General features: G+C 47.6%; 1 protein-coding gene across 2 annotated transcripts; it reads right to left on the bottom strand.

Moving 5' to 3' along the window:
• Positions 1-30614: 30614 nt before the first annotated feature.
• PMP22 (peripheral myelin protein 22) lies at positions 30615-63771 on the bottom strand. 2 transcript variants are annotated; one of them, XM_050919471.1, is made up of 5 exons: positions 63231-63771; positions 60535-60635; positions 59417-59516; positions 38557-38697; positions 30615-32197 (listed from the first exon to the last, which is right to left on the bottom strand). In XM_050919471.1, the coding sequence occupies exons 2-5, from the start codon at positions 60610-60612 to the stop codon at positions 32031-32033; spliced, it is 486 nt and encodes a 161-aa protein (XP_050775428.1). In that variant the 5' UTR covers positions 60613-60635; positions 63231-63771; the 3' UTR covers positions 30615-32030. The 2 variants fall into 2 exon arrangements, with proteins under 2 accessions (XP_050775428.1, XP_050775427.1); XM_050919470.1 differs by lacking the exon at positions 63231-63771 and adding an exon at positions 62189-62415.
• Between the last annotated feature and the right edge of the window lie 8106 nt (positions 63772-71877).

The following is a 71877-nucleotide window of genomic DNA, read 5'->3' as shown; positions in this document are numbered from 1 at the left end:
ATGTGATTCTGGGATGCATTAACAGGTGTGTTGTAAACAAGACACGAGAAGTCATTCTTCCGCTTTACTCTGCGCTGGTTAGGCCTCAACTGGAGTATTGTGTCCAGTTTGGGCACCGCATTTCAAGAAAGATGTGGAGAAACTGGAGAGGGTCCAGAGAAGAGCAACGAGAATGATTAAAGGTCTTGAGAACATGACCTATGAAGGAAGGCTGAAGGAATTGGGTTTATTTAGTTTGGAAAAGAGAAGACTGAGAGGGGACATGATAGCAGTTTTCAGGCATCTAAAAGGGTGTCATCAGGAGGAGGGAGAAAACTTGTTCACCTTAGCCTCCAATGATAGAACAAGAAGCAATGGGCTTAAACTGCAGCAAGGGAGATTTAGGTTGGACATTAGGAAAAAGTTCCTAACTGTTAGGGTAGTTAAACACTGGAATAGATTGCCTAGGGAAGTTGTGGAATCTCCATCTCTGGAGATATTTAAGAGTAGGTTAGATAAATGTCTATTAGGGATGGTCTAGACAGTATTTGGTCCTGCCATGAGGGCAGGGGACTGGACTCGATGACCTCTCGAGGTCCCTTCCAGTCCTAGAGTCTATGAGTCTCTCTCACTCACACAGTGTATGAGCCAGGACTACCAGGAGTCCAGTTCTCAGGAGACTTCTCTGTGCTCTGCTGCACAGGAACAGACTCTCCGTGTGCCAGGTCACAACATCATTTGGCCTGGTCGCCGCTTCGTCCAGCCAGAGGGTCGGTGGAAGGAAGCAGGAGTTTTCTAAGGCTGACAGCAGGGTAGCAGCTAGAGGGATTTGCCAGCTGACCTCCCCATGCCAGGGCCAGAGGCAGAAGAGCTAGGGAACAGTGAGAAGGTTAAGGGGAATGAGGGCCGCTTCCCTGGTAAGGATAATCTCCCACCAGAGAGGCTGTAGCAGGTCCTGCTGGGGAGAGCAGGTTGAAGGGCGGGGGTGGCTGTCCCAGTAAAGGATGGACAAGGAGCCAAGGTGTGACGCAAGGTGCCAGCGTGTGGGACACAGGGCGTCCTCTCCTGGGATTTTAAGGGATCTGTGCACCGAGGTGATAAATGGACTATTTTGGGGTCTTTTGTCAGGGACTTATTTGCATTATAGTTTTGATAATAAGCTGGCCTCAGAGAAGGGTACTGCTGAAGTCAGAGCATCCTCGGGTTACCTGAGAGGGGGAACCATGGCAAGTGCACTTGTCATGGCATGGCCTGCCACAGGAGGGTGCTTCTGGCAGGGCAGCCCCATGGCTGTGTGTGCGCAACAGATTCATTGTACAGCACCTAGCACAACTGGGTCCCTGCCCCTGACAGCAGCTCCTAAGTGCTGCAGAAATCCAGATAATATCATCCTCTGCAGACCAGGTAGGGGAGGACAGTAACACACCCGCCCCCCCCCCCCCCCCCCCCCCGCAGCAGGTTATACTAGCATGTTGTGTCCTTTTATAAAACAAATGCTGCAGAAAGAAAACCCTTTGGAATAACAAATTCAGATGAAGTCAAGATCAGCCAGTGAACAGTCAAAAGTGAGGCTCGACTTGTATCAGGCCAGCTGAATAGCATCACCTTCCGTCACATACAATTAGCACTACTTTCCATCACTTATTCCACTGCTAAAAGAGACTTCCTTAAATTTCCCCCTGAATCAGCCTGCAGGGAAGAGTTCTAGCTCCATTTGTAATGTTACGAGGGCGGTGAGAAACGGTGAGTCATCGAAAGCTGCTCAGACAGACAGTCTTTTCTTTAGCCCTAGAGGGATGAGATAACCTAGTCTGACCTTACAGCACTAAACTGTCTGCCCCAGCCCCACCAGCACTGTAGCTAATAGATCCCCCCCTCTGCACAGCTTTGTTTAAACACCAAGTCGGTTAGGTTAATAGAGATTTACTGGTTCCTCCTTTTTTTGCTCTGAATCAGCCTCCCTTTTCCTCTGTCTTTGTGACCATTTGGCTTTTCATGGACCAACCACAGAGCAATGTGGGGCTGCAAGATGCTGGGATTCTACCTGTGCAAATTGCATTGTAGAATTCAGCAGAGATGTGTCTCGACCACGTTTAAGGACCTCAGTAATCAAGGCTTTGGCCACTCTTGAGATTTCAGTCATCTAGAATGCCAGGTTAGGTTGACATGGTGAAATTTACCAGCGGGAAATCTGACTCCTAAAAAGAAACTTTATTCTCAGTCCGAAAGCTGTACTAAAGGCCTGCCAGCAACACAGAGTGTTACTCTCAATCAGTCCACAGGTAACAAAGTGAGTTTGCAGTCTCTAGCCAAAGAAGCTTTTAAAAGCAAACAGTTCTTCACGTGTATCAGTTTGGGGGGCTAATGGAGTCCAAGCTGCAGTTTGGCTCCTTTTGCCATTGTGCAGAGGGCCAGTATCATGGCTGTGCTGGTCATGTTTAGGTGTAGCAACGGTAGCACCTAGTGGGCAGTCAGGTTCTGCCATGTCTCTGCGCTGTTGGTTGTGTCTGAGCCTGTGTAGAGAGGAACAGGCAGCACCCGGCAGAATGCTGCCTAGTATTCCCGTGTGAGGTCAGTGGGAATTCTGTGTAGGAAAGAGGTGCAGAGACAATCCCTGGATCTGGAAAGAGAAGGGCAGCATGGGCCAGAGGGGAAACCTGTGCCCTTCATTTGCACTGGGTGATGGGTGCATCTGTCTCTCCAGAGGCACAGGCTAAGCCAACTATTACTTCATATTCATGGCACATCTTCTCCCCCTGCATCCCAAAGCACTCCACAGACATGAATTAACTGTGCCTCAGGCCAAGCACCTCCAGCCAGGTAACTAAGTGTCATCAATTTACAGCTGGAGAAACTCAGGCACAGAGCAGTTAAGAGATTGTCTATGCACAGAACTGTGGCAGTGTAAGTTACAGTGTGATTTGAAACAGATGTAGATAGACTGGCACAAAAGGCTGTGTAGACACTCCTTTTTCCTTTAGGTTGACTTCTGTTTGGCTTGAGTCACTTAGAAACAGGTTTAAGCTAAAATAAAAAAAAAAAAAACACAAAAAAAATAAAAACACACTACTCAAACAAAAAAATCAAAATGTCCATTCCAGGGTTTTAATTAAACCTATATAACTAAATGAATTTAATGAAGCCAGTGTAAATGGGTGTGTTGATCAAAGCCCAAATGAGTTGCCGTATGTCACAGAATGTATCACTTGAAGAGCGGGGAATAAACGCAAGAAGACAATCCCAGTCACCTGCTCTAACTACTACATAACCCTGCCTCCCTGAAGTACTTCTTCACACAACACAGTCAACCTGTGAAATTCATTCCCAGGTGATATTGTGAAGGCCAAAACTATAACTGGATTCCAAAAATAACTAGATAAATTCATGGAGGATCAGTCCATCAATGGCTATTAGCCAAGATGGTCGGGGTGCAACCTATGCTCTGGGTGTCCCTGAACCTCTGATTGCTAGAAGCTGGGACTGGATAACAGGGGATGGATCACTTGATAATTGCCCTGTTCTGTTCATTCCCTCTGAAGCACCTGGCACCAGCTACTATTGGAAGACAGGATACTGGACTAGATGGATCAATGGTCTGACCCAGTATGGCCATTCTTATGTTCTCCCTCTGCCAAACACATCCAGTGATCATGGAGGTTTTTGCCTCGATTTAATTTGGCATTATTTATTTTAGCTGTATGTATAAAACAGGCCTGCACAACATACGGCCCGCGACTGGGAATCAAAGGGCTCTGGGCTGCCCGCGGCCCGCGACTGGGAATCAAAGGGCTCTGGGCTGCCTGCGGCAGCGGGGAGCCCAGAGCCTTTTAAATCCCAGCCTCGGCCAGGATTCAAAAGGCTCTGAGCTGCCCGCGGCAGCGGGGAGCCCAGAGCCCTTTAAATCCCAGCCGCGGCCAGGATTCAAAAGGCTCTGAGCTGCCCGCAGCCGCGGGGAGCCCTGAGCCCTTTAAATCTCAGCCATGGTGGGGAATGAAAGGGCTCTGGGCTGCCCGCAGAGATTCCCGGCCGCGGCTGAGATTTAAAGGGCTCAGGACTCCCCGGCGGCTGTAGGCAGCCCAGAGCCCTTTGAATCCTGGCCGTGGCTCCAGCGGATGGGCTGGGACTGGGATTTAAAGGGCTCGGGGCTCCCCTCAGCGGCAGGAGCTCTGGGCCCTTTAAATCCCTGCCCCAGCCCTGCAAAGCTCCGGTTTCCCCCAGCCGCCAGAGCCCCAGGCCCTTTAATTTGCCCCTGACAGCTCCCAGCCACCTCTTCAGCTGGGAGCCCCTGATTGATTTTAAATCAAGTATCACCTCCCCACCCCCAACCTTCCTTTTTGTCCCACAGTTGTTTTGGTGGGGCAGCGCTGGGGAAGGGGGGTTTGTTTCTGCAGGGCTGGGCGATGCTGGGACGGGGTGTTTCCATGGGCTGGGAGGTCTTGGGGGGGGAGGAGAGTGTTTCCGCGGGGCTGGGGGGTTTCGGCCCTCAGCTGTTTTCTTTTGAGTAATATGGCCCTCGCTGCTTTACGAGTTGTGCAGGCCTGGTATAAAACATGCTTCTATTGCACAAGGCTCTGTCCACATGAATGCTTTTAAGATTACAATAATCACAATATATATTGCCTGAAAAATAGAGCATCATGGGTAGTGCTCCTACCCCACAATAGGCCTGCAGAGGAGCAGAAGGATAGAGGGTTAAACATACCATGGAGACTCAGTCCTAGAGCTGCTCAGGGCTGTGTTATGGTGGCAGGAAGGCGATAGGGAGGAAGCACATGTTGCCACAGCCTAGGTCACCCCTGTTCTGCGGGGAGAGAACTCCGAGACTCTGAAAACAGCACCTTTCGGGAGCACTGAATTTGCCTCCAAAGAAACAAGAAGCCACATATGCATAGCTGGCATGTGCACAAGGCTTATGCTTTTGCATGCATAGGGGGTCCAGGCAATTGTCTGCTCAATACCGTGCATGTTTATTTTTCCATGCAATTGCTTGCTTGCATCCACAAAGGCATACTTTGCACGTGCAATTACCTCCTTGCACCAGTGTGTGAATAACTAGCTATGCAATTACCTTTTTGCACCTGCATGTGTATAATTTGCATATACAATTACCTCCTTGTACCTACAGATATAACTTGTGTGTGGAACTACCTGCCTGGAAACCCTATGTACCTAGTGTGTGCGCAACTACCTGCCTGCAAACCCTGTGTACCTATTTTCCATGCACAGTGTAGGTGCCTATCCAATCCCTGCCCAAGCATTTTTCTTAAACTGGCTAAAATCCAAAGTTCCCTAGTTTCATTTTGTGGCCAAAGCTGCAGCATACCTCCCACCCCCAAGCCTCCCACAGCCAAGCTCTGCTCCTGAGCAACTGGGTCTCACACAACAGGACTGGCTTGTGCACTGGGAAAAGGTAACACATGGAGCTTTAACAATGAACTGCTGAGCCTGTCACTTTTGAAATATTCCAGCCATCATACCTGCTCCTCTGTGGCAAAGGGGTCAGGTGCAGCTCCACCTACGGCAGTGGAGTTGGAGACCCCAGCACTCTGTGCTGGGATCATGACTTAGACTCAGGGGGTCTCTCATTAAGGGGAAGGAAGGGGAGAAAAGAAAAAAGATTAGACACTAAATAGTAAGGGAAAAGTAATTCGTTATCCGAGCTTTCTCCCAGGCCTATTAAATAGTCCCATCTTCTTGGCTGGGGAATAGGTGCTGGGAGTTGCGGCCATGTGCTAGGGCAGATGGGAACACTTCCAAATCACTCCCAGGTGCTTCATGGTGAATTAGAGGCAATGGCAAAGCAAGGGAGGGGGGTTAAAGGTTATGAAAAGGGCTGGGCCAGGGACCCAGCAGGGGGCTTCTCAGTCTGCATCACAGACACTAATTTAGTTTAATTTACTTCAAAGACTTTCCTGTACACTGGGGCATATGCCGAGCTCAGATCTATTTTGCTTGGGGAAAGCGGTAGGGAGAACACTTCTTTTTTCCTGAAAGCATCAGAGAGGTTTTACAAGAGACAGATAAGAGAAGAGCTGGGAAGCAGTAGGAAAAAAAGGAAGGAAATTAAAGCACCACAGCAGTTTAAAATAAAAGTCTGTCTCAACACAGAACCAGCACCCCAGCAATAAAACCACCATGCAAAGGACTAAACAAAGACTCCCTCAGCCTTCAAAAAGTGCATCCCTGAGCAAAAGTTTAAGGAAGAAGATGTTTAATTACCCCAAGAGGCAAATAAACCAGAGAGGAGAGCAGAAACTCAGTGCTTTTAACTTTTAACCACTCTAGCTAGGGAAATCGCTTGTGAACTCTAAACTGGAGTGTGAATGTTTCCCCAGAGTAAACAATGAAGATAAGTCCACCTGCCTCTGGATCTATGAGGCATTGAGAATAATGAATCCTTAGCACTGTCTAGAGCGCTCTTCTCTTCCCAAACTCTCTGCAAATAATGACCAAGTTCCTCAAGAATTCATTTGTCTATACACATTAGACCTGTCAATCCAGTACAAGCGAGTCTCATCTTACACGGGGGTTCCATTCTGCAGTTAGCACGTAAAGCGAAAACCACGTATAGTCAAAATTACATTGAGTTGAATGGCAGGCAGAATCATCCTCACTACAGGTACAGTATTAAAATTGTTATTTTTCTCTTTTTCAGGTTTTTGCTGACTGCGTAAAGCTGAAATCACATATGTTAAACATGCATAAGATGCGACAGACCTGTATTGCCAACCACAAGTGCTCAAAAATCATGAGTCAGGTTCCGCAAAATTCCTGAGATTGGCTTAAAAATCATGAGATTGTTTAAAACAACATTTGAGGTTGTTTCTATTTAGCTTCAGGTTTGGGAGCCTTTGGGGTTCTGCTCAAGTCAAGTTTTCAAACTTTTCTCCATAGTCATGAGAGTGCAAACTCCACCCCATGGAAGCTACGATACTCATGTATTCACATAACTCCAGCAATCAGAGCTTTAAGAAAAACACCAGACAGGACAAGGCTTGCCAGTGTTCACAATTTCATTGCAACACAGTTAATGGTGGGGAGAGGGGAGGTTTGCTGAGGATGGTGTGATTTGTTTTTGGCTCTGAAAGCCCAAACCCAGTATGGTTTGTATCCTGGGTCACATTTTATACAGAACATTGAATTTAAGAAGGATCAGGTGAAAGAGTCCGGTGTGCACTAATCGATGGCAAAACACTAGGGTCAGATCCTATGAATTGTCCTAGATGCACTGAAATCAGTGACATGACACCAGTTTACACCCTAGATCAGTGGCCAAAAGGGATGTATAATGAACTATAGCTACACTGTACACTAGAATAATGGTCCAAAACACTACTATTTACAGAACTGTAGTACAGCATTTGGAGACATTACTGTCAAACACTTCTAATATTTAGAGCTAGGTCCAGGGCTTTGCTGGTCTGTCTCCCAGTTTCTCCCTGCTCTGTGTGGGAAGTAATTGACACCAGTAGTTTGTTCCCTACAGGCTGTTCTCCAGGACTCTGTGTTAGGAGCTATACATGAGAAGCCAATTGTAGAGTGTAACAACAACAACAACTTTACCAAATCCACTAATTTCCAGACAATGCCACTCACCATCATTGCATCCCTTGGCAGGGGCCCTCATCTTGGCACCCCCTGATGACCACTTCTTTGGCCCCATGATGGCCTCTGTTTACACCTTCCATGAAGCAGCCTTCCAATCAGCTCAGATTTCAGTTCAGTCCCCTTCTGGGGTAACCAGAGTCCAACCAAGTGGCAAACCAACAATGAAACAAACTACACTTCTGCCCATTATGGGCCTTCCTGGGCTCAGCTCTCACCCCTTCTGGGCTCCCTGAAAGTCCTTCCAGCTCTGTTACAGACAGTTGACTCTCAGGCTGCCTTGACTGGAGTCTCTCTCACAGCCTACAATTTACTGAAATTCCCTGCACTTGGCCCCTGCTCTAACACAGCTTTTTCCTCCTTTTAATGGAGCACTGCCTCTCCAGAGACTCTTTTCCTCCAGGCAGGTTCCCAGAGCCACTCCATGCCAGGGACTCCAGCAGCTTCTCCCAGGGACCTCCTTGTTTCTTTAGACCCTGCCTCAGGACTTCCCCCAGGCACCTAGGTTACTCCTAAGAGTGTGTGCTCTAAAGCCTTTTTATTAGGACACCCAGGTGTTCGCCATATTCATACCTGAGCCCATTAGTCCCACCCCCTCAGGCCACAATCCAGTTAATCACAGCACAGGTGGGGCTGGCCCCATCTCCCCTTAAAGGGGCCTACCCTGTGCAACATCTCCCTAAACTTATGGGCCAGCCGATGATGGTATTTCTAACAACTAACTGGCTACATCCACACAGCCACATCTCTTTTATAGCACACACCTGCAACACCTCAAACCAAAAACTCCCAACCTTGCAACAAGGCTTGAGTTGGCTCAAAGCTGCCGAGGAGGAGGAGGCCATGTAAGGAGATCTGTTGAAATGGGCTCCTTAAAATAGTTGCCAGACTCACAGCGATTGCAGGGTGACCTATCTCATGGTGGGCTGGAAATCCAATGAAACAGGCTGTCTCCCAGAGATTTCTTTTTTTTTAATCCATTTTTCTAGAGATGAAAAGTGCCCTTTGATGGATGGAGGCTTGTGATAATGAGAGTGAATTTCAAACCAAGGTGCCAGGGGAGGGGTGGCTGGGAGGCGCTGGAATCAGGTCCTGTTTGGATTCCATGCCTTGCCCCTGTTGGAATCTTATTTTTCATATGTTTCCATTTTGCCTTTCCCACCTCTTATCCCTGCAATGAAAAGGTGTTTGTGTGTGTCTTTTTTTAGATAACAAATAGTAAAAAGGGCAAAAATAACCCTAGATAAAAAGTGACATTGACAAATGCAGAATCTAAAGGTGAGGGATTGGGGTGGCCCTCCAAATCGCAGAAGCAGCCGCAGCATCTCAGCAGTCTCTGCAGAACATACTCAGCCATTTAAGTAATGAAGAGAGCTTGAGAGGCAGTGTGGTCGAGTGGGCAGAGCACCAAGCTAGCAGGCAGGAGACCTGACTACAGTTCCTAGCTCTGCTACTGACTTGCTCTGTGACTCTGGGCAAGGTGTGTCCTCTGAGTGCATGCCACTTTCCCCATCTGCCTGGCAATGTCTCCAGGGCAAAGACTGTTTCTTAGTCTGTGTGTGTGCATAGTGCCCAGCACGATGGGCCTCTGCTAGGTGCAGGACAGACGCTGAAGACGTTCAGGGGAGCAGGATCTGCCCAGGGACACAGCCAGGGCCGGCTTTAGGCCAATTCCACCAATTCCCCCAAATCGGGCCCCGCGCCTAACAGGGCCCCGCGCCCAGTGAGAATTTCTTCCCTGTCTAGAGGTGCCTTTTTAATTTTTACTCACCTGGTGGCACTTCGGGTCTTCGGCAGCACTTTGGCGGTGGGTTCTTCACTTGTTCTGGATCTTTGGCGGAACTTCGGCGGCGGGTTCTTCAGTGCCGCTGAAGATCTGGAGCGAGTGAAGGACCCGCCACCAAAGTGCCGCCAAAGACTCGGAGAACCGCCCGGTGAGTACAAGCCCCACATGTTTTTTTACGTGGTGTTTTTTTTTTTGTGTTCCTTTCCGGGGCCCCATCGAAACTGTTCGAATTGGGCCCCGCGCTTCCTAAAGCCGGCCCTGAGCAGAAAAGGTTGGGTTTGTGTCCTGGGCAAAGGAGCAGCCATCAGACCCTGCAATTATCCCATTCCAAATTCCACTAAGTGTTTCTGCTATGGAGACAGCCCACAGAGCTTCTGTGAATCTCTGTGTGTCAGGGGTTTACACTGCTGCCCATCGCCATAATATCGGAGCATCTGCCCAGATCGGTATATCACCCACCTAATTCAAGGCCCTACCACATTCCAGAGCCTCCTTCACACAAAGAGAACCGAAAACACTCGGCAGCAGCCAGACTTGATGCAAGCAAACAAGCTCCATAAATTACAGGCATAAAGAGTCAGTGCTCAGGGAAGCGGTAATAATCATATTAAATAATTACAGGGGACGGAAAGTTGACCAAGTGAAAATAGAAGGACTCTGGGGATCAAAATCAGGGGCCAGAGACAAGAGGGAGAGGTTTGAATATTGGGGAGTATTGGAGAGTTCAAGGGACTGGAAACTGGCTACAGAGCCTTTCACCTACCCTCACCAGTTCAAAACCTACCTAGATCATTGGGGAGAAGCATGAGGCTCCAGCCACCCACTCCAATGCCAGACACCGTTGGTCTGGAAATTCTATGGCATTTCCGGTGCATCTGGCTTCTGCTTGGGGTAGAAAGAAAATGTCAAACAAAATAATTGTTGTTAAAGGTGTTTGAATGTCACATTAGATTTTTATTTGATTCCAGGTTTGGGTAAAATCCAGGGCCAATTGCCTAATGCAAACCCTTCTGAGTGCTTGGGAGGGTCACAATACAAATCCCCATTTGGACTCAAACCTGGGACATGTCCCTCATCTTTACAATGGGGCAAACCAACCCATCCTCCTGAACTTGGGCAAGTCAAAATCTATTTCTCATTTTTACACCTTGAGCCCATTTCTAATTTGATCGGCACCAGCTGTCCCCATGAATATAACAGCTGTTACAACCAGGCAGTGTTTTGTGGCCTTGTGGCAAAATTGCTACTGCAGCATGTCCCCGAGGAAGGGAGGGGGAGCTGTATGAGTTGTTGTGACCACTGTGCCTCAGTTTCCCCTGTGCCTTATTTGGTCTGTTTCAGCCCTGGGCTTGACCTGGTCCTTTGCAAGGCCTCAACAAATTTCACCAGAAGACAGCACACCAACTCTTCAGCCTAGCTGGGCTCAGCTGGCAGCCTTCTCCTTTGCAGACCAGCCCCAGCTTCAAACTGTCCCAACGCCAACCTGAGTTCCTGAGTTTCACTCCCACCTCCTAAGGGTGGTCACGGTCTCCCCCTAGTCAGGGATTGAAGCAGGCTGCAATCCCTGATTGACCCCTGTCTCCAGTCAGAGTTCCATCCCCAGGCTCAGCCTCCCAGGCTTCTCTCACTCAGTCCTCAGCCCATGAGATAAAGCCAGCAGCTCTCTCTCAGCTGGCTGGATCTCCTCCCTGGCCCTCCTGCAGCAGCCCTTTGCTCCATCCTCTATGAACTCACAGCCCCTCACTAGCTGGGACTGATCACCGGTTATGCCTGACACCCCTCCAGGCACAGCCCAGTGGGTTAATGGGCTTTGCAGGCTACTTTAATGCTTTCATCACCTTCATGGGGCCTATTTGAAACAAACGGGCGGTCTGGGTCAAGTGGTGCAGTGTCTCTTTAACAATTAACAAATATAATCAGACATAGCGTGAATTAGCGAGCCCCAGGAGTGAAAGGTGCTGAGCACTCTTTCCTTCCCTGAATTCAGTGGGAGCTGAGGGGCTGAGCAGCGGGCCGGGCAGAGCATTAGATTGGGTATGGTGAGGAACAGTGTGAGTGACAGACTTTGTGGCTAACCAGAGCTCCAGTTTCAGGTCAGCCCCTTAAAACGTCAGGGTTATTTGCAAAATCCTGATCCCCTGGGAATTCAGGAGAGGAGGGGCTTGCTTCTGGCCTAGCTAGGGGGTGCTGGTGAGAACTACACATACTTTAATAACATCTGGTTGCAAATTAGGTGCAAAAACATCCAAGACCTGGGTGATTTCTGCAGAACCTGATTCTCCTCTTCTCCCCATCCCCCACTGCACGCACCACTGTCCAAACGCAGATCAAAGGCAGGGGTAGTTTTCAGTGGGGAGGCTCCATCCAAGGTCAGCTCCTCCATAACATTTTATGTCACATAAAACGACAAAAATACCAAAAAAACAAATGTGCTCCTCCCCGCCCCGTCCTTGCTAAAAGAGAGTAATAAAAAATGACTGTGGATGTGCTGCTTTTTATTTAGCTCATAAAAACAGAGTAAGCGGCTACTTTAACCAAAGCAGGAAAGAAAACAAAAAGGATGATCTGTACCAGGGCCGCTTGATTTGTGCCTAGTGCAAAAATCAAATCAAAGGGTCACTCACTTGTATGTTTTCTCCGTGCAGCTTGGTCAGGGTAATTAATTATGCATCGCTAACAAACTCTGCCGCTTTGCTAATTGACTTCAATAGATTGCTCCCAAATGACTGCAAGGTGTTTGTAAATGGGTTACGTCCGAGGTATCCCGGGCCTGGGTTGCTTGATATATTTATATGGTCCATGATAGATTCAGGCCAAGATGCTAACTAGTGATTTTTGGGTGCTCAGTTGGGGATGCCTTAAAGAGGCTTAATTTTTTTTTTGGAAATTTGCTGTGCTCTGAAAATTAAACCAGGGATTCTCAAACCAGGGGTTGGGACCCCTCAGGGGGTCGCAAGGTCATTACATGGGGGGTTGCAAGCTGCCAACCTCCACCCCAAACCCTGTTTGCCTCTAGCATTTATAATGGTGTTAAATATATTAAACAGTGGGTTTAATTTATATGGCGGGGGCCACACTTAGAGGCTCGCGATGGGGTAGCCAGTAAAAAAGTTTGAGACCCACTGAATTAGACCTATTGAAGGAGTCTTGAACTGACATCCCAAAACTAAGGGATCCCAAATCACTAGTCACCTTGGAAAATCTTGGCCCCAGAATCTGCAGCCTAAAAACTTCTCATTTCTTTATAAAAAGGGTATTTCTACTAGCTCTTATGGCCATGAAAGAAACCTTCCCCAATACGAATTGATGTAATGTTGTATATGACACACACGTAACAGGTGAAAGGAGCAAAGTTAACACAATAATGAGGTAACGCTGGAACTTACTGGCAACACTTTAAGGGCTAGGTAAGCTAGAAGCTTAAGCAAGCAGTTGTACATGCAAATGCACACACAGCTGCATGCCTAATTTATATGCATAAATACTACTAACACAGAATCAGAGTGGCAAATCAGTCAATGGGGCAGAAATAGTGGCAACTGCAAGAGTGCCCTGTGTCAGTTTTCCACTGTGCAGTGCTGAATGCAAGAATAACTTTAGTAACCAAATTTTACTAATGCCCCAATCCCTCCCTCCACCTGGGAAAAATGCACATTCAGACTGGACTCCAGACTCTGCAAGGCAGGATTGACTCTAACGCAAACACTGATCCTCTGAGTCCAGTGACTGAGGAGTTTCCATCAGGGGCGTTCTTAGGTTTCAGCATTTATATTTGGATTTCCACTGGATTTGTAAAGCCTCTGGAAACCATCTAAAGACCCAAATAAAAGCAGACCTTATCTCCTTGTGATGTCTGACTTCCTGGGTGGTAGAAATACCCTGAAGAGGCCAGATCTGACTTTATTTCAGCCATGCCACCTCCCAAAAGAGTCTAATAAACATATAAACAAAACTGAAACACTGAGGTCTTTGAGGCCACTATTCAGTTTGCTCCTTCAGGGGTACCAAAATCTGACTGGACTGGCTGGCTGAGTATCGTTCCCAGCAGTCCTCTAATTCAAAGCCATGCCATTTCCCCAGTGACTGGTAGGGGAACTAGGGCCCACTCACTCCTCTGGGTTCCAGCTCAGGGATCAAATCGGGCTAGGGTCTGCACTGTTCCAAACCTTGCTGATGTTTCCCTGAGCCTTTTCTGGTTCCACCTCTATCAGTCTTCCACTCCACCACCCTTAGGGGTAAATCCTTTCTTCAGGACCTTCTACTCTCCCCCTGGGTTTCCTCCTTTCCCCCTCTAAGTCCAGAGAGTGACTGCAGCCTTCCACACTGCAACTCTTTTCTGCCCTCTCTTCCTGACCTTATACCAGCCTCATCTGCTCTTGGGCTCCATCCTCCATCAGAGATTGTTTGTCAAGCCTAATTCTCCTTCAGGTGCTGCCTTGCAGGTTAACTGGCCCCTTCTGAGCCCCATTAACCCTTTCCCGGCTAGTGGGGGGTAAACACCCCATCACAGGGCATGTGAACAATAATCAGCTTTGATCAGAAAAACTTTGACATTTGACATTTTGCATCAGCAAATGCAGTTCCATCCATCATTGAAACACTTCAAGAAATCACGTCAATGGTGCTGAAATTTTGTTGCAGAGTAAAAAGTTCTGACAGGGTTGAAATGTCCCATTTTGTCATTTTCACAATCAAATGCTTTGATTTGTTCTTTCAAACCTATTGTGCACTTTGAAATTCTTTACCTTTTGTTTCATTTTCTATATTAGAATAGAATATATTCTAAATCAAATGCCTCTATCAACCTGAAACTATTTTTTTCCAGAATTTTCTTTTGCAGAGAATTTTCAGGTTTCATTCCTATTGGAATGAAAACAAAGTACAAAATCTGCCATGAAATGGAATGTCCATTCTTCCAACTAGCACTAATGTACGGAAGTGCTGGGTCAGACAAAGAAAGGGTGTTATGAAATCACAAACGATGACTTCATATAGAATCCTGCAACGGAACCAAGCTAGTGAAATGGCCACCAATTACCCTCCAGAATGAGGAACATAGGACTCGCCATACCAGATCAGACCAATGATCCAGCTAAGCTAATATCCCTTCTCCCTGCCACACTAGGCAAACCTATGACCTACCTAATTTAGCATCCCTCTAGGTCAGAACACTGCCTCATCTAGATGAGTATCCTGGCTCCAGCAACCAGGGGCGGCTCTAGACATTTCGCCACCCCAAGCACGGCGTCATGCTGCGGGGGGCACTCTGCCGGTCGCCGATCCCGCGGCTTTGGTGGAGCCGCAGGACCAGCGGACCCTCTGCAGGCACTCCTGCGGGAGGTCCACCGGAGCCGTGGGACCACAGGATCCTCCGCAGGCATACTGCCAAAGGCGGCCTGCTGCTGCCCTCCCAGCAACCGGCAGAGCGCCCCCCGAGGCATGCCACCTCAAGCACGCGCTTGGCGTGCTGGGGCCTGGAGCCGCCCCTGCCAGCAACGACCTGTAGCAGTGGCTGTAGAGGAAAAGGTAAGCCTACATAATGGACAATGACACCTATTGGGGGAATTTCATCCCAGCCCCTGTGGCTGGCTTATGCCCTGGAACATGCTGATTGAAATCCCTTATGTTTTTCACCACAGCTAATGGAACAGGGGTGGTTCTCATTATTCACATAACTGTCCAAGCTAATGTTGCACGTCCTCTTGTTGTTGTGTTATGAGAGCTGGGAAATAAGGGCAGCCACAGGACCTTTTCCATTCCATTTGTTATTTTGTATTCCACCCTATTATGCCCCCCCCCCCCCATTTGTCTCCTCTCTAACCTGCAGAATCCCAGCCTTTCCTCCTATGGAAGCCTTGAATCACTTCCTTCGTTCTTTTCTGAACGCTCCCCTTTCTGTGTTGTGGTCAACCAGACTTACAGACAAGAGCATCCCATTAATATATACGATGGCATTAGAATACACGCAGTATTGTTTTCCAGCCCATTCCATTCCTTATGCAGTCCGTGTTTTTAAAGCATCCCAACTCATGGAGCAGAGATTTCCGTTGAGCTGTCCAGAGGGCTTTTCCCCAAGAGGTCGTAGCGACCTACTGGGCCAAAAGAAACCTGATGAGGTTCAACAAGGACAAGTGCAGTGTCCTGCACTTAGGATGGAAGAATCTCATTCACTGTTACAGACTAGGGACCGAATGGCTAGGAAGCAGTTCTGCAGAAAAGGACCTACGGGTTACAGTGGATGAGAAGCTGGATATGAGTTAACAGTGTGCCCTTGTTGCCAAGAAGGCTAATGGCATTTTGGGCTGTATAAGTAGGGGCAGTGCCAGCAGATAGAGGGACGTGATCATTCCCCTCTATTCGACATTGGTGAGGCCTCATCTGGAGTACTGTGTCCAGTTTTGGGCCCCACACTACAAGAAGGATGCGGACAACTTGGAAAGAGTCCAGCGGAGGGCAACAAAAATGATTAGGGGGCTGGAGCACATGACTTATGAGGAGAGGCTGAGGGAACTGGGATTGTATAGTCTGCAGAAGAGAAGAATGAGGGGGGATTTGATAGCTGATTTCAACTACCTGAAAGGGGGTTCCAAAGAGGATGGATCTAAACTGTTCTCAGTGGTGGCAGATGACAGAAAAAGGAGTAATGGTCTCAAGTTGCAGTGGGGGAGGTTTAGGTTGGATATTAGGAAAAACTTTTTCACTCAGAGAGTGGTGAAGCACTAGAATGGGTTACCTAGGGAGTGGTGGAATCTCCTTCCTTAGAGGTTTTTAAGCCAGGCTTGACAAAGCCCTGGCTGGGATGATTTAGTTGGGAATTGGTCCTGCTTTGAGCACGGGGTTGGACTAGATGACCTCCTGAGGTCCCTTCCAGCCCTGATATTCTATAATTCTATGATTCTATGACCTTAGATCTAGTCTGTCAACACACTTGTCTCCCTGGAATTCCATTTAAAAAATGTGTTTTTAAAAAACACTCTGAGCCAGATCTTGACCTGGTTTCAGTGGAGTGACTTCGATTTACAGCAGCTGAGGATCTGTCCCTGAGTCAATATAGTGCTTCTGAATGTGATGGGCTAAGAGCCCTCGGTTTGACTGCAATCTAGTACATGCAAGTACTGTGCAAGAAATACACACACATTGCTCAGCGCATCATGGTCCTCAGCCCTGTCGTCCCAGCCCGGGAGTTCCAGGCATCGAGGCTGCCATTCCTGCTGAACTAGATTATGGATTTGTGATGGGAACAATAAGTTGAGCTAAAGATTTAGACCCCAGTCTCCAATGCATTTAATGTGCATTCATCACCTCTTGCACAGCTGCCTTTGAAATATATTAACCCTTTCTGTCAGCCCCCAAGCTCTCGCCTGTGTTTTATTGCTGCGTAATGCAAGCAGAACTACACGCTCAACCCAACAATGAAGTTTAGAGCCTCTGACCTACGCTGAATCTGAAATGAATGTAAATGCCTGAAACGAACATCCTCGAGGCGCTTTAAATGTCTCATCTCTTGCTGCCTCACGGGGGAACTTTATATGACCCCAGCTGCTCTGCAAACCCCATTCTCCTCTCCCTCCAGTGGTAAAAATGTCCTTTGTCTCCCTGGTCCCGGGTGTGCTACTGGCTGGAGTTCTTTAAGGGCCTGATCCTGCAAAGTGCTGAGCATCTGCCACTATCATTGGCCTCTACAGGAGCAACTGGCACTCAGCATCTTGCAGCAGGTGCCCTGCCTCTCACAAGAGCAAGCCCTAAATGGCCAATGCACCTCAGTGAGCTCTTTCACAGGAGAAACAGCCTACTCTGGGTAAACACAGCTCAAAAGCACCACCATGTGTCCATGGAAGGGATTACCAGCTGGCTGGGCTCAAAGTTGATCAAACTCAAAAAGCTAAATAGTGTTTTCTAAACATTACTTTTTTTTTATATTCCCACTATAATTTTGGAATTTATGAGGTAATTATTGAAAGAGGAAGATACGGTTTTCTCAGCACATATGGCAAGACTATTTACTGCTGAGTGCAGTAGAAAGTCATTAAAATAATTACTTTTATGATATGACACCCATTAAAGAAACTTTCCAAATAGCCTTTTTTCCCCATCCCTCTTTGCAACTCCTCAACATATTGTTGTTGTTCTCCTGTTCAACTGGCTGTTTTACTGGATTGTTCAGTTTTAATAGGCCGGCAGCTGCAGGCCATGCTGAAATTCCCGAAGCCAATTTGATTCGAAAGTGTCCTTTCCAGCTGAACTGGTTGCTGAGTCCTGATTAAATGTTGCACCTCTTCTCATGGGATGGGAGGAGGCGGATGGGAAGAGAAGCAACAGAGAAGTCTGGAAGGAGACTTATGAGAACCCAGGGCAAGGCGCATTGTAGCAGCAACATGCCTCTGAATCTGGCCTCAGATATGGGGCTTACAATTGTTTGACAATTGGCTATATGCTTAGATATTGCACTGGTGGGAGCTTTAAACCACCCTAGGTGAGATTAGATAGATAGATAGATAGATAGATAGATAGATAGATAGATAGATAGATAGATAGATAGATAGATAGATAGATGTGAACTCCCTCTGACAGGAGCAGGAGGGATTTCAGCATTGTATCCACAAACTTGATGCACTGACTCTGAAGGAGAATGCATTGTGCAGGCACTATCAACCACAGCTGCCCCTGAGTCACTGCTGTTGGTACTGAGCAATCTGAATGCACTCACGGGCAAAAGCAGAAAGGGATGTGAAATACATTTAGGAAAATGCAGCCTAGGCACTACGAAAGAGGAAGGGAGAGGGTTGGTAAACATGTGCATGGCCATCCAATGGATTATAGTCAATACAGAGCTCCAAAAGCAGGTGAGTCATTTGCTTACATACAGCAGTGGCGGGGAGAGGTGTGTGTGTACAGACTGATAGGGGGAAGACTGATATGATGTTGGTGAGGAAATCCTAATGGAGTCAAATTATGGAGTGCAAAGTGATACCCAGCAAGATGGCAGTGCTGCAGCAGAAACCTCAAACTCCATGTGGCAAAGATTGCAATGGCATGTTGGACAAGGAGGGAACTAAGCTCAAAGTAAGCAAAATTAAAGTACAGGAAGTGATGGGGAAGTGCAAGAGATAAGTTTGTGCAAGCAGTAAAGCATACATGCATGGACACAGATTTGGCTTCCGCTGACAAGGTGTGGAACCTTCTCAAAAGAATGTGGCTTTTGGCAGCAGAAGAGGTATGCAGATGATACTGGTGGGGGAAGACGGAGGGCCAGAAAGGAGTGGCAGTGGATCAGCAAGGTGCAGATCGCAATCCAAACCAAGAAAAATGGCACGAATTAATGGAGTGGAAGTGAAAGCGAATACAAAAAGGCAAAGCAAGCTGCCAAGCGGGCAGTGCAGAAGGTCAGGGAGAGTGCCGAGTTTGTAAATGACCCACAGCTGGCTGGCAAAAAGATCTATAGCATTACAAAAAGGAGACGCAAAGGGAAGGAGGATGGCATTGTAACACAATTTGTAAAAGATGATCGGAGGGGACTGCTAGTAACACCGGAACAAGTGAAAGAGAGGTGGAAACAATATTTGAGAATCTCTTGAGTGTGGCGGAGTTGCCAACATATGAGCCTAATGTGGCACCTGAGTCTGACAAAACAGAGGGGAGGGGAGAAATGCAGTCCAGGAAATGAAGAATGGTAAGGCAGCAGGACCCGAGGAAGTGACAGCGGACATGGCAAAAGTCTTGGGCAAGAGAGTCATAAAATGGATGAGTGGAGCGGTTAAAGTCATATGGAGAAACAAGAGAATTCCCGAAGACCAGTGGAAGTCTATCCTGGTCCCAATACATAAGATGGAAGCATCCATCAATGTGGAAACTACTGAGGGATAAAGCTTGTCGCATGGAATGAAGCTACTGGAACAGGTCCTGACTGCTAGGATTAGGAGAATGCTGGAACCCCTCCTTGAACAAGAACAGTTCGGCTTTAGGAAGGGACGAGAAACCCCAGACACCATGTCTGTAATTCGGCAAGGGGTAGACAAGCAGATAGAGTACCAACAGGACAGCGTCTGGGCTTTTATAGACCTAGAAAAGGCATATGATAAAGTGGACAGAAGGATGCTCACAGCAGTGCTGAGGAAATATGGAATATCTGAGCAGTTGATAACTGTGGTGAATGGCCTGCATAGCAGAGCACCTAAAACAGCGAGCCAGACATGTTTTGAAACAAGTCAAGGGAAAGTCAGACTGCACCAGGGGTTGGCCCTGTCAGTGACCGGGACATGAGTGGTATTAGTATATAGCCCTGTTTGTTAGCCTGAGATAGAATTTTGGGTTTGATTTTTGATACTTTTATATCCTTACTAATATGTGGGAACAAAGAAACTGTGTGTTACATTTCCCACAACCAGATGGGGCTTTTACCACAATGAGAAAAGATAAGGAACAGAGCTAAAGCGTTTCTGGGTATAGTAGGAGTGTAATATGATCATATACAAGCGTATACTTGAAGGACAGTCCTGCCTCAACTCCCCTACCGAGATAAGGTCAAGCAACCAGTTGGGATGGGTGAGGAGGATGGCGGGGTGGGAGGTAAGGTATAAGAAACACTAAAAGCCAAAGAAATGCCTGTCCCTGACGGAAGCACATCCTCAGTCCCTACCCCTCCCATGGGATACAAAAGAGGTAGTATCGAAGCCCTCAGAACCTCCAAAATGGAACATGACCATAAATTGTAAGGGGTGGGAGTAGGGGGTATAATTATGCCTGCTAAGGAAGGGGAAATCAGGACACTGGGAGAAAGGCTCTGCCAGCATGTAGAGCTAAGGATATGCTTGCTTGATTAACCCCAATAAGCATCACCTTGCCTGCATTTTGGATTTCTGCTCTTCTGTTTTCTGGCTGCATGGCAAGAACCAGGGGAAAGTCAAAGGAAAAGCCCTTAACAGGTGGTCAGGCCTAGCGGTTAGCACAGGAACCAGGTCTAGTAGTTAAAGCAGGAGTTGTTAGACAGGAATCAGAGCCCAATCAGAGCTGGAGTCTGAAGCCAGGAATCAGAGCTGAGGGTCGGGGACCCAGTTACCTGGAGTGAGGGGAGGCAGGAGCGGGTTGGGGCCAAGGCAGGGAACAAACAGGAGTAGCCCCTATAACAGCCATAAATGAATGCTCTGATCAGTCATTGAACCTCTGCTGGGCTTGAAAGCTGGTCTGCTGACCCTTCCCACCAGCCAGGTCATATAGCCAATCAGGCAGCCTACTGCAGGCCAGCTGTGTTCGTTAGGTTGCCCGGAGACTGGCTCTGCTGCAGGCCTCGGTTTCTGAGAGGCCCTCAGGCCACTACTGTTTATCAGATTGATGGATTGTGTCAGCAGGAAGATCCCAATGGGAAATGGTGAGATGCTGCTACATGCGGACGACAATAAAGGCATCCTCAGAAGACCTGGAGGAAATTGTAAACTAATGGTATGACCAGCTAAGCTGGCCTGGGGTGTCCAGTTCAAGTACCTTGATGGCTGGGTCATGGAAGAGGGGATGAGCGTGAAAGTGAGGTACAGTTCAGATTTGGGAGTGCTGGAAAAGCATGGAATAACATCTCAGGGGTGGTGTATGGGAAGTGTATGCCACTGAGAACAGCATACAGAACAATGATGCCCCACACAATGCTATATGCTGCAGCAGCATGGGTGATAAAGAGCTGGCAGGTTCAATGCCTACAAGTGCTTGAGATGAAATGTCTTCACCCCAGAAGAGGAGCTACATTAAGAGAGAGATTTAAAAATGAGAGTATTAGGATGGAAGTCAAGGTCCATGATGTGGCTGACAAAATTCAGGAAGTGTGACTTCTTTGCTGGTTTGGACACATGCAGAGGATGAATGAAGGGGAGCTGGTGAAGATAGTATGTCAGGAAAGGGTGGTAGGAAAGCGACCCCAAGGAAGTGATGGCAAGCAAGTGGTTGTTAGTGCCACATTTCGCAGATGAAGAAAGCCGATGTTTGCATGATGACTAGCCCCCAGTAGCTGAGATAAGAGGAAGAAGTAGGCAAGCACTTAGGCGAAACCAATATGCTCTAAGAGAAACTCAAGCTAAAAATGTTAACTAGAGCTGGGCGAAGAAAGGTGATTCCCTTTTGCGGGGGTTTAAGCAGTTTCAAAATGCAGTTTCATACTTATTTAAAACAAAGCCCAAATATTTTGAAATTCTCTGTGAAATGGCAAAGAGCCCCAGCTCAGGGACAGTTCTCCTGCAGTGCTGCCCCACCACTGCAGACCCAGGGCTTCCAGGCTTTGGGAGCCTCATCAGCCCCCCAAATGGGCTGCCAATGGGCCGGGCAGGTGCACTGGCAGGAAACCAGGTGAGGTTTGTGTCAGAACCTGGCCAGTGTTCCCTCAGACCTTTGTCAAAACTGAATTATCTCCAGCAAACCTTTCCAATTTGACTAAATGCCACCAGAAAGAAGAAGGGCTAGACCTGAAGGGGTTCAAGCAACTTCCCTGAAAGGGGGCAGGTTGAACAATATCCTGAGGGGGCCAGACTTTTGAGTGATTTTATCCAGTAATGGCAGTCCCTAATCCAGAGATTCAGAAACAGAGACTGGCTATGCCCAGGCAGCATCTCTCACAGGTGAGCCAAAGGACATTCTCCCAGGCCAAGCCAGCTGCAGCCACACTAAGGTGGTTCCCCCATCTAGAAGCTGGTCATACATCATTGGCATGCAATATTCATCTCCCTCTCGTGGTTGGTCCCAGCAGCTACAACAACCTGCTATTACTCACAGCAGGCAGGAGCTGTACAGGGTTAAGAGGCTAAGGATTGTGCTTCTTGAGCTGCAGAGCCTGGGTTTCAACCCCGCAGATGACCTGGTGGCCCTGTGTCTGCAGCTAGTTTGTAACACTTGCTGGGTTGCTTCTCAGAGTGAGCACTGGTGATATGTGAACCCAAAACAAAGCTAGGCAGTTGGTTTGGGAGGTGATCACCTCATTCTTTGTGCTCTAAGACGCAGATCCACAAAGGGATTTAGGCTCCTAACATCCACTGATTCTAATGGAAGTTAGGCACCTAACTACCTTTGTGGATCAGGGCCTAATGCAACCGCTAAGATGCTCAAGCAGACAGCACCCCCTGTAAGTTGGTGTGTCTGTAGGAGCTCTGCGTGTTCCCCAGAAGGCTCTCAGCTCCAGAATTTTGGCCTAACAGAGCCCAAATGTGCTGATCCTCAGGACCAGGGCCAGCGCTACCATTTAGGCAGCCTAGGCAATCGCCTAGGGCACCAGGATTATTTGGGGGGGTGGCATTTTGCCGGGGGGGCAGCCGGCAGCTCCGGTTGACCTGCTGCAGGCATGCCTATGGAGGGTCCACTGGTCCGTGGCTCCGGTGGAGCTGCCGCAGGCATGCCTGCGGACGGTCGGCTGCTCCCGCGGCTCCGGTAGACCTCTCACAGGCATGCCTGCAGCAGCTCCACTGGAACCACGGACCAACGGACCCTCCATGGGAATACCTGCAGCAGCTCCACCGGAGCCGCGGGATCAGCACGGGGGCGGCGAAATGGCCGTGCGCCTAGGGCGCGAGAAAACCTAGCGCCGGTCCTGCTCAGGACACATCCCATGGCATACCTATTGGCCCCTGCTTCTCCTGCAGGGGTGGGCGGAGTAGAGAACCTCCAGTCTTTGGAAAGGTGATAGTGGTGGTGGCAGGGGAAATTCTTGTATTGCTGTCTAAGAGGTGGTTTCAGATTTTGTACTCTGTATAGGGTCTGGGGAGTTTTAGGTTCTGCTACTTATTATGCTGTGACTCACAATGGAGGCAGTCAGTGCTCTCTCTGCCCCCTCTGCCCTATGGGACAGTTGGGCAAACAGAGAATGCCCATTACCTGCACTGTTTGGAGAATTCACTGTATAATCCTCTCAGGAATGCATTAAAAAAACACTACTTGCAAATCCCCTTTAAAAGCCAGAGGCTTTCAGTCAGCATACAGGTTATTCATACAGAATGCACCATGTTCAGTGTTTTATTCTGCTCTATGCACACCAACTCTTCAAGCCCGTTAACTAGACTGTCTGTGTTTTAAGATCTGCTTCTCATACTGAAAAGGGGAGTTTTATTCCCAGCTGGAAATTATTTTAGCAACCACGAGTGGAAGGTCTGCTTCTGCCTGTGGTGAAACAAAGTGCGTCAGGTAGTATCTTTTATTAGACCAACTTCCAGGGCCGGCTCTACAGTTTTCGCTGCCTCAAGCAGGGCGTCGAATTGCCGCCGCAGACGGCGGGGGCAGTCCATGTGCCCTTAGGGCGGCAGGCGTGTTTCCACGGCGGGGCAATTCGGCAGCAGCTTCTATGTTTAGCTGAAGCCACCGCGGACAGCTAAACATAGAAGCTGCTGCCGAATTGCTGCCACCGCGGAAACGCGCCTGCCGCCGTAAGGGCACACGGACTGCCCTCCCTGTCCGAGGCAGCAATTTGGTGCGCTGCTTGGGGGCAAAACAACAGGGACTGCCGCCCCCTGCAGAATGCCGCCCCAAGCACAGACCCTACACACAGTACAATGCTGGTGCCTGGAGCCGGCCCTGCCAACTTCTACTGGTGAAACCTGCCGACTTCTACTGGTGAAAGAGAGAGAAGCTTTGGAGCTACACAGAGCTCTTCTTGGCACATTTCACCACAAGGGGGCAGAGCTACACCACATTTCACACTGCCATGCAGCTGGAGGACTGGCCTGTGCAAGGATGGGAGAGAATAAATTCTGCCTAGGCAAGTGTGGCTGTCTGCACTGTGTAGATGGCCACACATGCAACCTCCCTCGTCAGGGCCCCAGCAAGACACAGTGCAGTGGGCAGAACCTCCAGCCAAACTGTCCTTCTCCAGGGTGCTGCTCTCTAAGTCTGCTGCAGAAACTGCACCTGCAAACATTCCTGTGAGATCAGCATCCACTGGCCACCCCTTGGGGCAGGACCACTGCCTTGAAGACAGTGGGATGACATGTCAGCTGATGACCCTGGGCTGGGCAGGGCTGCAGGAGCCTTTGTCTCCTCTGGTTTTATTTGAGCACATTTATTTCAATGAATTCCTCTGTTTGCCTGCTTCATCGTGGTGGCTGGGTTCATCCCCATAGTGCCACACCCCAGCTCTGCACCTAGATACCACAGGGCTGGGGACCACAAGCCAGGGTGGCCACTCTGGCATTCCCAGGCACCAGACATTCTGGTACTTCCGGGAATGGCATGGGCCCACCCCTGCTAGTGTGATCTCACACACATGGACCATACAAAGTCACCCACAGATGCCAATTTGAAGGATGCGCCTCTCCGCCCCGACTGGTGTGAACTCATTCACACGATGTGTGTGAGGTCACACCAGTGGAGATGGAGCGACACACTCATCAAAATGGCATCCCCCATCCTAGATACCAGACAAAAGCAGATTTGGGTTTGTCTCAGTACCGGACAGGGGACAAACCACCTGAAAAGAGGACTGTCTGGCTTAAAACTGGACAAATGGCCTGCCTACTCTAGTCATACCCAAGCCAAAGAGATTTCATCTTGCCTGGCACATTGTCCTTTTATCATCTCAGGTGGCATTAGTGGGATGCAGGAATCACTGGTGAAATCTTCTGGCCTGTGCTAGGAAGGAGATCAGACTAGATGATCATGAAGCTTGGAGATTTATTAATGTAAACAGCTACATTCTTGTTTGTTTAACTCAAAAATGGAAGGTGGTTTTAGCTCAAACACCATGGAAAGTTTCAGCCTCAGAAGAGAATTTTGAAGGACTTGAAAGTGAAAACAGAGTTACCGTTAAAACTGAATTGCAACTGTAACTGGAGCTCTAAGGAGCCTATAGCTTGTTGAAAAGGGTTTTTTGAGGAAAAATTGCCTTATTAATTATTATTATTATTATTATTATTAGCATTAGACTAGTGCCTAGGAATCTTAATCATAGCCCAGGCTCTCTTGTGCCAGAGCTGTATAAACCCAGAACAAAAGCATGATCAGAAAAGACAGCAAGGAGGGGCAAGGGTGGGGGCAAAAATAAAAAAACTGGACAAAAAGGGAATTTTTCGTTCTGTTTTGCATTTTTTCATTAAAAAAAAACAAAAAACCTCTGTAAAAAATTTCAAAATGAAATGAAAAATGTTCATTTTGTTTTTAAAATGTAGTGGAAATTAATTAGAATTTTTTCTATTAGCCTTTATAGAAACTATCACATGTAGCTGGAGGGGGCATTAAATACCTGGATCTGCAATACGTAGTCCCCTGGTTCTCCTGGCTTGGTTCCCTCTATGCACCAGTCATCACTGGTCTGGTATGTGGATTGTAAGCTCTTTGGGGCAGGGCCATCCCATTGCTTTGTATGTCCGTACAGCATCTAGCACTGCAAAGTCCTTGTCCACGCCTCGGTCTCATAAGTGCTATCATCATAATAAAACAATCTCATTAGAGATTTCATGAGACTCATATCAGTAGGGATTTGTCTTGCCCCAAATTACTCTTCTGCACACCCTGGCCATTACACGGTATGTTGTCCTCCTGGCTGCCGGGCTCCACCCCAGAGGAGGCTGCATTTCAGTGGGGGAGTGATTCGTTCTTGGTCAGGCTGAAAGAAGGCTATGTCTGTGCAAGAGAGAGGAAAACCTGGAGCCTGCACAAAGCTCTTGGTAAAAACCTGCCATACAGAACGACCAACTGTTTCTCTTGCTCTTACAAGGGCCTGTTATTCCTGCAGCAGCAATGCCATGCATTGCACTCAAATGACCCTGCCCCTCTGCCTAATCAGAGCCTGTTCTTAGCTAGGTGCTGAGGAGCACAGAGGCCCTAGCAGCCCTACCAGGAAAAACAAGGTTCCTTCAGCCATTCCTAACATGGGCCATGAAGTTTTAAAAGCTGCCGTAGCTGTGTGAGAGCGGCCAGACTAGCCAGTGGGGACCAAGCAAACTGCACCACACCCAGGCTGGCTGCCAGAGCATGGAGTCCCGCGCCGTGCCACAATGGTGATGGTATATTAAGGATACAGACAGGGAGACACATGTAAGAATGGCCATACTGGGTCAGACCAAAGGTCCATCTAGCCCAGTAATCTGTCAGTGGTCGATGTATTAATACAACTGGTGGAAATCCTTCATGCAGAACATTTTCTCGCCAAAACTATGGTTTTCTCAAAACCTGCTTTCGCTGGAAAATGTCAATTGTAACAAAAATTGTGCAGTTTCCTGTGGGAAACGTCGAAGGGGGAATCCTCGTTCTGAATCAACCTTTCAAAAGGCAGTAAGAATGTTCCTTTAGTGTCGACAACATGTTATTTTGTTTCAGTTTAACCCCAGCCCCCGCTGAAATAAAAAGATATTTTATGTCAAAAGGTTGAATGGAAGCGACAAAATGTGTTTCGACTTAAACTATCATCTCATTTAGGTACTTTTGTAAACTGAAACAAAACGCCAGTTTAAGTTAAAGCAAAATGAATGTTTTTGTTTCCTTCGAAACGTCAATCCAAACCCAAATATTTTTTCCCAACATTACCAACAGGGGATAAAATATCAGTTTTCTGACCAGTTCTAGATGAGGCAGAAGACTTTCAATAGAGTGAAAGGATTGTCCTAACCTAGGCCTTGAATCTCTGCCCTGCCACAGATTTCCTATGTGACCTTGGACCTCAGACCCAATCCCTCAAAGGTATTACATGCAACCCCCAACTGAGACCACTACGAATCTGGGTCAAGCCTAGGCGCTCAGGCTGTTGGACCACAGAGGGCACGTGAGCAGGGCCGGCTCTAGCAATTTCGCCACCCCAAGCACGGCGGCACGCCACGGGGGGCGCTCTGCCACTCGCCGGTCCCGTGGCTCCGGTGGACCTCCCGCAGGCGTGCCTGTGGATGCTCCACCGGAGCCGTGGGACCAGTGGACCATCCGCAGGCACGCCTGCGGGAGGTCCACCGGAGCTGCCTGCCGCCCTCCCGGCAACCAGCAGAACGCCCCCCGGGGCATGCCGCCCCAAGCACGCGCTTGGCGCGCTGTGGCCTGGAGCCGGCCCTGCACGTGAGACAAGGCACCTCTCGCCTCAGTGCTTTGTGTGTGGCCACTGCCCCTCAGGATGTACCCTGTCACAGGACAACCCCACCTGTTTTCAAGCCACACTAACGGTTGTGGTCCTGGGCACTACATATGTTTGTGTGGCAGATAAGCTTGTTGGGCCCATCTCTCTAGTTGTGCAACTGTTATAAGCTCTTTAGGGAAAGAGCCATCTTTTGGTTCTGAGTTTGGACAATACCTAGCACAACAGGGTCTTGATCCATGACTGGGCTCCTAAATGTTACTGTAATACACCTAAGAAATAGCAATAATAAGGTACAATCAGGCCCTCACCTATGGCTGGGATCCCTAGGACCTACTGTAATACATCTAATAATGTACAGTGCCTAGCGCAGTTGTGGCCTGGACCATGGCTGGTACTTATAGGCACTACCATAAAACACCTAATAAATAGCAATAATGCACAGCACCTGGTCCATGACTGGGACTCCTCGACTACTGTAATACTATTACTACTAATGATAATGATAATAAATGGTGACCAGTCCCCATGCAGTCCTCATGCAAGCATGACCTTACAATGCTCCCTCTCGTACCACTTCAGCTGTGAGGACTAACATGGTGGCCAGGTAGTGGGGCTGGTTCCACACTCTCCACCCATTGGCTCTGATAGGAGGTAGGCTTTAAGTGCTGTTCCACTCCCAGTCAGTACCAGACCCAGCCCAGGGAAGGTAATGATCCAACCAGAAGACCAAATTCGGCAATTAATCCTGCTCACATGTCACCTGAGGCATGATGTGCATATGCTAAGAAGCAGCAGCAGGCACCTGCACCTAGGTTCCTGGACCGTAAAGACTAATTCAGTCTTTACTCATTCAGAATTCCCATGGACTTCAATGAGCCAGGGCTAAGTAAAGTCTGAATAGGGTTGCCAATTTGGGTTGGACACATTCCTGGAGGCTTCATCACAACATAATCTTTTAAATTAATCTTCAATTCCTGGAGACTCCAGGACAATCCTGGAGGGCTGGCAACCCTAGTAGGGATTGAGTACATGCAAAGTAAAAGCCTCAGGATTTGGCCCAGTATTTATAACTAGCCTCAGGACTTGTGTGTCATTGTATCTCTGCCAATCCCCTTGCTAGATGAGCTCAGATTCTCAGCAGCCAAAAGCACCAAATGAATGGAAGTGTGAATGTTTCACCACTAGCCCCTAAGACAGTACATTCTGTTCACAACCTGCTAATCCCCTAAGTCACCTTCCTAACTGCATCCTCAGGGCTTGGCACTTTGGCTCATGTTACCAGCATATTAGCAGAAATGCTTGTCCATGGAGGAACTGCTGAGGCCCATCAAAGGTTGCTAGTGATGTCACATTTATTTGTATAGCCTCACCCATCATTTTGGAAAAGGAAGTGAGTGAGGCTGGGAGACTTAACCATGGCAGACTGAGGCTTTGCCATGTGATGGAAACAAAGACAGGCCCAACATAAACCAGCAATGCAGGTGCAAAGGGGTGTCACCCATAATTTCAGGATACAGGCTTGCTGGTGCATGTGCCTCTCTTCCCTAAGACAGATCTGATATTCCTCACACAGCTGAAGTTAGGCTCCATACACAGCTACACTTCAAGAAAGCAAAATCCTTCCCAGATCTCCCACAACACACCCTTACAAAATGCAGCATGCTCCTTTGCATCCAGCCCAGTCAGCAGCCCTCACCTCTCACCATTTCCTTTGGTGGGGTTTAGTACCCCAATGGGCATTAGCAGAAGGCAGTCCCCATGCTCAGGAGACCATACAAGCACGACCTTACAATGCTCGCTCTCGTACCACTTCAGCTGTGAGGACTAACATGGTGGCCAGGTAGTGGGGACTGGTTCCACACTCTCCACCCATTGGCTCTGATAGGAGGTAGGCTTTAAGTGCTGTTCCACTCCCAGTCAGTACCAGACCCAGCCCAGGGAAGGTAATGATCCAACCAGAGGACCAAATTCGGTGATTAATCCTGGTCACATGTCACCTGAGGCATGATATGCATACGCTAAGAAGCAGCAGCAGGCACCTGCACCTACGTTCCTGGACCGTGGGTTCTTCTTGAATCTGTCTAGCGTAGGAGGAACACCCAGTAGTTAAGGCACTGGACTGGGACTCAGGAGACCTGGGCTCAATGCTGAATTTGGCTGCAGACTGCCTGCGTCACCAAGTCACTTCACCTCTTCTGTGCTTCAGTTTCCATCTGAAAAACAGGGTGTGATGGAGTGTCCAGCCCCCACACTAAGGTTAAAGAAGTGGTGAAGCAGTACTGGGCCAAGGCCATGTCCCTCAGCAGCTGTCTGTGGAGGGCCAGGGAGCTCTGGCAGTGGAACTGGACACACGGGGATAGGATTGAGGTAGAGGACAGCAAGATGGCAGAGAGGCTGCAGCCACAGAGGCAGAATGAGCCATGGGGCAAGGATCAAGACTATAAGGCCTGGACAAGAGGCCGGGCCTGACCAGGAGGAAAAACTGGACTCAGAGAGCTAGAAAGCACCCCCCTCAGGTTTAGAAATGGCTGAGACTGAAAGCAGAGGAGTGGGGCTATGCCTCAAACTGAAGGGAAAACAGGGAAGGTGGAAGCAGCCCAGGGAAGGCTGATCTCAAGTAGCAGCCAGAAGGGACTAAGCCCCTGTTGCCTCTCCTCACCTTGGACCAGGCCCAGACCTGGTAGAGAACGTGGGTCTGGGTACCCCATCCTTCCTTCTTCCCCCAGCCTACTGAGAGACCTGGAGGGCTTGGGCAGTAAATCATAGAATATCAGGGCTGGAAGGGACCTCAGGAGGTCATCTAGTCCAACCCCCTGCTCAAAGCAGGACCAATTCCCAACTAAATCATCCCAGCCAGGGCTTTGTCAAGCCTGACCTTAAAAACCTCTAAGGAAGGAGATTCTACCACCTCCCTAGGTAACCCATTCCAGCGCTTCACCAGTGAGGGGAAAAGAGACTAACTTCACCATTGGGCCCTTAAGGCTACCCAGAAAAGCCCATCCCAAGACCTGGAGACTGTTTGGCTGCAGCCTGACCACTACGCATGCTGGCCCCTGAGCAATGCCCACTTTACAGGGATGATACTTCCCTACATGGCAGGGTGGTGTGAGGCTCCAACCCAGTAACAATTGTGAGGTACTCAGATGATACGGCAGTGGCATGTAAGTGGATCAATTTTGTGAATTCACAATCTAGCCCTGAATGAATAAATAAATAAAGCTGAACCAGTTGAGTTATTCTAACTTTTATTTCATTGCTGCTTAGTCCACACAGTCGGTATAAAATCAGAAAAGCAAAGCAAAAAAACAACAATAAAAACAACAGAATATCTGGAGTCTTAGCATCAGAAGGCACCGTTTATGAATCTACAGTAAAATGCCCATACAATTCATTGCCAGACACACCTCTGAAGCACAGAAAGAGGATTACAGAAGCCGGACTCTGGAGGATGAAGACCTATCGGTTCCATCCAGAGATTTGTTTCTGCTACTCCTGACCATGAGGGGGAAAAAAAATAGTTATAAATGCTTTATTAACAATACTAAGAGCAACTTGTCTAAGTACAAAAGCAGTTATAGACCACTTATATTACATAGAATTATTTATCATTTCTATCTTCTTTATCTCATAAAACTGTTAACTGAATTTCCAGTGAGTAAGGTTAAATGGCTAGTGATATAGGAATGGCAAATAGATAGCACCATTTCACATATTTGGTATTTTATTTCATAGATATATATTGTTTGATTCTTTCCCCATCTTTATCTACATGGCAAAGAAAAAATACATTTCAAGGTCATAGGCTACAGTTCTTGGGTGGTTTGGGTGTGTGGGGATGGGTACATGAGAGTTTGTTATACACAAGCCTAACACAGTAAAGTATCGGTGTTCTAAGGGGAAACTTCCAAAAGGTACACTAGTTACAGTAACATTTCAATGGAACTGGTAGGTAACATTTTTAAATGTGCCTGTGTGAGTTAGAAACCCAAGTTCAGAACTGGGTGTGGCTGGAAAGCTAATGGGACTTGGGCTCCTACATCACCGAGGTGGTTTGAAAATTTGGTTTCTGAGGCATGGTATTGATACACATGCTTCAGGTAATAGGATCATGGCACTTGTGGGAGGGGACGGCTCCTCAGTCGGTGTAAATGGACATCGCTCCATTCAAGCCACTGGAGCGGCACTGATTTACGCCATCTGGGGATCTGGTCGGAGCTGGGATTTCTTTGGTGGGCTGCTTTGGGGTGGGAGCTTTCAAAGAGGATTCCATTCGCATTCAGGGTAAAACAAAGACAAGGACAAAAAATACTGCGCTCTTGTTACACTGTTAGGAGTAATAGTTCTTTAGGCACTTTCTTTAGGCTTTAACACATAGCGGATGGTCACCAAACGCAAACAATACTATGTACATATATGTAAAAAGTGTTATAAATAGGTTTTTTAAAACCATAGATACTATATACATCTTCAATTAACACAGTAACCCTTGGTGTGTTTCCTTTTGGATTTTTTGTTGGGTTTTTATTTTGAGGGGGTGGGGGTTAACACCCCTCCTCCTGTTTTGTCGTCTTTTCTTCCCCTGCCTCAATCCCCTCAATGGACTTCATGAGTGCCCTTGTCTTGGCCCCCCCGCCTCATGCTTCATTATTCGCGCTTCCTCAAGATGACGTAGATCACCCCGCTGATGATGGCCAGTGGGAAGGCCACCCAAGCCAGGATGTAGGCAAAGCCGAAGGCGGTATCACTTGTGGCAGGCTGCCAGTCCGTGTGTCTCACAGTGAAGATGGCTGCACCACTCATCACGCACAGGCCTAGGGAGAAGAAGTAAATATGGAACAAGCTGCACTGTGGATGCTCTGTGTAATGCAAGAGCTGTCCGTGCTTTCCTGGCCGGTGATGCTGGCAGGGATAATGCTGAACAGAACTGATTAAAAACCCACCCATCCAACCTATAACCATGTGCAACAAACAGAGAAGCCTGATCAAAAATCTGGGTGTATGGGGATGCACCTGAAAAAAATACTGCTGTGGTTTAAGAATGTAGGAGTTGATCAGAACTCGGAGGATTTGTGTATTTGGGATTTTTGGACCGACACACAATCAAGCTCGGCAATCACACTCGTGAGATCTACTCAGGGAATCTGATCTATTAAAAGGCAATATCGTTTGTGTAACCCCTACTCTTGGGGGGTGAACATTCACTCACAGGGATAGTCCCACTGAAGTTAATAGGACTAAGTGCTTACCAGGGCGAGTAAGGGTGGCATAATCTAGCTAATGACCCCACCACAGCGTAGACAGCTACTGTGTATGCTCCTTCATAGACAACTCTGCCAATGCTCCTCAATCCTGGTCTGCACCACTTGCCTATTTTACAATTCCTGAGCCTCTCTAGAGGAGAGATCACCCATCATGCCCAGTTTTGTGATCTCCTCCAGCCAGCTCCTGTTTCACATGATCCAAGCCATGATTCAAAACCAGGGTCTGCAGAGTACACGAACCAACGTCCCAACTACAGCACCAGGCCAGTAGGAAACACTTTGTGTCTTGCAGAGTTAAAGCTCATGGCAGGGTTAGATATCTCAAATGATTTCAACGGGCCTCAGATTTGGTACATGGGATATTTGATGTTTAGGTCTTTTCTCTGAGCAATATGGCAGGAGCGCAATCACTTCCAAATTCCTGTGCGTTGTGTTAGGAGGGAGAAGCACAGAATTTCCCAAGGTCACGCCACACCTGCTGGTGCAGTGATGCAGAGAGCCGTTCTGCATGTGAAATCTAAGCATTCTTTAAAATGGGCCCATATCCAAGCTTATCTGGGAGACGTGTGCTCTGGGTCCCCCTCCTAGTCTCCTCTCCATGCTCTGTGATCAGCTCACAGCTGGGGGCAGGAGAGAGGAACACAGTGTCAAAGTACATCACTGCCACTCTGGGAAGAATTTCTATCTGTCATGGGATGAGTATGCGGTCTCTATTCCCCAGCTTCCCCAAGCTCAGGGCTGCCAAGGACCAAGCCTGGGAGTCCTGTGTTTACAGTGGGCCAGGCGTGACCCCTCTGAATCACAGCATCGACTGAAACTCCAGCAGCGTCGCAAAAAGTATCCATGGCCAGGGCTGCAAAGTGAGCACACAAAGCCACCACTATCCCCCACCAAAAACAAGGGCTTTTAGTTGATCCCCGCAATTCCATTATCCATTCATGGTGCTATCGAAGCCAACTCTGTTCCAAATCTCTCCACTGGGCATCAGGACCTCCTACAGCTAACCACAGTGCTATTTGAGCTGTTATTTCACTTCACACTGCCCCTTTGTTCACGGAAAGTGCAGAAGTGGGAATATGTTTAATTAATAAGCTGCTGAATGCGGTTTCCATTTTCCAGGCACAGAAAAGAACTCCTACTGCACTGGCCCATGCAGAGAAAGCAAAATGATTGTCTCTTGACTCTGGTGGGATAGAAAATCAGCAAGCAACCATTCCAGAGTCACCTACAGATGGCTAAAAATACTGCACTCAATTGTCCATTGAAAGAATCTGGTAGAAGAGATAACAATAACTGTTTCTCTTGGAGATACAGAATTAGTGATTCAGACCCTGGCAATATACTCCCCTGAGTAAATTTCAGGGTAGGGCATCAAGAGAATGGGGTCTCTTTCCCGTCCCAATGCGTACCTTGTGCAACTCCTTTGGGGTTTGATTTTCAGCCACCTGATGGTGCTGTTCAGTGCACAAAGGCACATGCATTTGTGTGAATATTCATCTTCCAAGGGGCATTGTGAGGTCTTAATTCCCTGATGTCTGAAAAGCACTTTGAGATCCTTAGACAGAAGGGCACATAGAAGTACTGTAAGGTTATCCTAACCATACCATGCTCTTGATACCTTATCTTCTGTAGCTCATGGCAGCCTGATGTGGCAACTACCAGGCTAGAACAGCCATGAACTAGGAAGAACTTTAAGTCTAGCCTCCCATTTGAAGGAGACCAAGGTTGCTGGGATTTGGGATGGCACAGCACGGGAAAAGCGTGTATGCCTGGCTCTAGCCAACATTCTCTTTTGGGAGCTTCAACACTAACATTCCCCTTGTATGGTCAGAGGAACTGTCCTTCAGGAACTCAAGCTAAATGTTCTTCTGTCTGCTCTCACTGGTTTTTGAGTAGCAAGATAACCCTGGTACTCTGTCTGCCATCCCCTTGTTACACACAAGTTGTTCCAGTACCCAAAGCTGCATGCAAGCTATTGCTGGGTGCAATGGCTGCTGTGTTTGCCTGCGCAGCCACCTTTTCATCTCCGCGCTTTGCAAAATGCCTTGAGATGCATGGAATGCAAAAGTCAGTCAGTAAAACCAATTTGTGGATTAGGCTCTGTTAGATACAAATTAACCAAGTGTACTGACTGCAGTCCTAGGCACTAGGGAAGAAAAAATCTAGAGAAGAACAAAAACGATAAAGGGACTGGAAGAATTGACTTGCAAGCGTTCTTTCAGTCTGCCGACAGCCTGATTCTTCTCACACTTACACTGTGTGTGGAATCCATCTACAAATATTTCCAGTGTGTAGACACCCATGATAGACAGGGAGAAGTTTTTAAGGGTGGCAGAAGGGGTCTGAATTAGGAGTAACAGGGCTGAACTCACATCAAGGAATCTTTAGGCAGAGTGTCAGGAAAAGCTTCCTAACAGTGAGATCTAGATAGTGGAATAATCTCCTAAAGGGAGGCTCACTGCCTGGGACCTAGGGAACATGCTTTAGGTGTACCCAGCACCAGCCCAGGAGAAGAGACTAGATATGAACTCCTAAGTCTTGTCTATCCCCAATGCCTACAATTCCATGCTTCCCACAAGGCAGAGATACATGGAGGTACTATGGGTGGGTCACCTCACCAGAAAGCAGCAGCAATGGTGGGAGATGAGCATCTCCTCCCAGCTGAAAGGCCTTGCATGGATTGGAACCAGCGCAGCCACTGGGAAACATCAGAGCTGCACTTGACAGCCCATTGGTTTCAACCTCAGCGCGGCTGGTGAGTCAGACTCCACAAACAGAGGAGTTTACACTGTGGATCTTGGCCCTGCCAGAATGGGTCACCCAGTCAGCAGGTTGCCCTGGAAGCAGGATCATCTGAACAGAATGTGCCAGGGCTGAATGACATGTCTGGGAAGAGACAGGCTCCTCACCTCCCACAAAGGCATTTTGCAGCAGCTCCACTCAGTCGCCATGGAATTTCCATCGCTCAAACTAGCCTTGCCTGAGACCTCTAGTAGGAAAGACACAGGCCTGTTCCTGAAGGGATCCTGAATCGAGGCTCCTCAGGAGCCAAGCGAGGCCTTTCCAAGGCTATAGAGAGGGCAAGGACTAATATCCACAAAGACTGGATGCTACAGGAATTTGCTCTTTTGGCTTTAAACCCCAGCCCACCATAAGAAAATCTGAGAGGAGACCAAGGTGAGACCAGCCTGCTCCTCCAACCATGGCTGCTCAGCTCTGGACCAGACCGCTCTGAAGGAGCTGAGGACATGGATTCCAGCTGCTGTTTACTAATAGCTATCCTGAAATTCAGGATAATGAGGCCTAACAACTGTCCTGAGCTTCTCCATACAGAAGCAGGGGCACTCACGCAAGCTCTATTATTTTATCCATTTCTTTTCAGCCAGTTGCTTTGACAGAGGCAGAGATGCTGACGGAGTTGATTTAGGAGCTGCTGCCAGCATTTAGCTCCAGGCTACCCTACGGGGAAGGTATGAGGGCAGTGGTACCTGTAGTGCTGGGGAAGGACGTCCTGTATTTATCCACAGAACAGGTAGGTGCAGGCAAAAGCGGTGCAAGCACCCCCACCCCACTGCCTTCCCACGAGCTGCCTCAATCCTGGCTTGGGCAAGAGGGGAGTTCAGTGCTGTGGCCCATTCACTCCCTGACTTCTGGGACCTCAACAAGGGGCTCATTTGGCTGGATGTGGACTTGTGTCCACAAGGCAGTGGGCTTGGCCAGTTAACTGACACACCCAACCATCCCTTGAAGTCAAGGCTCCCATTCTCTTCAAAGGGCATCAGACCAGGCCCTTCGCCTCCTCCCTAGCTGCTGGTATGTTTGCATGCTGTGAAGAAGGGACTGGAAAGGTTTTTGATCCAGGCTGAGGCCAGGCCTGTGACTCAGAGAGGACATGGATAATTTGGATTACAGGCTCCAGGGTTAGGGTCTGACCCTTGCCCACACTTACCGCTGCACGCACGGCTTACTGACCTGATCAGCCCTCTTACAGGAAAGGGGGCTATCACAGCAGGAAGCCCTCTGGCTGGGGTGGGCGTGTGTGTGTGTAGGTGAGCTGTGCAGTCTGGCTGGACCCCAGGATCTGGTTCTAAGCTCCAGTGGAAAAATACTCTTTCTTCTGCATCTTGAACAATGCTGAGCACATCATCTGCTCACCACCATCATTAACAGGCCATATCCCTATGTGTGTCCCTGAAATTATCAAGCCCTCAAGTTTCAGTGTAACCCTTTTTCACCCAGGTGCAGAATTTGAAAGACAGATATCAACAAGAGAACCACATCCAGAAAAACCCTGTCTGGAGAAATTACAAGCAGGAGAAAACTTCTTGGAGGAAACAGCCCGGGCATATCACTCAATAAGGAGAGGGAAGCCCACTGCGGTCAGAACTATTAGATCAATTCTCAGTTGGAGAACTTCATTATTAATGCAGAGTGCATGGTTAACAATCAGTATCCATTTTCTTTACTTGAATCCAGAGCTGCTAGGAGTTATTATATACGGCCTCTTCCAGAGATCATTGCCCAATATAAGCTCACCTACTGCTTGATGGCTTTCTGCACAGAATGTGTAATAGGTTTCATACCACGCTTGCTACGTAGCTTTGCTCTAAACTTTTCCAAGTCCCTTCTTCGCAGCCTGCCCACTTGCCAGCCACTAAGGAGAGAATTCTAAAACTGGTTGGGAGCCTTTCCATTAACCTCAGTGAGCTCTGGATCACCTCCCAAGGTGCTTTTGGATCAGTGTATCAAAGCTCTGGCCAGCCAGGTGGCTTCTGCCCCTGAGTCTCATCCTCAGATTGTTCTCCTTTGGGAATATAAATTTCACAAGAGCCTATTTGCACAATTTGGTTCTTTTTGATTTAACTCTTAGAAATCATCTGCATAATTCTATACTAGGAAACCTAACAGACCCAATTGTGTTTATGGCATCCATGTCTGAACAAGAGCTGCAACTAACTACATTTAAAAGGAACAGGTTTTCAAAGCTGAACTACATTTAAGAGACTTAGATGATGCAGCTGGATATGAAAAGTGGCTGGCTCATTTTGTGAGCTGTAGTGGACCTGGCTGAGATGGAAAGCACTGTGTCCCCTTACAGCATGCCTATAAAGAACGTCTTTTTGGGAAGTCACATGTCTCAAGCCATCAGTTCAGGAAGCCTGACTCTGTTCAGTATGAAATCTAGGAGAGGTGAGGTCCCTGGGGCAGTCTAACTGTCTGCAGGCTGTCAGCATCCAGTCTCTCGGTTAACAAAAGGAAAATATAGCTACTGGGCCAAACTCATCCCTGCTGTAACAGCACAGAAGTCTATGGAGTTGCCCCAGTGTCTTAGCTGACCCCAAAAGGTGAAGAAGTGGGCATTAATTGTGTACCCAGCCCAAGAGGCACAGGGGCTGCTTTTCAGAGGTGCTGAGCATGTGTAATTCCCAGCTAATTAATTGGGAATTAGCACATACAAGGGCTGGTGCGCCAGGGGTAGAACCAGGAACTTCTAGGGCTAAAAGAAGCAGCTGCTGCAGCTTGAGCTACAGCCTCCTAGCAGGGGCTATACCAGACTTCTAACCTCCGTGGATCTGGCACAGAGTGGGGACCGCGTAATACACATACCAGTGGACTACAGACCTATGGTCTGAAGGCAGAATCGGGCCCTCTCATTCATGCTCTGTTCTCCTCAGTCATGTAGTGTAGGTGCCAACTCAGAGGCCTTCACATTGCAGCTTCTAGAAGAGCCAATTCCCACTGCCCCAGTCCTAACCCTTTGTCAACTAAAATTAGGTAAAAGCCAAACAGAGCCCTCTTTGTTATTCAAGAGCTTGCTTCTCCTCTGTCATTAGCTCTCATGCCTCCACCCAAGAGCGTTTTCCCTTTACATCCTCTGAGCCATCACCCATTTATCACTCCTCACTTACCGGCAAGGATCTGGAAGAATCCAGTAATGTAAAACCGTCCCCCCTTGGTGAGCGTAAACAGCTGGCAAAAGAACCAGAACAAGGACAGCACGCTGAAGATAATGGAGAGGATCATCATAGCTTGGACAGACTGCAGCCACTCTGGGGAAAAAAAAAGAAACACACAGTCAGGGCAACATCAGTTACAGCTGAGATTTCTGTGCATGAGCCGCTGCTGCTCCTACTAGAAAGCCCAATTCTGACACCATTAAAGTCAACAGACATCCTCCCATGGACTTCAGTGTGTTCTGGATCCGGCTCATAGGCTCTTGCTGCACACATGTAACCTCTTGCGGATCCATGGAAATGAGACTACTTGCCTCCATTCATGCATGCAAGGAACAATCCTGCAAGGCCGCAGAGAAGGGCTGGACTAGCGAGGTCTTTTTCCATCATTTGCCATTCACGGGAGAACATACATCCTTCCCTTATCAGATCCCAGGTCATCACAAGCAACCCCTGCAGAAGCTAACCCCAGTTACTCAAGGAAGAATGGCTCCGGGATTTCTAAGGGCTAGCCAGCTTGGACAAATCATGCTGTGATCCCAGTGTGGTCACACAAAGCACAGTATGATCTCAATACTCCTCCTGGGTACCTACCCAAGGGCTGGCATGGGGGTACAATATGGTCCCAGGGCTAGCCCTGGGTACAGTCCTACCCTAGTGCTGACATGTGAGGCAGCCAGGAGATCACTCTTTAGCAATTACTCTTGTCTATATTTGCACAGCATTAAGAATGGGATTTTCAAAGCTCCCTAAAATGTTTTGGATACCCAATTCCTAGTTCCTGAAAGTGAACGGGAATTGGGCATCACAGTCCATTAGGCAGCCCTGAAAGTCCCACTTTCAATGGATTATTTTCTCAGATGCAACCTGTTTGGAGCATCATTTCATGCTGCTTGGAGCATCTTGTGCTACACGGTCAGCAACACCCAGTGGTCCTTCCTATTTCAGGATAAAACAACACGTAACACTAGGATTCTGGAACATGCCACCAAATCAGTGGGCAAGGCTGTTCATTTATAACTTGAGGAACATTCATGTTAGTGGGCCCACAGGGGCTCAGGGCCTGATCCAAAGCCCACAAGAGTCAACTGAAATATTCTCACTGACTTCAGTAAGCTTTGGATCAGGCCCTGAAGACAAACATGAAAGCCGTGCTTAAACAAGGCAGACAGTGGACTGGCTGGCTCCTAGGTGATATAGACAGACAGCTGATCTAAACGCTCCCTCTTACACCTTTATGGAACTAAGCTCTTAGGAAAGACACTTTATTGTAGCTAAGTTTGGTGACTAGTAAAGAGGAGATTAGTCAGACCAGCCCCTCCATGAGTCACTGCCCAGCTATTTCCATTGTTCGTGGGTGTGTAACTCCCCTTGGAAAACAAAACAAATGCTACTACAGTGTCCCAAAATACTGCAACTTTACTACAGTAATGACCATTACAATGTCACTGTAATACTCTAGTAGTGGCTTTTTAAATAAAACTTGACATCAAACAAACCAGTATTTCCTGAGCTCTCAAAGCATTTCAAATCAATCAGTTATTATCCTCATTTTACTGAGGGGGAAATTGAAGCACAGAGCAGGGACATGACTTGCCCAAAGCCATGTACAAAAAATAAGGGCAGACCCAGGAACATAAGCCACGGAGCCAGCTCCTCAGCTCCTGTGAACAGATGTAGCACCACTGACTTTAATTCACACCAACTGAAGATCTGGTCAAAGTCTCTTGAATCCCAAACTTGTGCTCTTCCCCTGCACTACATAATACTGGTTCCACCCTAGGTTTTACGCGGTGTCCAAGTTTCAGTTCATGGGAACCGTTTAAAGCCAGCCAGCCATTATTATATCTCCATCCTACCTGGCTATTTGTTTAGCCACGTGACAACCAATGACTCGTCTATGTCCAGCTGCCTCCGTGCCGCTCTATTAAAGCATTATGCAATGGAAAGAAGCTATTTTTGAACGCAAAGGGCAACTGCTGCAATCAGTGACATGGATGTTACTCCCACTGAAGTCCATAGGAGCTGCACCTCTGGAACTGAGAGCAGAACTTCCCCCTACAACTTAAACACGGACTTCAACCAGAACTCTAATTGTAATACAGGCCTGCATCATCCCATTGGAGACAGCTGTGGAAGAGTCCTACAGAATTTAGCAGAAAATGATCACTTCGCCATAGATTTGTTTGTAACAGCCTATGGAATAAAAAAAATACTGAAGGACAATGCATATTACTCGGATTCTGTTTAATTCCATACATTTTTAGAGGAATTTTCATAGAGCTCTATTGCATTTCTATAGTCCTGGTAGTTTCACTCCTTTTGGATTTTTCCTCTCAGGGCTCCTTTAAAGCTTACACACATCATAAGAACAGTTGGGTTAGCCCCAGCGTCCACACCCAATGCCAACTCCTTTAAGTTTATCCTGCCTCCGTAAAGTTCCATGCAGTGGGCTGCATCCGGGTCTCGATCACACAAGTGAAATGAAGTCAACGGGAGCTGCTCCCATGCATTTCAAAGCACAGTTTGCCCCACTATTCTATTGTGCCTCCTGCCTCAAAGCACCATGCACAGTTGCTCTGAGCTATTAAAAAAAGTTGCTGTATTTTATTCCAGAGGTGGCTGCATCTCGGTGGTGAGCAGGCATCCCATTATATAGCCATTTAACTATATTTGCCATCGTTTAGGATGCAAGGGTTATCACCACTATAAGCAAGTAGAGTCTCACTTTATGTTTTAAATGCCATGCACATGAAACGTTCTGAACATCTAGTCAATCTCAAGTACCCCGTTAGGTCAACAAAACCACAAACTGGGCACTTTCCTTCAGATCTTTTGCCGCTTGACCGCTTCTGGAATGTAGCTGTGTTATAAGCGAGATAAGAGCTGCTGAAGTGCCGCTAATGTAATCAAATAATAAATCAGGCTGGGTCTACACTTAAAACACTACAGTGGCAGTGCTGCAGGGTAGACACTCACTATGGCTACAGGAGGAGTTTTCCCCTCCCTGTAGTTAATCCACATCGCCAGAGAGGAGGTAGCTAGGTCAAAGGAAGAATTCTTCCTGTGATCTAGTGCTGTCTATGCCAGTCGGACAGCTTCGCTCCAGGAGTGGATTTTTCACACCCGAGAGACAGAGAGAGAGAGAGAGAGAGAGAGAGAGACACACACACACACACACACACACGGTGATGTACATTTTCAGCGCAGACTGGCTCAAATCACTGAACTCCCTGAAACTCAGCCATAGAGGACCGACTATCGGGAGGAGCGATACAGCAACTGCATCTTCAGCACATCAGCTAACAGCCAATGCTGTTAGGAAAAAACAGTATGGTTTGTCTGTTCTCAGGGGAACACCAATGGGGAAGGGGCGGGGAAAGTCACAGTGATAACAACAGTAACAACCTTTCTCCTTGTTTTCTCACTGCCATGTGAGTCTTAAACTATCAAATAAGAAGAGATGGTTCAGTGCACCAGCTGGCTGATTAAAAGCCTGGTGGATTTTGCTCTTAATCTAGGATCTGAATCAAAGCCCAATGATGATGATGCCGCCAACTGGAACCTTTCCTGATTTCAGTGGGCTCTGGATCAGGCCCCTAAATCCTTTTCCTTTGGCAGTGGTTAGTTTACAAGAGGGCCTTTCAGAGAGAAAATAGTTCTGCTGAGTTAGAGGGCGAGGATCCCTTGAACCACATCCTTCTTCTTGGTTCTGCCACCTGAAGGCTTTATACCAAATGGGCACATTCCCACGGTAATAGCAATCCACTTCATAGGGCTACACAGGCAGCAAATGAAAGCAGCAAGAAAAGCCATCTGTAAGTAATAGCCATGAGGTGCAGCAGACAGTGCTCTTGACTGAGACTCAGGAAGCCTGGGTTCTAGTCTGCACCTGTACTCAAAACCTGCCATTTAATGGGGGTTCTTGGTCTCCTCTGTAAAATGGGCACAAGGACACTTGCCCAAGGTAGTAGGGTGACCAGATGTCCTGATTTTATAGGGACTGTCCCGATTTTTGGGTCTCTCTCTTATATAGGCTCCTATTACCCCCCACCCCGTCCCGATTTTTCACATTTGCTGTCTGGTCACCCTACAAGGTAGTAAAAAGTGCTTTGAAACCAACAGATGAAGGCTAGTATTTTTAATGGGGGCAGGTGCCCAAGTCCCAGTCAGTTTCAACTTAACTACAGTGAAACCCTGCTATAACATGACCTTTAGGGTCCAAAAATTTCCATCGTGCTAAATGCGGGGTCATGGTATAGTGAGGTTTCAAACCAGTCAGTTTTTCAGTGGTCCCCAAAGCAGTGCATTGAGGTGCACCACCTAGTGCCCCTGGTGCCTAGTGCCCAGCAGGGGAGAGGAGCTGCGGCCCCTGCCTGCCGGGGTCAGAGAACTCTGGCTGCGGGCGCCAGTGCTCTCTGGCCCCTGCAGGCACGGGGCCGCGGCTCCTTTTGAAGCTGGAGAGAAACTGCGGCCCCGCACCTGCTGGGGACAGACAGCACAGCGCCAGCAGCCTTGGAATTCTCTGTCCCCAGCAGGTGCAGGGCTGCAGCTTCTCTCTCCTGCCATGGTGTTGGGGACCATTGGTACAGTACCGTACTGTATTATACCTTGAAGGGGAGCCAACCTGTGATCGCGTTATATGCGACTTCGCGTTATGGCGGGGCGCGTTATGGCGGGGTTTGACTGTACCTTAGTCTCTTTTGAATATCCCAACCTCCAAGTGCAGAGTGCTGCTGGTCAATCACTGCCCCCGGAATTACGTTAATTCACCTGGTTTAGTATTATACAGATGTGTAGTTTTCAATTATAAAAAAAAAATAAACTTCCAATGGAGAGATCTGGAACTAATAGAATCTGCTCTCGGCTCCTCAGAATCACATCATCTCAAACAGTTACAAACGGTTGTTTGTGGCTTCCACAGTGGATCAAGGGGCTTAATCTGAATTTAGGTAAGCATCTATCCAGCCAAGTATTTACATCCTTATTTCCAGGATGAGATGGAAGGAAATACACAGGGGGTGGGGCAGCAGAGGAGAAGATAGCCCACCTTGTGCCAGGTTGTTTTCAGAGCCCCCTTTCTAACCCTCATTAAGCGAATGGCTTTTGGGAAAGGTTGGAGTTATGTGAAGGGCTGCCACTGAAATTCTACTTAGGATCTGCAAACCCATCCACATTCATCCGGCTTCTCATACCTTCACCAGCAATGAAGATTCTGCATTTAGAAATGTGCAGTTTTGCAGATGACACATGCTGTAGAGTAGACTCCCGTTCAGTCTGCTAGAGAAAGGAAGGGTTTGTCCTGTGGTTAGGACATTAGCCTCTGACTTGGTAGACCTGGGTTTGATTCCCTACTCTGCCACCTGTATGACCTTGAGTAAGCCATGTTCTGTGCCTCAGTTTCCCCACCTATAAAGTGGGGGGTAATAACTCTTTCCTACATGAAACACTGTAGACGTGTCAGGCAGTTTAGTGATGGTAACCACAGAGAGCTATGAGTCCTGCTCGGGTAACAGCCGTGAAAGCATAGTGAGCAGGTATAATGAGACAACACAGGATCTGTGCCATTCACTAAACTATAATTTACAGTTTGGCAGAATGAGCACAGACAAAGTGGGAAAGGCTACCACTTAGGTTTGTGAATGATGACAAGGTGCAGGAGAAGCCACCACCCAGGAAGATGATATGCTGTGAAACATGGTTATCGTGGTGCCATTTTCCCGACCTTAATTTTAATTCCACAGTAAATTACAGGTGAAAAGAATCTTGAGGTAGATTCAAACAACCTGCCTGGTTAATCTGCACAGTATTAAGTCCAGCACGTCATGCAAAATGACGACATGGACAGAACATACCAATGGGCCGTAGTCTGCAGCTTATAATGATATTTTGTGTGCATGGGGTATCTTTCTTCCTGAAGGATCTCAAAGCCCAACCTGTATACAAAATGGCACCCCAAAAATGCAGCCACCTCTTGGGAGGAAGGCATCAGCGAAGCACACAGCCATAGAACACAATATGTATACAAAAAACTAAGGGGAAGGAAGGCCAAGAATGTTAGGACAACACGCTATGGTTTAAGGGCCACGGGCTGAAAAAGTTCAGCAGGATTCATTAAAAACAAGCCTCTACTTTTTGAGCTAACGGGCAAAGCCTGTTAGTGGGAGAGACTCCCCCCATCCCACATACTCTACAAGTGGGTTACAGAGGCAGGATCTTGCTTTTCAAGCACGGATCAAGAATGTGAACTTCAGCAGACACGGTGAGTTCAAAGAGGATGAACACCACATCGCTGTCGACCTTCCAGCAGCACAGCTGTAGCCGCTGTGAGGTCCATAGTGTTGACTTAGCCTTAGTAATAGCTAGAAAATCCACATGAGCGTGGGCATCTGAATGAAAGAATCTTCTTGCAGTTGTGGTAATCCAGGACTCCCACACATGCCCCCCAGCTCAATCCAGATACAGTTCATTCATGGCTGGTTTGTTCGATACCAAACACCCTCTAGCCAAGAGTAGTGGGCAACATCTACATCAGTCCCGGGGTGTGGCTGCAGCCTGTCCACGTACCCAAGCTCGCTTTGATCTTGCTAGCTTGGAGCAGTGAAGCCGCAACTTGGGCTTCAATACGGCTTAGCCGCCTAAGTGATTACCCAGGGTTCCAGGCAGACCAGCACAACCTGCACAGAAGCTCATGTTGCTGCAGCTTCACTGCTGTTGGTACCCGAGCTAACGCAACTAAAGCCAGCCAGGGGTTGTCTACGTAAACCGCATTCATCCCCCATGATTGCAGTGCAGACATACCGTAAACCTGTAAAGCAGCCAGGATTTAGTGGGGTTGCTAATCCACCTGCATATTTTCCTGTGAAAAGGCTGGCACCATAAATATGGTAACTTTCCCTCTGCTTTGTTCCCCACCCCCCACGATCCCTGCAGCAATCAGAGAGGTTTGTGTTAGCCTCCCACTGATGCCTCTCCGAGCAGCCTGTGTAAGGAATCTCAGATGGATGTTTCAGCACTGAGCCCGTGGGTGGCAAGCACCACACGGTTTTGTTTCGTGCCATTCCAGTGAGGCTGTCAGGTATAGCTTGGTACAAGTGCTCCTGACATATCTCTGACTCACACTGTGGCTGGACAGATTCCCAGCAACAACAGGTAAAGAACACACTGGAGAGCAACAGGAGCCTGGAATTAAACAATTATAAAACTCCACTTTGTCGGCAGGAAAGGAGAAGAGAGAATTGTTCCCTTTAAATGAAAGAATGAAGAAAATGCAGCCAGACCCCCTTTTCATGCCTGCCTCCTCTCCTTTACGGACTGGTAAATATAAAGGAGCCCGGAGAAGCTTTGCAAGATTCCGGACCAATAAAGGTGCTAAGCATTACATAGAGGAGCTTTCCAGTGAGGCTGTATTAGCCCATGCACATGCCTTACTGCTACCCTGGCTTCTATGTCCAATCCCTTTGTGTATGAGGGAGGCAAACATCTCAGGGAGTGCAGTTTGAGATCACCGGACATTCCTGAGCTCTCTTCACCCATCTCCCTCTGCAGAAGAGCAACCCTAACCACACCCTACGGCCATCCAAGAACGCTCACTTTGTAGCACCTCGTATCAGGAGAGGTGGGGTGGGGTGGTCCTGCAGAGAGAATGCTGCCCTAGAAGTCAGGAGACCTGGATTCTGTTCCCAGCTCTGCAACTCAGCCCTTTCTGTGCTTAGGTTTCCACTCCCTAGTCTTTGTCTGCCTTGTTTAGAAGGGAAGTTATACCAGAGTGACCCTCTTATTCCAGCAGAAGGGTGGCTTAAACCAAAGTACAGAACTGGACTGGGACTCAGGAGATCAGTTAAATTCCTGGCTCGGCAACTGGCCTGCTGGGTGACCTTGGGCAAATCACTTCACTTCTCTGTGCCTCCGTTTCCCCTATTGCAAATGAAAATAACGATTCTGAGATCTGCTGCTAAAAGCCAGGTATCATTATGCTCCTTCCCAAGCAACATAAGCTAAACTGAAGAGTCTCTCTTATACTAGAATCAGTGTGTCCACACGGTGTGTGCGCATGTGGGGAAGGGAGGGGGCGGTATACTGGTATAACTTTCAGTTTAAATTAACACTTAGGTTATACAAAACCAAAACATTTCCCCACATAGACAAGGCCTTAGACTAAACTCTTCACAGCAGGCACGGCTGTGCACTATTGTGTGTGTACAGCACCTAGCACAATGCAGGCTGAGATCTTGGGTGTCACTCTACTGCAGATACCACTATCACTCTGCTGGGGAGACTCATATGCACACCTAGCAGCGCTCTCCCTGGGACATTTGATCACTTAAACCCACTATCCACAGATGCTGTTTAACAATGATCCCCATTCTCAGTGTTGCCACATTACTTGCAAGAAATATTTTTGCCTATTGTTGCATTTACTGTTCCATTAGACTAGTCTAGGCATTCCTAGTTCAACAGACATTAGCTTAGTACACTATGGCAGGCATATGGAAAACAGAACGGAAACCTAAGGAAAATCAATCCCATGTACTAGAGTATGTTCCCATGACAATATATCGTACTCTGCCATCCAAGGATGCAGAAGATGAATGAACTGAGCTTCACAACCTCTCTGTAAGGCAAGTTATCAGCACCATTTACATCTGGGGAAACTGAGGCATGAAGCAGCTAAGGCTAATGGTCAGGATTTTCAGAGCAAGTGAGAGATTACTGCAACATAAACAGAGGTGAAGACCCACCTCTGGTCACAGACCAGGCTCCCACTGTCCTAGGCACTGTAGAAACACAGCAAAACACAGTCACATAATTCCCCTCAAAATTAATAGGAGCCGTGTAGGTAAATGCCCAATTTGGCTTGGAAAATTCCAGACAGTATTTTGGGAACCAAAATATAGTCACCCACAGCCAGATATTTAAAGGCATTTAGGTGCCTAAAGATGCAAGTAAGCATGTAGTGGGAATTGGGTACCTAGCTACGAACCTCTTAGTCCCCTCCCAGGGCTTCCTGTTTTGCGCCATCTCCTGTCTTCTAGCTGTGGATCATTCTCCCACCTTGTCCTCTTTTCTTTGCCTCTCTCATCCCTCCTCTTTGCCTTTCCCTCCAGTCCACACTGAAAAAGGTCCTTGTCCAGAAGGCTACATAACGTTCTAGAGCTTTAGACTCATATACAAGTGCACTGCATGAACAGGGCTGTGAAAGACACAGCATGCCTTCCCACTCTGCAATAACATGCCATTCTGAGCTTCGGAAAGCAGCAGTTCATTGCTAGCTAGATTGCACCTCCTCCCCCAAGGGTTAAAAAATGATGACATTTCCCTGCTACTCTTGAGGAATCCTCTCAATTCACGATATGCAGTGGCCAGATCTCTGTGGTTTGGATGCACACTAACTCATCCATTTGGACCTTGAAGGTTGACGTCTAGATATTAAAGTGCCCTGCTGGCACTGGAAAACTAGAGGCATCAAGGAAAAAACTAAGCATCTTCTCACTACCAGCTTCATGTCGTCTCAACAAGTTTCTCTGTTAATCTCCTGGGTTCAGGCTTGTATCTGTGGCTGGGTTTTGGCACACGTGATATTTCCTGAGAGCAACCAGGATGGAAATTCAACACATCCTGGGGACCCCCTGCCAGGCAGAACTGAATCCCTAGTGAGCAGTGCCAAGGTATGAGGGAGACATTTGCCATTTCCTCTCTATCACCCATCATCATCCCAACAACAGTAGTCGGGGGGAATCCTGCTGCTGTACAGAGAGGGGAAAAATCTGGAGAGGGGTCCTATGGGGGAGGACAGGTGGTCTGCACCCTCTGTGCACCATGCAACTCAGGTCCAAGTAGGCTCCCTTTGCTGCAGTGCAGTTTGTGGGCCTGCCTGGGCTCATGGATCTGCTGCCATGCAGGTCCACCAGCCACTGATTCTCCTGGAGCAGCAAGAGCTACTGCAGCCTCATAGCTGCTGTAGCAACCTGAGAGAGACAGACAGAGACAGAGACTGGGGGTGGGTGGCGTCTTGCAAAAGAATGATCTATGGTTAAGACACTGGACTGAGAATCAGGAGATCTGGGACTTGATTCTGCTCTCAGTTACTCTGGTGATTTGCAGAGAAGCTAGATGAGATGTCACTTCAACTTCAGTGGAGTTATTTGTGCTTTGCTCCGGTGCAAGTGTGGAGAGAAACAAGTCCCTGGGTTCTATTCCCAGCTCTGCCTAGGACCCACTTGGTGACCATGAGCAGGTCACTTAATCTCTCTGTGCATTGTTTTTTTGTCATCAGTAACATGAGTATAATGATGCTTCCCTCAACCACTGGGATGGTGCAAGGATAAATTCATCACTATTTGCAAGGTGCCTGGGCACTACGGTGATGAATGCCACCAAAATGCTTACAAATAAGTTAAGCTCTTTCATTGCCCCTCGCCTTGCTAAGCACATCTATTCATGGTCAGATAGGATTCAGCCTTCAGAAAGATTCTGAGAGATGTGCTAGCACCATCAGATACTTCTTCCTAACTTGAAGCCAATATCAAATACAGTCACTGAGCCAGATTCACTACGTTGCTCCAGCCGCTTCGTGTTACTCTGGCAATGCAAGTGCAACCATAATCCACTTCAGCAAAGTGGTGCAAAGCCACTTCAGGCTGCTGGTGAATCTGTCCCAGACCTCCCTCATCTGCAGGAAAGTATTACAACACGCCAATGAATTACATTTGTTCTGCAGCACAAGGAATGACCCACAGAACATGACATTAGTCACTGGAACTTGGTTGAAGAGATTATGTCAACTGCAGCACACTGCAATCTGCATTAATGACTAATGCGAGGAATCTTCCACCACAGAAAACATTCACCCCTGACTTCACCCTAGGAAAACTCCCACTGATGTCAGACAGGGATGACTAAGAGACACCCTTGACACTGCACATTTATATTTTATTTTTAGCATGTCACCAGTATCATAAGGAACATCATCCAGCTGAAATCTATTGCCCGGATCCAGCAAAGATTTAGGCATGGGAGTAGCTCCATGCCTAACCAATTCAAAAAAATATATTAAAAAGGAGTTCCTAGCACTACATCCTTCCTCTGAGATTATGTCTACATATCTAGATATACATGGAGCTAGCTTTAATCTAGTTAGCGCAGGTATGCGTGCAGCATGGCTGCAGCAGCCCAGGCTTCCATGTGGGCTGTACAAACCTGCCTAGAACCCTGGGTAATTACTCAGACAGCTACTCTGTTCTGCTGTGGTTTCACTGCTCCAGTACCCAAATTTGCCAAATTAGAGTTAGGTCAGGTGTAGCTACACAAATTACACTCGCACCCCGTGATTGCAGTGTAAATAAACCCTCAGTCCTCCCACAACAATGTTTGTGGTTTTACAATCACATTTTCCCCCCAGATACTTCTTTCTTTCCCCCATTGCTGGGTAAAAAACTCAAACAGGGGGAAATGACTAACTCGCGATACAGGAGAATGTAGAAAAACTAATTATTAAGTTAACAAATTGAAAGAAGAGTGAGAAAGATAACATGGACTTCTAATCTCATAGAAGTATCAGAGGGGTAGCCGTGTAGTCTGGATCTGTAAAAAACAAAGTGTCCTGTGGCACCTTATAGACTAACAGATGTATTGGAGCATAAGCTTTTGCGGGTGAACACCTACTTCGTCAGTGTCTGACGAAGTGGATATTCACCCACAAAAGCTTATGCTCCAATACATCTGTTAGTCTATAAAGTGCCACAAGACACTCTGTTGCTAATCTCATACAGTTACAGGAATGGCAAGTGTTCATAACAAAAAGTAGGTAGAAAAAACTTCAGACAAGTGTAGCTTTTAAGCAGACAACACTCCTTTGATATTTTCAGTATAGAACATTGTAAAAATTGGACTGAAAAATAAAATGTTTCTATAGCCCACATAACAAGAGTAAGATTTAATGTAGCTACATTCTTGACTTTGCCCTATGGGAAGCAAAAAGCGTTTTGGTTGCCTATATGCTAGTAGACACTGGGTAGATTCTAAGCTGTTAGGCTGGTGTTATCCTGGAGGTACTCCATTGACCTCAATTACAGCGGTGTTACCACCAGCAGAATCTGTCCCTTTTTCATAGTGGAAACTCTGATGAGCTTGAATTACTGCAAACAGCGACATCTTTAAACGTAGCCTGTAAACGGAATGGGACCAGCCTTTGCATGTGATGATTAGTACACTTAGTCTAAAGACAATACGATTCCCAGGTTCCATTAACAGTACTAGGCACTAAGTACTGCACTGGCAAACCTGACTACAACCTTGTTAATGTCATTCTACTGCTGTCTGGCAAAGCTATGAGCAGCAGCAGGATTGGTTGTCGCCCTGGAGGCTCAGAAAGGTGATGCTGAACTAAGTCACATTTGGAAGGCTATCTTCGAAACCTGAAACACTACAAACCTTTCAAACGTTTTAAATAGACACATTTTGCAGACATTAACAGTGTAGGCCCCACCCTGCCATGGAAAGCATCCACCTCACCAATGAAACAGATTTTCTAAGACTTGGTCCAGCTTTTCCAATCCAGATTTAGACCAGGGTAGCCAAGCAGAATTTTCCTGTATCCCTATTTCCTTGATGCAGTTCTTTTTGCCCATATGTTTGATTTATACTTGCTGTCAATAACAGAATTAGACACTGCCCCAAAGAGAAATGTCACGCAAACTCTTTTAATGCAGTTTTTAGTCATGGGTGGAGACCACCACCAAAGACAAGTCTGCAAGGAAGATCCCCACACAGAGAAAATAGGACTTTTTACAGACAATCAGTGGTACTCTCCTGAAACGTCTGTTCAGACTACATTACACAATACTTCACTGGGAAACTTAGTCAAGGGTCTGCTCTGGTTAAGCTACTACACTTTGAGTCAAATTCTGCTCTCCGCTGCCTCCATATAACCAGGCTCAGGCCAGGTCACTTGCGCCCATTAACAAGACCATCAGGAGAACCTGGAGAACTCTAGCAGATTAATCTTGAGCTAAATTCTCAGCTGGTGTTAGGAGGCAGCACTTACATGGATTTCCATGGATGTGTGACAATTTACACCAGCTGAGGATCTGGTCCCTTGTGCAAATTAATGAACTAACAGGATAGGAGACTGAATGTCAGCTCTCTGCCTCTATGCACATTCTACACTGGAGTTACTCCTAATTTAGATTAGTGTGAACAAATCAAAACAAGGAGGGAAGACATTTGCAGTTGTCTCTTGCAGCTAGGTGGACCATTCGCCTTCTGAGTATTTACCTTTCCCTGCTAATTTGTCTTCTTTTGCTCTGTCACCGTTAAGGAGCTAACTGAAAAGAAAACCTGTATTAATCTACACTGGGACTTTAACAAAATATTTAACAAGATAACATTAAGAATACCTTTTAAACACGGTTAGATAAAAGTGAAAGGGTAAAGATAAAAAGTAGTTTTGAAACACAGGGATGGCAAATCCATTCAATGAGAAGGCAGAGAGAAGGCTCCGAAGCAGTGGGTATTCCTGCATCATGTGTTTCAAAGTAGATATGAACAGTGGAACTCTTATTAAGAATAGCAGATAGATCAAATTGCAGGGAATCACTGTATTATGCGACCATAACTCAAGTGCTATGTTTCTGACCTGCTTCTCCCGATGCAAAGAAAATCCATCTGAAGCCTCAGTCTTAGGCAAGGGCAAAATTTTCTTAGCCAGTCTAGTGTGGCTTGCTGTCAAGTATTGTGCACTTTTTCCACGTGCACAACTTCCACTGACCTCCCTGCTTTTCATGTGGGTTGTGCGTCACAGCAGTGTGATCAATCACTACAAATTTGAGGAGATAATTTTCCCCCAAACGACGACCTCTCCAGCAACTCAGAAGCACTATCCAGCGGTCAGGGCAGGGGACGCAGGAACTCCGCATTTCTAATCCTGGCTCTGCTGCATGGCTCTGGGTGGCTCAGGGCTTGGCTGCACTGGGGTTTTTAGCCACCAATGTAGCTATATTGCTGTGGCTGCACCAGTCCGAATAACTAGTGATCCCCCTGAGTAAATGGTGCCTTGCGTTGGCATGGCTCCCATCTATGTGGATTATAGCCTGGACGCTCAGCAGTGGATGTGGAGCGCTCAGCACAGCAACAGGAGGGGGCCTAAGAGTTTCTCTGCTTTCCTGGGAATTTAGGGCACTTTGTGCTAGGCTAGTCCCAGCGGCTAGGGACTGCTGGGGCCCCAAGGGAGTACTGGACATACCACCTTCCCCCACCACACTCCTCATGCCAGCAGCCAGGAGTGGCAGGGGAGCCATTGCAATGGCTCTAGTCTACACCACTCAAAGGTCTCTCTACAAGGAGGAAACCTTTCAAGGCTCAGTGCAAGGTTGAGAGCATGGTGCGCCGGTGGAGCAATGCAGAGCAGACAGTCCAGGATCAGAGGCTGTGTTGCTGTGAGGTATCTACACGTTGCAAGAGCCATCTTCAGAACCGTCAGTGGAACCCACGGGTGGGCATGTTTCACAGGTCCTGCTCAGTGCCCAATCCACAGAAGGGCAGGAGTTTCTTATGGGCCTGCAGCAAGTGATCCTTGGCTCTTTTAGCTCAAGCTTAGCAGCTTAAGCTTTTACCTGTACAGGTCCCCCTTCCAATTCCTGATGTATGGGCCAAGATGGTGGCCATCAGATCAGCAAACTGGAAAGCCCCTTCCCTCCCATGGTGTTTAGTAACCATCTGCTTTACAGTGTGCAAAGTTCCCATGGGATTATTTTCAAAAACCAATCCCTTCAATTACTAAAGGATACCCACAATCCCAAGCAGTGACCAAGGCAACCAACAAAGTCACAGAGTGGCAATTTGAGGAACAGAAAGAGGAAACAGGAAAAACACATTACCGAACAATCCTGAAGCTGGTGGGGGTGGGTGGGGCGGTTTAAAGGTTCCATCAAAAAAAAAAGTTTGAAAACAAAAATTGCAAGGTGGAAAAAAATCTGCACATTCTTGTGAAAAATTCTGTTTTTTGCAGGGGCGAGGGGGAATTTTTGACAAAAAAGAAGTTTGCAAAATTCTGTCCAGCTTTACTTAAAAGCATTAAAACTCATATGGTTAAAAATCTCTGCTGGCATAACTCCAGACTTCACTAAATTTATCCTAGTACATAGGTACTGGAACTAGGGGTTCTCCCTGCCTGGCTTGAAGTGGTTTCCATTATATACAGGGTTTACAGTTTGGTTCAATGGCTGTCAGCACCCCCACTGTACAAACTGTTCCAGTGCCCCTGCTAGTTGAGCATCTGACCCATAGCCTGTTAAATATACAATTCTGGGATTCAGTGCTGAATACCTCAGATAAATCTGCTCCAGGAACGCCAAGCAGCTTAAATTAAGCAGCGATTGCAACATTTTTGGCATAATTCTCAGCCTCTTGAAAACTGACATTATCTAGCAAGTAAATGCTGCAAAAAAAGCAATCAGCCCACAAACATGAAAGCCAAAGGAACGGGGCATCCCACTCTGATTGTGACACTTGCTCATCTCCGAGCGTCCTTCCATAGTATTGCAACATGCCTGTCAGACTCAGATGCTACAGAAGAAATTCCTGAAGCCATCATTCAGCTTCGACTGGGAGCCAACCCCACCAACTGCTGAAAGTTTACAAGTTCCAAATGGGGGAACTGTGGGCTAGTGGCTTGCACCTAAACACTAGGCGTCAGGAGAACTAGATTCTGTTCCCAGATGTTTAACTTGGGGTCTGGTTGTGCCACCCACTGATTTCAAAGGCATGCACAGGCTGAAATGTCAAAAGCTCAGGACCAGATTTTCATATGCTTAGCACCCACCACTGGGACCAGATCTTCCAGTGAGCTCAGCTCCCATAATGCACTAAACAAAGATCATGTTCTCCAAAGCACCCACCATCTCCCACTGGGGGACGCATGGCTTGGCTTTCAGCACCCAATATTCTAAGCTCTTCTGAAAATTCCAGCCTCAACTACCAATCAGTAGAAGTTGGACAGAACTGGGCTTGTTTGATTTTGAGCAAGTTCCTTAGCCTCTCTGTGCCTCCATTTTCCAATCTCTAACATTTATGAAGCTCTGGGATCTATGAACAAACTATTTGAGGTCTTTGAAGCATCTGGACCAGGACCCCACTATGCTAGGTGCTGTACAAATGCAGTCTAAGTATAAGCACTATGAAATTGATGTGGAGCCCAATGAAGTCAATGGCTAAACTCCTATTCATTTCCAAAGTGCAAGATCAGGCCCTATTTAATTGCTAACGATTATGATGAATGTTGCAGGAGGCGGTGCAGGAGTTTAGCAAAAGAGGGGGAAATCTGGCAAGTGATTACTCCACAATACAGACTTAACTCTTATGATGGGTTGGGGGTGGGGGGGAAATCATTTCTACCAAAGGACTAATTTCTGCCAAGTTCTTCAATGGGAATTTCATATCTGCCCCCAAGGGTGGAATTTAGTGCCACATTATTAAATGTTGAGCACTGTCTTTGGCAGAGGCACAGAAAAAAGATAAAATGTTTTCCTAAAGCTTTTTAAGATACTGTGCAACAGTCATGGCATAGGTATTGGAAACACATTCCCATGAGTCTCCCCTGGAGTCATCTGGAATATACTTTGTATTGGCGGGGAGGGGTGAAAATAAGTATACTTTTAGCTAGTAGCATAAAAGATGGAAACAATATGGCTGTTGGAAGAAATTGAAAACTATATTGAGGGAGGAGGTGTTAATGTGATTTATCCCCCCCCAAAAAGAAGAGCATTTAGAGTCTCCAATTCTTTTGGGGGAGATGGTGTGGGAAGTTGTCCAGAAGCTAGGTTCCTGACCTGAGACCCAAACTCACTTCCATTCTCCGCCACAGACTTCTTCTGTGACCCTGGGCAAATCACTTAGTGCCTCTGTGCTTAGCTTCCCACCTGTGCAGTGGAAATAATAGCACTACCCTACCTCACAGTGGGATTGGGAGGAAAAAACCACAGTAAAACTCGTGAGGTGCTCAGAGACAATGTGAATGGGGACCAGATTAGCTTACCTTCCATAGAAAATAAAAATCTCACAATATTTTCTCTATTGAAAAAACACAACAAAACAGATCAGCCTCAAGCAAAATGGCACACAATGCAAAACAACTTTCATTATTCCGCCAGCTCACAAAAATGAAGCAGCTGGGCATAAGCAGGAAAAGCACCACTATACATGCATGCATCCTGCAATCCAAATATCCAACTAGCAGTGGCAGGTCAAATTTTTAACCAGTTGCTCAACTGTGTGCCTTTAATAGTAAAAATAAATCAGCTGAAAGGATCTAAAAGGGTTCCACCCACACTGGTTCTGAGTGTTTAATTTATTCTGCTACCACCATCAGCATTCAGGTCTGATCACAAGTAGCTAAAGAGTTCCCCCTTTAAAAAACTTTTGCCTAGGGTAAGAATATCTTGTTATTTACAATATTCCCTATGCTGCCCTATAGAAAATGTTCATACTGTATATAATGGGGTCAAGCTATTTAGTTATCCGAAGTAATAGACACATTTTTAATGGCAACCGTTTCCCCCCACTTCTTGAAGGAAAAAAAAAAAAAAAAAAAGACACCCCTGTGTTCAGGGCACAATTACTGCAGCCCTTATTTTAAGCACATGTACAGCCGTTTTTGAGCATGCATGAGTGAATCTGAACCAGCCTACCTACGCTGCAGATAGCAGTATAAGGCCAATATTGCCAAATGCTGATTCAGGACATAACTACAGTAATCTGCAGTGCCCTAGCAGAAGATTCCAGCTGGTTTCCACAGCTGGTCTGACTTGTGGCCACTAGGTGTTGCTAGAAGGCTGTGAAGGCCTAAACCATTCCACCAACACCTTGGAAATCTGAGCCTCTTCCCGAGATGAGAAACATGCTACTGCTTTAAGTACAGTTAAAATTAGAGGCAGGGCAAGCTCCTGCGTTTATCTCCCAACATGGGGTCCCCACGAGTATTTCATTACCAGCAGACTGGCTAGTTTGGAGTGTTTTAAACCTGATCTCCAGAAAACTCCTACTAGAAAATTACATCAGAGACCCACTTCCCTGCAGGGTGGAAAGTGATAAGAACTTGCCAAGCTACACAAAGGCTTCACTCCCTGCACACACCACCCACAATGCTCTCCTTTTCCACATGGCAATTGTCCCCCACCAGCCCCAGCATCAGTGTTATGTTCAATCTAGGGGCTTAATCTTAAAACCCTTCTCGGCATATCAGGGGCAGCAGGTCACACGGTCACAGACCAGAGATGTGGGTCCACTCTCAATTACAGTAGTGACTCCACTGAACTCACTGGGGATATGCTGAGATCAAACTATTCTGAGAGGAAAGTCAAGATGCAAATTCCTAAAGCTAGCAATGACGTAAGAACGGCCGTACTGGGTTAGACCAAAGGTCCAGCATCCTGTCTACTAACGGGGGCCAATGCCAGGTGCCCCTGAGGGAGTGAACCTAACAGGTAACGATCAAGTGATCTCTCTCCTGCCATCCATTTCCACCCTCTGACAAACAGAGGCTAGGGACACCATTCTTTACCAATCCTGGCTAATAGCCATTAATGGACTTAATCTCCATGAATTTATCCAGTTCTCTTTTAATGATAGTAATAAGACCCCATACCAATCGCTCAACTAAAAAATTGTCCAGATAATTATACTTAGCTCTTACGTAGCACTTTTTAATCAGTGAATCTCAAAGTGGCTTATAAAGGAGGTCAGGATTATGGTTCCCTATATACAGAGGGAGAATCTGAGGCAGAGGGGTGAAATTTCTGGTACAAAGTCATTCATCGTGCCAGTACTAGAATGCAAGTTCCCTGAGCCCCAGTCCAGTGTATTATCCATTACGCCACACTCCGTCCCCTACATCACTTGGTAATTCTGTACCCACAATGTACAGAGGCAACTCCTTGGCCTCACACAATGTGGGCAAACCAGCTGATCAAAGCGTGAGGCTCTGCGCTACCTGAAGCGAGCTTTGGATCAATGTGCTTTCCATGGAACTTCTCCTACACACCTGAATCTGATCTCATTGGCACCACTGTCACCCTGGCTGAAATCAAATGGGGTTACTGAGGATTTACACTTGTGTATGGCAGAGCGGAACCTGGTCCCTACCTTCTACACAGACTTTTTGTGCTCTGAAACTCGTAGGATGTAATTCTGAGCTGTTAGTTCTTAAAGAAGAGCTCTGCTCCCATTGATTTCCATAGTAGGCGTGTCTGAAAAGTTGATGGCAAGATATGGCTCCCTGTGCTCGGTATAAATCTAGAGCAACTCCGTTGAATTACTCCAGCCATACACGAGAGCAACTAAAAGTGAAATGTGATCTATACAAAAACCCTATTTTGCACTTTACCCAAAATACACACTACAGAAATAACCAAGCGTATAAGTATCAGATGGGTAGCCGTGTTACTCTGGATCTGTAAAAGCAGCAAAGAGTCCTGTGGCACCTTATAGACTAATAGATGTATTGGAGCATGAGCTTTCGTGGGTGAATACCCACTTCGTCAGATGCATTGGTAGAGAGCAAGCATTGGTGTAATGGAGGTGGAGCAGGGAAAGTCTGCAATGGTCAACTGTCCTCGAACTCCTTCCATCCCCCTGGGATAAGTGACCATCTGGAGCACTAACTTGCACCATACCTGAGGGGAGTTGGGACCCACCCTGGGAATAGCGGCTAACCACTGGCAGAAGGGAATGTTGGAGATCGGTCCTGGTTGCTTAGCAATATGCCCAGAGGCAGGCAATATAAAAAGAAGGATCCAGCGGGTGTTTTTCATAGAGCAAATCTGCTCTGCTCTGCTCTGGCCCTTTAACACTTCATCCCTTTCAGCAAACAAGAGGCATGCCTAGAATGACTACTGCACACGTCACAGCAGTAAAAAGCCCCATTCCGAGGGCTGCCCACGTTTGTGTCTCTAGGTATTACCTAGTAGGAATAATTGTGAGGAGTACATTGCAAAGAGATCACATGGGGTCATCCCCCCCTGCAGCTGAGGGCACTGTCAACATACCACAAATACAGAATGTTGCACGGCCGGGGATGGGAGCTGACCCATGGCTTCTCCCCAACTAGTAATTCAATGGGCCAAATTCTGCTCTCAATTACACCAACATAAAATCTAGAGTGATTCTGCAGATCCCACAGAGAGGAGGAATCTGATGCGCTGATTTCACCATAACTCACATGAGCACATCTGAGCCCAGACTCCGGCCATGTGCACCTGATCCTCCATTGCGCAGCATCTCATGCAGCCATGCGCACCAGTGCAAAGTAGGTATCCTGCCTCACCTAGTCAGCATGGTGTAAATGACTGCACAAAAGTGCTGTGCAACAGTGAATCATGCCCTGGTTTTCTAATGTGTGATGAGCTGCTGTACAGACAGAGGCCCTGCAAAACAGGCGAGATGTGCCCACTTCAGCTACAAGGAAGGAGCAACTCAGAAGAACCATTGATAGAATGGCAGCTTTTACATGAAATTAGTTAAATTCCTCTCCCTCAGTTCCACCCTGCTCTGTATCTTTATTTAGGGCCTGATTCTTCCACCTCTCGTCAAGTACCATATTCCAGAAACAGTATCGACAAAACCACCTGAGTAACAATGCTTAAAGAACCACTCACATGAGGGCCAGAACCAAGCCCCTTGATGGATCATGCTTGACTTGTACCAGCCACAGCCTGCAGAGATTGTTCTGCAATACATATCTATTTCTAAAGGTGTGGGGGAGGAGTTAAAGGGATGAAAACCTTCACTGCTGAAAAAACAGACGACATGTCAGAGCACTCACCGTTCGTGGAGGACGTTACGCACTGAAAGGAACTCGGGACCTCTAGAGTGCTGCAGTTCTGCCAAAGGTCTGCCGTACGCCCGTTAACGATGAGCCATTGCTGAAAGAGATGCACAAATCTGTGAGAGGTGGCAGCAAAGGCCCGGGGGGAGGCAGAGCAGAGTTACCAAAGTAAAAGATAAGTTTGTGCTCAACTAAATGCACTTGCAAAGGATCCGACATAATCGTGCACATTCATTCTTCTTGTTTTTTGCATTCTTCCCATTGCTTTGGTTATTTCTGTCTCATGTCTTTATTTCAATGTGTGCACATGCATTACATTTACATACACACGCACACACACCCCAATTTCAACTGAGTTTGGAAAGAAAACGCTCTGCATTGTTCTTTACTTGTTTTAAACTCAACTGCGTAGAAGAGGAGACTTTTGTTATTCTCTTTAAATATGTGCCAAAGCTCTCAAACACTTCACTTCTCTCCAGCTTTTTCTTGGCAGCATGGAAAGCTACAGTAACTCCTCCATATGAATTCCAGCCAGTTTAGAGATTACTTTAGAAGTAGTTTTTTAAGGTCTTTTTAAAAATCCCTTTGAAAGCTAGTCTGGAAGTGACTAGCTCTGCATTATAAATAAATAAAACCTCTCACAAACATGTCTGCCTAGATTGGCCCTGTTAATACATACAGGGCCTCTGAAAGAATTAAGATCTGGTATTGGAAGAGTCCCTTTAATTTCACAATTTGGTTTCATCTACATGGATAAATCTTACACGTGGAACTCTACAATGGATTCTGATCTTCTTTACGGTAGGGTCCCTACTGCTGCGCTAAACTAACATTAACCCACATGCAGCTCTCGGCACTAACCAAGAGGGTGGCTTGATGTGAAAAGTGCTCCAAGACCTCAATTAAAGAGATCGTGACTTCTAATTGCTAAAGAACTTCAGGCTGAAACCAGAGGGTTCCTACAGAAAACACCCTGAAAGGCGACGCTCAACGACAAATATCTTCTTCTCTATCCCGGCACTCCCCAAACCATGGGTGACACTCACAACCCCCATGTTCCCATATGGGAATCGATCACAGGGGAGGGGAGGGGGGAGGATAAAGTTTGTACTTACGCTAACGATTGTTGAGACAAAGAGCAGCACCAGAACCGCAACATGGAGCACGATGATCCCCAGCAACAAAAGGAGCATTTTGGCTGAAGTTTTGGAAAGATCTGAAGGGGGGGGGGGAAAGAGACACGCTTTTAAGTGACAGCAAAACCCCTTGCACTCAGCCCTTTGCATTTGTGTCTATGTGGGGTGTGTCCAGTATTTAGGGCTAACTATCTCCGAAAAGGCAGCAGGGGGCACTGCAGCAACAGAGAATAAGCAAAGAGGCTCAACAATTTGTACTAAATGCATTTCTTCCCCAGGGCAACATCTCTTTTGACAAACAAATACAGCTATTGGGAGAGGTCAGGGGAGATGTTTAAAGTGCTAACTGGGGTTTACAACGTGAAAGGGACAGGCTCCCAGGGTTGGACAGAAATCGGTGGTGTGGCTCTACAGTACTAGAGACAAACGTTGCAAGCCTGAAAAGGAAAGCACCAGCTTTGAGAAATGCCAGACATCACCCGGTTTGGAAAAAGGCAGCAAACCTATCTACGAGGGGTTTCCTTTGTGGTGCCCAGAGAGGGGCAGGGAATGTTCTAATAAATGCTGTGAATCATCAAGGAACCTTCAACGTCTACATTATTTTCCTTCCACCCCTCCTAACCTTCCACGCTTTAAGTTTCATGGTCCAGAGTTTGATGGCTCGTGATACAAGGAGAAATGCAAATTCCATTACATTCCTCAAAATTTCCACTTAGCTCAGCCTGTCTTGGGAGTGTCATTAGCCAAAGCTAAACTAAGGGGTGGTTTTTTTCCTGAAGCAGCGTCACGACAATATGAAAGCCCAGGTTTCCAGTCAAAGATTTTAAATATTAACATAAAAAAAAAAACCACCCCAACCACTCCCTTGATCAAATATGTTTAGCTCAGAGGCTCAGGTAGGGGGAGGGGGGCTGGAATCCGTTATTCCACAAAGCCACTATTCTCCACTTCACAGCCAACATTTGGACTCCATTAAGGTCAGGAGCCCCTTAATGAGAGCCATGCCCCAGCTATTCCCGCTGCTGCACTTACTGCATTTCTCAATTAGCCGCGCAAGGCCAAGAGAGCTGGTTAAACAGCTCTGCGGAAAGAAAGGGAAATGACCATGCGGCGCAGGAGCCTTTCCATGACAAACCAACACAGCTACACCCCCACTGCAAGCAACAGTGCATGCACACACCCCATGGGAATCAACCAGGCCACAAAAATACAAAGCGGGTCTCAGGGGGGACAAACACCCAGCTAACGTTCTTCAGTGGTTCAAACTGTTCCTAATTATAACAAAGTGAGGTCAGGTCTGAAGCAGGCTCATGGAATCCGTATAGAGAGTGATTCTGCTTTAAAGAAAGCACACACATAACACAACAAGCTAGTGGTTTTGGCACAGAAATTACTACAGAGCAAGAGGGTGAAACCAGCATAACCAAGCAACAAGGGACCCACTGACAAGCAGAATCCCCGAAGATGAAGGGGATTTATTTGCAGACGGACACCACCAGGGAAGACAGCTATTGGGGGTGGGGGGGGACCATACCCTGCCACACTACTGGGATCTCCTCGTCTTTCCCCAAATCCTCCCCTCGCTTCTACTATCGAAAATAACCCGCTCCTGGGCGGTGCAGCTGCTACTTACTTCTCTCCAACAGTCACCCACCAAGCGGCGTCCCAGAGGCTCGACTAGCCCCAAAAGATCAACCCGAAGCAAAGGAGCAAATCCAGCCCGTGGGTGCGGGTACGCGCCAGTCCCCTTGCCCACGGCAAATTGAGCCAGGGGGCTGCAGAGAGGGAGGCGAGGAGGGCAGAGCGCGAAGTTATAAAGTTTCCCCTTTAACGAGGAACAACGCCCCGGATTGCGTCTGTGCCGCAGGGTGTGTCCCTGGGTCAGGCAGAGGGAGCCTGGCCAGGCAGCGGAGCCGGCTATAAATATTCTCGCTGGCAAAAGCCGCGCGCTAGTTCGCAGCAGCAGGGAACTTTTACTCACCCCCGTTTGGATCTCTCTGTATTCGGTACTTCCCCCACCCTTCCCCCCGCATGTCTCATCAGCCCACGTGGGGAAGAAGCGAGCCCACAGCCTGGGGGATCAGTGTGTCCCAGCAGCACCCAAAGCGGCCGCACGCTACAGGGTGGGGTCGGGGACACCCAATCCCCAGAGGATCCACTGTGCGCGCTGCTGCCGACCCCCTTCGATTTGTGCAGGGAGGGAGCCGAGGCGGCTGCAGCCCTGCGGGCTGCAGGGGCATCCGTGCCACTGGCCTGGCGCTCCACATGGGGGGGCTGCTTCCACTTGCCTCCAACCGAGGCAGCGGCCGGGAACGCAGGGGGAGACTCCCCATGGCTCTCTGGCGAGGGGTAGAAGGCTGCAGCAAGGGAAATGCCAGCTCCGCCGGGCACCGTGCAAGCGGCCGCCACGCGCTCCGGGAACCCGCAGGGCGCAGGCTGGCTCGAGGGTTGAGCCCGGGGAGGACACACACGGGTTGAGCTCAGTAACCCCAGCTTCTTACCCCTCTCAGCTCTGCCCGGTGGGGGAGAGGGGGAGGATATACACGCCTCCCGTTCTCCTGAATCCTCGGGGAAACCAAACCATTCAACCCTGCACCTCAAACACTCATCCACCCGCGGATCCCCAAGCGTTTCACCAAGTCCCGGAGAGACGTGTCAGCCTAATTTAGATGCACCAGACTTCGCTTTTGCTGCTGCTGCTGCTTCTGTCTCTTGCCTCTTTGCTTTCTCCCGCGCTCGCCCGCAGATGCCAAGCAAGCCTGGCTCTCTAATGGTCTCGATGCGTTAGGCTCATCCAAATACAATTGCGCATGTTTGCCGCTCGCTTATTTTCTTGTAAACGCGTGTCTCCAAATTGCATGGCGCTTTGGAGATGAGTCACAGCGCAGGGAAGAGAAAGGGCAGTAGAAAGCGCCCCTCTCTTGGCTTGTCTGGTGGGGGTGAGGGGCTTTGCTGGCAGAGCTTAGCTGGGATTTCACCACCAAGGACTTACCAAACTCCAAGCGTGCCGCCCTTCCTGGCAATGGTAGCTCCTAGGAAGCCAGCTCAACGCGCATTAAAGTTCCTCCAGCAGGGGCAGGATCCCAGAGGATGCTAAAAGCCACTCGTGGGTGGGGTCGAGTTGAAAGGGGTATCCCTGACGGATCGGAGCCCTTCTCTGAAACCACAGATCTGGTGCATTCACTGTTTATTCATCCCCCAGTCCAACGCCCAGATATGTCACGGTGGCCTGAGAGAGCACAGCCTCTAGTATTTAAAGAGACAGCTCCTATCTTTATCTCCTCCCCAGAACACAGCCCAGCAGGCAGGGGCTATTTAGGAGGTGCTGGAGATTAAATAGAAAGGAGTGGCTGAGAGAGCTCTGTCCCAATTTAAAGGCTTATTCAAAGCCCTGGATGCTAGAACAATAAATAGTGATCTCCTTTCGGGAAGCTGTCATTCAAGGGGTTGGCAAAACACCAGGCTAAATGTTTCCAGGCCCGAAGGGAGAGGGAAGCTGCCAGACAGTGCTGCTGGGGGGTTAGGGTCAGATCTTCAGGTGGCAGAAATTGGTGCAGCTCCATTGACTTCAAAGCATCTACACCCAGCTGAGGACTGGCCTATTGGGTATTGTGTGATTAACATAGGGCCTTTTCTAACCTCTTTCGGAAGATGATATTGTTTTGCTGTTATGTATATTTTTTACCCAATACCCAGTTGACTATTTTCACTAAAAACAATGTGGTTCAAAACCACCTGTTGCTGGCTCTGCAGCATGTGTGATCACACAAAATGTTTGGGCAAGTCACAGGGTCTGGCGGAGTCATCCAGGTGGGGTGATGATCACTTACATCCAGATTCCACACCTCTTTTACACAGACCCTTCTTAATGAAACCGGATAGTCCTTGAGTCATCCAGTGCCTTTCTGCAGTGTTACTTAAGGCACGAGGAGCTCTGTGAAGTGACTACGGATGTCAGAAGCTGGTCCCAAGCGATGCTGAGATTCCCGTCTCAACTACACTGCTATAAAGTGGATGAAATCCATCAAAGTCAATAGAGTTGGTGCAGAATCTCATGGGGTAATGGAGAACACAAAGTGGCCTCTAGCAAGCATAATATTCCTTCCCTGCTATCTATCCATCCATCCATCCCCATACATACCCATCTGTCTATCTCTGATGTACCTTTAACAAGAGAGAACGATATTCTCTCAACTCACTCCCTTCAGTTCAAGCGCTTCATCAAACTGAATTACAGGCATCTGCAGTCTAGGGGTAGGACTCAAACACTGCTCATTCCTGATAGGCAAAGACAGCTTGTCTATTTCAAAGGCTGCACAGTCGCTTGGTTACACAAAACGCCTACATTCTTGGAGTCAGTGACATGCAGAGTGATTGACTTACAGAAAACAGCAGAGAGCACAAGAGTTTCTCTGTAGGCCAGGAGGAAGTCAGAGGGGGCAGCATTCAAAGGTGCCCTAGTCACTGAGGGTATGTCTACACTGCAATGAAAGAGCTGTGGCACACCTGCGGCCGGCTTGGATCAGCTGACTTGGTCTCAGGGGGGTCGGGCTGTGGGGCCAAAAATGGGAGCATAGACCCCCCGCAAGGGGGTGGGTCTCAGAGCCCAGGCTCCAGCCTGAGCTCGAACGACTACACTGGAATTTTTAGCCCTGTGAGCCCAAGTCAATTGAGCCAGGCTCTGAGATTCAGTGCATGGCTACACTTGCAGATGTAGAGCGCTTTGAGTTAAACCAGCCTTCGGGGAGCGCAGTAGGGAAAGCGCCGCAGTCTGTCCACACTGACAGCTTCAAGCACACTGATGTGGCCACATTTGCGGCACTTGCAGTAGCATTGGGAGCGATGCATTAAGGGCAGCTATCCCAGCATGCAAGTGACTGCAACATGCTTTTCAAATGAGGAGGGTGGAGTGGATAGGGAGTGTGTTGTGTGTATGTGCGTGGAGGGGGAGAGTGGGTTTTTGGGAGACTGAGAGAATATCAGCATGCTGTCTTCTAAGTTCAGACAGCACAGACCCCCCCACCCCCTGCCACTCTCTCTCACACACAGCATTCCACAGTAATGGTTGCTTTGTCTTGGAGCAGAGAAGCATGCTGGATATCAGAAACAGAGCTTTGAAAGGGCATATCCGCAATCCTGAAGCAATTCAAGAACAATGACAAGTGGCCACTTGACTTAAGGGGATTCTGGGACGTTTCTGGGGACCTATCAAAACACAATAATGCAACACCTCATTCACACTGGGGCCCAGGTGTTGTAGCCAAGGCATATCAAACATTATTCCACTCACAGAGGTGGAGTACCAGAAGCGCTCTAGCTGTGGAGTCAGAGCGCTCTACATGCCTTGCCGATGTGGATGGGTAGTTAGCTAGGGCACCCAGGGCTGCTTTAATGCGCTCTAACTCACAAGTGTAGCCAAGTCCTCAGTGCCACTGTGTTTTTATTGCAGTGTAGACATACCCTGAGAGGTAGTGATATAGCTGCTCTGGTTTACAGCTCTTCTGCAGTAATGGCAAGTCAAAGATTCCTTCCTGAAAGCAATAAATGAGCAATTCCTAAGAGCAGTTTTCAGGGAGTCTTTTCAATACAAGTTGGGGGGAGGCTTAGGGGATGCGTCCTGGGTGACAATTATTAGGGCACAAAGAACTGAGGGCTCCTCTTACATTAGCCTTGTCAGATTTTGGAAACCTGAATTGTAAGAGCAATAGGCATCATCAAGTACTCAGAGTGGGGCTGATGTGTGGCCTCTTGGGGTGAAATCCCATGAAATACGTGGGAGGTTTGCTATTGACTCTAATGGCATTAGGATTTCACCACCTGGATTCGGTTCTGATAGTATGTTTAAATGGCAGTGTGTATGCATCCAGCAACGATTTGCCTGCACAATTTTGTGTGTGTGTGTGTGTGTGTGTGTGTGTGCGCGCGCGCGCCAGGGGCAGCTCTAGGCACTAGCATGCCAAGCGCGTGCCTGGGGCGGCAAGCCACAGGGGGCGCTCTGCTGGTCACCACGAGGGCAGCAGGCAGGCTGCCTTTGGTGGCATGCCTGCGGAGGGTCCGCTGGTCCCACAGCTTCGGTGGACCTCCTGCAGGCGTGCCGCCGAATCCGCAGGACCGGGGACTTCCTGCAGGCAAGCCACTGAAGGCAGCCTGCCTGCTGTGCTTGGGGCGGCAAAATACCTAGAGCCGTCCCTGGTGTGCGCATGTGCGCAGTGGAAGTGAAATTTCTTCAGGAATTTCAGTACCGGGATTCAAGTGCAAAAGGCCTGTGAAATGCAGTGATTTTCCACAAAACTCAGGTTGAGATGTTTCAAGCACCAGAGGGATTTGGTGCCCAACTCCCCTTGATTTTCAAAGAGAGCCAAGCATTCATGTCCCTTAGGCATTTTGAGAATCCTAATAATCAAGCACAAGCAGAATTCTGCCCAGAGGCTGGGGCTGGGGAGGTAGGGGAGCGGGCACTGTTCTGGTTGCAATTGTCTGTTTCTCTCCCTGTGCAGGCTCTCACAGCAGACCACAGCACCACTTGCACCCTCAAAAGTCCCAGACACAAGCCGTGGAAGCGTGACTGACCCCATCCCTGTGCAGGGATGCCAGGCCAGAGGGAAGGCTCCCCACGACCTGTCACCCATTTGTGCACTTGTGCAGGGTCAGCCATGATCTCACCCGTTTCATCACAGTGAGAGAGCTGAACTCACCTGGAATTACAAATGCTGCCCATCTTTAACCATAGCCCATAGGAGTCAGGGCTAGAGGACATGCCTGGCTGTTTCCCCCCAGCTAGTACAGGACGTTCCCTACAGTTTGGGCCTAATATGCCCACCCCCCACATTAAGGAGCATCCACAAGGATTCCCATTGAATCCAGTGGACCTACAGGCATCAGTATCACTCAGGCATGGGTGATGGTGACAGAATGAGGCCTTATATTATCCAGGATGTTGATCCAGTCCCACCTGAAAGGATTCAGTCCATCCCCTCAGCAACTAAGTCCTCAGTCAGATAAAACAAGGCATTTTTTTCCTGATTCCTAATTGTTCCTGTTTCCTTTTAGCCATGCCTCCTAGTACATACAACACCCCATCCGTCTGTCTCTGTGCGTGACACTAAGCATGTGAGGGGGGTCTGTGATTAAAATCCTCTAGCAAGCAAAGGTGTTCGGAGTCTCATCAGTGGGTTCCTTAATACAGATTCTACTGGAGGCCTACTCTCTAGTAAGGGCAGGAAAGTAAATTAGTTTTAAAGCCAGAAGGAACCATTATTAAATATTACCATAGCTCCTAGGAGGCGCAGCCATGGACCAGGGCGCCATTGTGTGAGGCGCAGCCATGGACCAGGGCGCCAATGTGTGAGGCACAGCACAAACAGATAGCCTCTGCCCCAAATAGTTTACAATCTTGTCTAACCTCTAGGCTGGTCTAGTGGATAGAGTATGGGTCTAGGCCTCAGGATATCTGAACGCAGCTCCTGTCTCACCTTGGGCGCATCGCTTAAATCTACACTGTGCCTCAGTTCTCTGGGTGTAAAATAGAGCTGCCTCCGTATCGCACAAGGGTTCTCTACAGATAAAATCCTTCTAAGGTAAGAGGGAGCTCAATTCATTCTGCAGTAAGGGCTATAAAAGCACCCAGATGGGTTGATTGTGTGAGCAGAACTCCTGTCTGTGTAAATGGGAGAGAATAAACTCTTATTTTCCAGGGATTCTGAAAATGGGGCCAAACCTAGCTTTTTAAACAGGAGAGAAATATGTGAAACTCCAATAGGAGAGAAGAGTAGCCCAAGGATGAGGAAGCTTTTGCTGGCAAAGAGCCAGGAAGAAGGAAATAAAGAGGATGTGTACAGCAAAGAGCCCATTCTGCAGACATTCCTCCAGCGGAGTTTCGTCTCTTTTTGGAAATGCACTTTAACCAAACAGACTGGGGCTTTGGAAATATTTATTGAGCATGTGATTTCCCTTATAGCTCTAGGGATTTGATACCAAGCTGCTTCCAAATATTTCAATCATGTGAATAAGCTTCTAGGAGGGCTATTCTTCATGCCTTCAGCAAACAGAACGTGCTTGATAAATGTCTGTTAGGATAACATGGAAACTAAACAGAAAAAGGAATGCTTCTAAAATGGTGGCACCCAAAGGGCATATGGCGTATGTTTGCTCCATAGATACCAATGTAGAGAGTTCTGTTTGGCGTGAGGATTGGGATCACTGAAACCAAGATATGTGTAACAGGGTCAATTGCCTCCTGAGCGCCCCCTCATGGCCAGGGGTGGCTCTACAGAACTATGCCTCTATATCCCCTCCAGATAGGCTTCTCTGTGTGCACACACCCCTCCTAGGGGTCTGAGTTTATTAATGTAAAAGGTCAGAACAAAACTCAAAGTCCCCAAAATAGAGTCCCTCAAGTCCCTGCTTTTAGCAGGCTTCTCCCTGTCCTACCTGGCAGGAGTCTTGCTTCTCTGGTGTCTCAAAGTCTCTGCAGCCTTCTGTTCCCTACAACCTGCAGGAACCTTCTAGCTCTCTGCAAATCTCTGTTCAGGCGTGCCTATTTAATAAGTTGGATTGGCTGGCCCCAGGGCTGTAGCCCTTCAAGGAGCAAGCCACCCTGTTGTAATATGTAAAAGCAGCTACCTGAAGTCTCTGAGTACAGTCATTTAGCTTCTGCAGTAAATGAACATGCAGTCCTGAACATTGACATGAAAGCTGAATAGGGTCTAGACTCCAGGCCAGTCTGTTCTAATGGAACCGAAATAACGTGCATGTAAGAGGGCAAACTGCAGGCTGTGTGTGTGTCTGTGGGTGCACACACACGTGTGTGTTTGTGAACGAGACCGAGGGTGTGTAGGGGTGATGTGTACATAAATATACATATGCACTTTAACCATATTTTTCAATGCAATCCTACCTATGAAGTCATGACCAGTGCCTCATCATCATCTAATGTGTGTACATGCCAGAATATTCCTGGTGTGTTCCCTATACCAATGATGAATTTGACCACTTTCTTTAGAAGCTATTCCAGTGTATTTGAAAAGACAGGACTTTCACTGTATGTCTTTCCACAGATGGGTTTCTTTAACCCCAGAGCCTTGCCTTGTCAGCAGAACCTTTGGGAGTTGTTTCCCGTTTCATACCCTGCTGATTAAAGCCATGCACAACAGAAGGTTCGGAATGTGCTTGTAGAGGGGAAGGGGCAGAAATCTAGACTGAGATCAGCAAGCATGGAATTCATACAGCATAGGAGAATAGGGTATAGATGGAGCAGAGAGATGGAGGTAGGTTGTGGACCTAACCTTTATCTCTTCTAAAATAACTATATATAAATAAAAGGTTATTTTAGAAGAACTATATATATAGAGAGAGATAAAGGTTATTTTATATATATATAATTTGTTCATTTGTATAAGATACCTATAGGTGGGTCTCAAGGACGCTCATAATTACATGCACAGAACAATATTCACATATACACATAGAGTTAACTATACAGGTAAGTGTTATTGATTAGTTATGTAGGTTCTCAGCCTTGGGTCATGACACCAGCTGAGGTTGAGAACAGGTCCTTAGCCTCTGTTTGCCAGAAGCTGGGAGTGGGCAGCAGGGGATGGATCATTTGATGATTACCTGTTCTGTTCATTCCCGCTGGGGCACCTGGCATTGGCCACTGTCGGAAGACAGGATACTGGGCTAGCTGGACCTTTGGTCTGACCCAATATGGTGGTTTTTAGGTGTCAGAAGCTCATGACCACCCTCCCTGCCCTCCCCATGTTACTAAACAGGAGCAAAGTCCTAGCTAAATGGGAGGGGACTCATGGGGGTTTGGAGGGAGAGCAGAGAGGTATGTAAAAGGTTGTGAACGCCTGCATTAGTAGAGCTACTGTTTCTTTTAGTAAAGTATCACTATATGCATCTTGGGATACAGGCAATCAGTGCAAAATTGTTGTTCTGATTCCACTGAAATCAATGACAAAACTCTCCCTTGAGTTCAGTGGGGACAGGATTTACCTGATATCGCCACATAGAAAAGCATGTTTTAGCATAGTTCTGTGAATGGACTCAGATGTTTCAGTGGCATTGTTATTTATGGAGAGGTACAGAAGTAGGGGTTTTAGCTCAGGCCTATTCTTACTTGGGACTGTTTCTTGTACGCTGCAAATAGATATACAGCTGAATGAAACTCACTGGTCACCGCATGTTACAAGTCTCCCTGTGTGCTGTATCCACAGAGGATGTGAATCCCTTACAGCTCTTAGCTACAGAACAGGGTTCTTTATCTCAAGCTGTAGAGACTTACATGGTTCCTTCCTTCTTGTTGCCCAAGCTGGCAGTCATCAGACAACTCTCAGGAATCTTGGGACTGTTGCTTTGGAGCTGTGACTTGTTCCATATCTTATATTTCTTGAATTTTCTTTAGCCATAGCTTAACTTTTCTGTGAGCCATCATATAGTGATGGGGGGGTTTCTGGCTGCGATTACTGTTTTGCGGGAGGGTCTCCCAAAGCATACTAAACTGGGTTTATGGCACAATGTCTGTCAGAAGTTTTCTGCAAGCTTTTATGTCACCCTAATCCATGTATAGCTCCCCAGGGATGCTCACTGATTTTTTCCCTAAACAGAGCAAACCTTCTTTTTACAACAGCGCCTTGATAATTTGGTTGTTACTCTTTGACTGGGTATTGGGTTGAAACAGGGTTTATCTTTAAGTGGAAAGCTGAAGGTGGTTGGTTGCATTGGAGATGGTTTGGCCGTGTGCTTTGGATGGAAACTGATTCCATCACCAGAGTAGCAATAAGATGGACACCTGAAGGCAAGCGAAAAGGAGGCCACTCGAAAACAACATGGCAAAGAGCTGTGGAAGCCAAGTTGAAAAACCAGGAGCACAGCTGGGGAACCATTGAAAGACTTGCCAAAAACAGACAGGAGTGGAGGAGCTTCATCGCTGCCCTAAACACCAGAGGTGCTGGAACTAGAGGTGCCGGGGGAGGTGCTGCAGCACCCCATGGTTTGAAGTAGTTTCCATCATATGCAGTGTTTACAGTTTGGTTCAATGGATCTTAGCACCCCCACTGTAAAGATTGTTCCAACACCCCTGCAGAGGCGTAATGGGAACATCATGATGATGATGACTACTTAACTGCATGCACCAACAACTGATTTACCATCCTATCACACATACAGAGTTCAACGACTGATACGATGGGGGAAAGCCAGGAGGAAGAAGGGAAGAATCACAACTGTTGGATGCAAGGAAATTTCCACACACTAATTCTAGCAACAGTTTGGCAGATACAGGAATTTTGTTGCAGCAAAACAGCAATACAGGCAGACAGG

The sequence above is a fragment of the Gopherus flavomarginatus genome, chromosome 12, assembly GCF_025201925.1.
Source record: "Gopherus flavomarginatus isolate rGopFla2 chromosome 12, rGopFla2.mat.asm, whole genome shotgun sequence".
NCBI classification, from domain to species: Eukaryota; Metazoa; Chordata; order Testudines; family Testudinidae; genus Gopherus; species Gopherus flavomarginatus.
Note: the sequence above shows the minus strand (reverse complement) of the source record. Positions and strands in the feature narration are given on the sequence as shown.

Bases quoted from the DNA above. Each gene is read 5' to 3' on its own strand.
- PMP22 (XM_050919471.1), bottom strand. From the start codon at position 60,612: ATGCTCCTTTTGTTGCTGGGGATCATCGTGCTCCATGTTGCGGTTCTG. The intron at 59,517-60,534 runs GTAAGTACAAAC...CATCTCTTTCAG, and splicing joins TTGTCTCAACAATCGTTAGC to CAATGGCTCATCGTTAACGG. The intron at 32,198-38,556 runs GTAAGTGAGGAG...TCTTCTCCCTAG, and splicing joins ATTCTTCCAGATCCTTGCCG to GCCTGTGCGTGATGAGTGGT.